The sequence below is a fragment of the Lactuca saligna genome, chromosome 9 (genome assembly GCF_052625555.1).
Source record: "Lactuca saligna cultivar CGN05327 chromosome 9, ASM5262555v1, whole genome shotgun sequence".
In the NCBI taxonomy this organism is placed as follows: Eukaryota; Viridiplantae; Streptophyta; class Magnoliopsida; order Asterales; family Asteraceae; genus Lactuca; species Lactuca saligna.
Genome location: NC_136425.1, coordinates 11,621,040 through 11,693,128, shown reverse-complemented (window position 1 = coordinate 11,693,128; position 72,089 = coordinate 11,621,040). Strand labels below are relative to the sequence as shown.

At 36.0% G+C, this 72,089-nt stretch overlaps 3 protein-coding genes, 1 long non-coding RNA gene and 1 pseudogene across 5 annotated transcripts; 3 read left to right on the top strand and 2 right to left on the bottom strand.

Moving 5' to 3' along the window:
• Window positions 1-4,819: 4,819 nt before the first annotated feature.
• Window positions 4,820-5,759, top strand: LOC145014015 (maternal effect embryo arrest protein). 2 transcript variants are annotated; one of them, XM_078972368.1, is made up of 2 exons: window positions 4,820-4,984; window positions 5,099-5,759. In XM_078972368.1, the coding sequence occupies exons 1-2, from the start codon at window positions 4,977-4,979 to the stop codon at window positions 5,622-5,624; spliced, it is 534 nt and encodes a 177-aa protein (XP_078828494.1). In that variant the 5' UTR covers window positions 4,820-4,976; the 3' UTR covers window positions 5,625-5,759. The 2 variants fall into 2 exon arrangements, with proteins under 2 accessions (XP_078828494.1, XP_078828493.1); XM_078972367.1 differs by having other exon boundaries at window positions 5,060-5,759.
• A 23,905-nt stretch (window positions 5,760-29,664) lies between these two features.
• On the top strand, window positions 29,665-31,369 carry LOC145017506 (mitotic checkpoint protein PRCC-carboxy-term protein). Its single transcript, XM_078975529.1, has 2 exons — window positions 29,665-30,968; window positions 31,102-31,369. The coding sequence occupies exons 1-2, from the start codon at window positions 29,841-29,843 to the stop codon at window positions 31,261-31,263; spliced, it is 1,290 nt and encodes a 429-aa protein (XP_078831655.1). The 5' UTR covers window positions 29,665-29,840; the 3' UTR covers window positions 31,264-31,369.
• Window positions 31,370-37,412: 6,043 nt separating this feature from the next.
• On the bottom strand, window positions 37,413-38,126 carry LOC145018675 (calmodulin-like protein 3 pseudogene; annotated as a pseudogene).
• Window positions 38,127-41,180: 3,054 nt separating this feature from the next.
• Window positions 41,181-47,436, top strand: LOC145015036 (uncharacterized). The gene is made up of 2 exons (XR_013665709.1): window positions 41,181-42,276; window positions 44,154-47,436. It is a non-coding gene; the product is annotated as an uncharacterized LOC145015036 (long non-coding RNA).
• A 4,180-nt stretch (window positions 47,437-51,616) lies between these two features.
• LOC145018288 (2Fe-2S ferredoxin-like superfamily protein) lies at window positions 51,617-52,390 on the bottom strand. The gene has a single exon (XM_078976188.1). It carries the CDS (start codon window positions 52,291-52,293, stop codon window positions 51,817-51,819), a length of 477 nt encoding a protein of 158 aa, XP_078832314.1. The 5' UTR covers window positions 52,294-52,390; the 3' UTR covers window positions 51,617-51,816.
• Between the last annotated feature and the right edge of the window lie 19,699 nt (window positions 52,391-72,089).

Below are 72,089 nucleotides of genomic sequence, written 5' to 3'. Positions count from 1 at the left end.
AACTAAATGCTTATGAACTAACCAGCTTTTTGCTGATATTCTTTCAAAATTGCTTGTATTCTCAGGAAATCAGTAGGTAGGTACCTTCCGAGCATTTTGAAGAAGTCGGAGCGAATAAGATTAAGTCTTTATAGTTTCCTTATACTTTTGATGTATTCGAATCAGATTTAAAACCAATGTAAACTTATTTAATTTTCATGTATGCACTGTTTGGTTGTGTTTACTATGATTGCTATTATGCACTGGTTGTGATGCTAAAGATGACGTCCTCCACTCCGGAACGACTCCGCCATTTTGGTTTCGTGGTGTGACAAAAAAGACCACCACCTCTTCTCTATCCCCATTTCCTTATATAATTTGAAATGTAGCCAACATCAATTTTTAGAATCAAGCACTCTTGTTCCTCCTTTGTGATTCAAGAACCCTCTCATTCCTACATCAGTGTTTCCTTCCCACGACCTCCAATCCCCTCCTTCTTTCCTCCAATTCCGACAAACAAGATCGATTTATGCCATACACCGATCAATTTTGAATGTGAGAAATCGATTTTTAGATTTCTCTTTTGCAACCTTTGTAGGAGATTCTTTGACTACTTTATATGGATTTAAGGTTTCATTCCATATAGATCGTATCTAGGACATAAATGTAATCAAGTTTTGTCAATTTTGGGTTCTTTCATTCAAAGAAAGTCATCGAAAATGGCAAGAATGGTGGTGGTGTTCGATGGTTTACGACAAAAATAAAGGTTGAGGCAATGACGATAAAAATATTTGTCAAAATGAAGATGACCAAAATCACTAAAATGATCAATAATTAAGCCACTGGTAAAACAACAAACTTTTTTATATCAAAACTACACTTTTTTAATGGGAAATTGTCATAAAAATCTCAACATTTTTGGAAAAGTTTCACTTAAGTCTCAATTTTTTTTATTTTTTTTTTTTTTGCATAAAAAAAACCCAAGAAAACCGGCTAAATCTTACAATTTACCCATTTTTTACCTTTTCAATCGGTAATTGTTTACGTGGCAGGCCAAGTTGGATTGGGCTGCAAACGTCGCAGCTAATGTGGCATGCCACGTCAGCCAATAAACTTTAAAAAAAAAAACATAATTATGAAGAAAAAAATAGCCTACTCGGATCGAAAGGAACCTCACCTACCAAACAAACGCCACTAACCGGTTAGGCTAGAGGATATAACTGCTAATTCTCTTTCACACTTATATATATATATATATATATATATATATATATATATATATATATATATATATATATATATATATATATATATATATATATTATTTTTATTATTATTATTAAAAATGAAAACGTAAACATAGGTCTTTTATAGGTAGTTTTTTTAAACTTTCTTTTGTTCATTTAAAAGAATTTATATATTTTTTTAATGTGTGTGTGTGTGTATATATATATATATATATATATATATATATATATATATATATATATATATATATATATATATATATGACAAAATTGCAAAAATGATTCCTGTGGTATGCAAATTTTTGGGGTTTTAATCCAAACCCCGAGTTTTTTGGATTCATGGTCTTTTTGGAGTAGTTTGTACGTGAAAATAATCCCTCCGAAAATTGAAATGACCATAATACCCTTGGGGTATTTATTTTTCATTTTTCTTTCATTTTATTTTTAAATTTAATATTTATTTATATATTTTAACAATTAAAAAACTAATAAAGGATCTCTCTCTCTCTCTATCTCTCTCTCTCTCTCTCTCTCTGTGTGGTTGACTACGAAAGAAACCACCAGAGTGGTTGCAAATTTCGTCGAGATCGAAAGGGAAAAGAGCCCTCGTTCCCCTCTTCTTCCTCTGTTTCCTGGAGCCACCTAACGCACCAGGATTGTCAAGAAAACACAACCCCGAACACCTCTTTCCTCGCATAATTGTTGGATCATAAAAGAAAGAACAGTCTATCTCCCTCGCCACCGCAGATGACAGTGACCACCACAGTTGCCGCCATTGATGAAGAGTAAACCCACAAAGGGTCGCCGATCTGGATGGACCCCCTTCTCCCTCCTCGTGATTTTTGATCCACCACCAGACAACCTCTCTTGCTGCTTCGTTAGTTCTTTTCTCAATCTGATGAAAACGAATCCGCCTCCCTTTTCTGATTTTTGATCCACCACCAACTAAACAAGATCATCATGATTTGGATTTAGGGAATTTCTAGAAGAGTACTTTGAACTCACAACAACACCATACAAGACCTGAACCCTCTTCCCAGCTTAACTTACCCATCCATCACATTCCACCAATCCAGAACAAATATCACCGATCAAAACCATCATCTGGGGTTCAGATCAGATTTAGGGTTCTTGAGACCCATAAAAGGGCTTCTTGTTTATTACCATAACACCAATCTTCCTAAGATCACAATACTATCTCATAATTAACATCAACCTTTTTTGGATGAAGCTTTCATTATGTTTGTGGTACCACCGGAAATCGAGATTTGGGTGTAGTAACATCGGCGATTTGAGTGTGTTCCCTACTAGAAATCAGAGAAGATGAGCAAGTGAGCGAAGAAGGGGAGATTAGTGATGGGGATGAAGGTTTGTTTGGACATTGGTATGAGGACGAATATGATTTTGAAGATGCAACAATAAATGGTCTGTTCTTGATTTTACGAGAGAGAGAGAGAGAGAGAGAGAGAGAGAGAGAGAGAGATAAGTGGGCCCAGATTAATTATTTGTTTCCTTTTTTATTTAAATTAAATAGAAAAAACATAAAAAAAAATATATCAAAAGGGCATTATAGTCATTTCAATTTTACGAGGGACCAAATTTACATACAAACATGACCAAAAGGACCACAAATTCAAAAAAGTCGGGGTTTGGACTAAAACCCAAAAAAAATGTATACCACAGGGACCATTTTTGCAATTCTCTCTCTTTCTCTCTCTCTCTCTCTCTCTCTCTCTCTCTCTCTCTCTCTATATATATATATATATATATATATATATATATATATATATATATATATATATATATATATATATGGGTGTGTGTGTGTGTATAATAATGTATTTAATTTTTTTATATATGTATTTATTTGATAATATTAATACTATAAATTTAAAAATAATATATTTATTTGTGTTTTTTACATATTTTATATGTATTTTTACAAATCATTACATATATACATTTTCAATTGTACAAAATATATATATATATATATATATATATATATATATATATATATATATAAATATATATATATATATATATATATATATATATATATATATATATATATATATATATATATATATATATATATATATATATATATATATATATATAAAAGGAAAACATTGTCTTTTATTTTTTCATTTTGCAATAGTTGCTAGTAAGAAAAGAAAAAGATCAAAATTTTTTCAACCTAGTTAGTCACCGTTTCGTTTTGGGAGATTGAAGTCCCGTGTTCGAATCCCATTATTTCCGTTTTTCTATCTTAAAAATCATTTTTTCTTTGAACTTTAAGTAAATGAAATACACATTATATATAATTGTGAAGGAAGAAAAGAAAATACATCTTCTTGCCTAAATGGTAGGTCCCTGGTTCCAAACTCCCCCTCTTCGTTTCCATCCGCAATTTTATTATTATTAAGTATAATGAATCAGCATCCAAAAGGTCAAAGTGGGTTAAATTGTAAGATTTAACCGATTTCTTAGAATTTTTTATTAAAAAAAAAAATTAGAATTAAAGTAAAACCCTTTTTGAAAATATTAAGATTTTTTTTGAAAATTTCTCCTTTTTGAAAGTAAAACCCTTTTTGAAAATATTAACCAACAATGTGATGAAATAAAATGATAAAAGATAGGTGATGATAGAAAGGTGATGATAATTAGGTAAATAGATGATTATGAATATGTGATGTGGGATGAAAGGAGATACCATAATCTTAACCAGCAATGTGGCGATGTGGTCATCTACCAGAGTATAGATGGCGACCACGAACTATGGCGATGTAGTCATCTACCAGAGTATAGATGGCGACCACGGAGTATTCTAAACAACCCAGTGGAAACACCAGCAGGCCCATAACCTGTTGGTGATGAATTACGATTTCAGACGATGTTGTAACTACGTATTCATGCGATGATACTCTAACCCCTTACTATGAATTACGAGTTCAGACGATGTTATAATTCACATCAGTGAGAATGGTTCATTTTTTTGTAAAACCAAAATTAGATTGGAAATTTTGATTTTTTATTTTGGAAAATGTCAAACCATTGGTTTTTTATTTCAGTTTTGGTTTTTTGTTTTTTTTTAAAATATATTTTCAGGGTTTTATTTTTTTTTATATATAGATTTCTTCATCAACAAATGTTGCTACAATTTAACAAAAATAAATAATTTGCTAAAACATAATACAAGAGGAAGTTTGTTCACATTTAGTCATTGAACTTTTTAGAGGAAAACGAACTTTCGATTTTGTTTATATTTAGTCACTAAACTTTTTTTCGTTATCCATTTGTCATTGAACTATTGGAACTATTCACATTTTACCCTTAGCCGATCATAAGGTAAAATGTAAACAGTTTCAATAGTTCAATGATAAATAGATAACGAAAAAAAGTTTAATGATTAAATATAACAAAAATCGAAAATTCGTTACCCTTTCAAGTCATTATCTCTTTTAAATACCAAACTTTTTTTTATATCAAAACCAAACTTTTTAATAACGATAAAAACATTTTGGCAATTTTGTCTATATTCTATTTTTTCTAATCTATTTAGATTCAAATTTACACTTCTATTTATTGGGTTGTACGTATGTGGCTTACATCTTTTTATGACAAAATACCATTTTCAAAGCTACTTGTGTCTAATTGTCCACACCATCATGTCTTCCTCACGCAACCCTGCAACAAAACCCTAAAATCTACCCTTCACTGACGAAGTGGAGCTTTCAAGTTTTAGTAATGGCAGAGTAAGCACCTATCTCGCACATACTAACTGTGTTTTATGTATCTCAAAATCTTCGTTTTGCATTTTATTCTTTCAGATCTAATGGATACCCAACTTACTGTGACCAACAAAGCAGATCACGATCTTCTTCAACATCGACAACGAGTATTCACGTAACAGCACTTGACGGTCTCGTAAACGTCAACTCCCTCTTCACAATCGCCGTCTTCGTCGGTCTCTCTCTCACAACTCCCGGCCAACGCAGCCTCGAGAACCGATCCGCCTGTGACGCCGATATCTCCGTCGCCAAAAAGCTTTTGGTTTTTGAAGTTGTATCGTTCAGCTTTTTCCTTTTCTCATCTCTGGTTGCTCAAGGTCTTAAACTCGCTATCAATCTGCTCAACAGTACCGATGTTGATGAGGCTTTTAGGGCACACATTAATCTCAAGGCGTTGAGGTTCGGGATGCTCGGATCGGCTGTCGGATCGGTTATGGGTTGTTTGTTCCTGATGCTCTCGATGGTGAATGTGATTGAGATTCGATTGGGGATGTTGTCTTGTGGAAGTAGATCCACTGTGAATGCTGTTGCCTCCATGATTGTCCTGGTGACCTCTGCACTTTTGGTTTATATTTCCACTGCTGTTTATGCATTTTTACATTAGAATCGTTATATATTCATCAACTAACCTCCCTTCAACTTCTAATTCCAAGTTTGGCTGATTAAAATCTGTGATAATGCCTGAACAATACTTGAAATATTGCCCTTTTGAATCACAGTGGTTAATCTCTTTTTAGTTTGTTCCATCATTTTCGAACTAAATCTCTTTCTATTTTCGACTTGAACTTCCTAAATATTCGATTGGGGGATACTGTCACTTTCCTGTTTCCTGAGGGAAAATGAAACAATGCCATTGGCAATAAAAGTGTTGATCAAACACTTTTACCTTTGATGATCCTGATTCATGTGAATGTCGGTTTTTTTTTTTTTCCTTTGATGATGCAGTCTGTCGCTATCGATCAAACAAGTCAATGGATTCACGAAGAACAATTTACCTAAATGGGTAAAATAAAATAAAATAAAATAAGAACTATACATCCTCGAATGGAAGGTTCTCAAAATAGAGATATTATTTAAAATTATTTTACCTTTTACAAGACCATGATCATAGCCATTATATCCAAAATGAATTTATATTCAAATTTGCTTGCAAGATAGTATTATCAATTTCAACTTTTTAAGCATCATCTATAAATTTTTGTTGCTATAAATCATTAGCATTAAGAATAAATCATCATCTTAATTAGAAATAATATCATTTTGATCATGTATAAATAAGACGTAAGATTATAAAGGATTATTATGAATGTGTTTTGCTTAAATTGAGATGAAATTGACAAAATGGTGATGCTTTAGAAGACTTTTTGCAATTTGTGACGATTTCAGACGAATTTTTGATACATGGTTATATAGTAAAGCTAAACATGTGAGATCGGATAGTTTTTCACTTGTAGGATCTTAAAATCGTAAGAATCTAGGATTACAATCAAGATTTTAACAACCTTGTTCAAATGCATTATTAGTTCATGTATTTGAATATGTGGAAGTTACTGTATTTAAAATTATTGGTTAATTATGTAAAAAGACCTAATATTGTTGTTTTTTAGTTAAACTTAAAAAAGGAAACTGAGTAATCTAACATTTATAAATGATTTTTTTACAAAAATAAGTCAAGTTTTTTAAGTAACCATATTTTTCGGAACACATTATTCCGGAGAGGTTTCCGGAATTTCGGAGTACGATTCCAGATCATGGTTCCGGAACACTTTTTTTTTTCGTTTTTTTTAAGGTTAGATTTTGTAAGGCTTCCGGAACACTGGAGTATGATTTCGAAAAAAGTTTTTTTTTTTTTTTATTTGTTATTTGTGTAGATGGTTTTTTTTTTTTTTTGTAGAAGTTTTGTTTATATATTAAATAAAATGCAATTTATAATCTTAAAATCAAATAATTTTATAAACTAAAGGGATTTGTTTGAAATAATATTACAATGTGTTCAAATAATCTGAATTGGTAATCTTAAAGTCAACAAATATCAAATAAATTTATAAACTAAAACGATTTGTTTGAAGTAATATTATAATGTTCAAATCATCTTATTCATCGTACTTCAAAATATTTTTGTTGGGCGTTTACGATATAACACAACATAGCCCATGTATTGCTTGGACAATGTATAGAAAATGACTTTTCGGTGATTAACACATCTAGGAACCAACACAAAAACATCACACAATCCTATCTACCATCAATTTGTTGTGGTACTTGTGGTGCTTTTTCGAGGGTCATGTTGAAACTTTCAAGTGAGATTGAATCACTTGGTTCGGTACCTATAGTTGATGCTCAGTAACAGTCTGTGGATGCGGGCTCGCATATCTATAAACCAATCATGGGTTTCTGAAAAGTAGTCGCTCTTCCAGTGACTATCGTATATTATAATTTGTAAAGTCTTCAAATTCTAAACACCTAAAAACCAGTGAGCAATTAATATATTGAATGGGATGTAAAGCTACAAAAATAGGTTAGAAATTAAACATCAAATAACATTTTATTACATAAATACTTATTTTATTTAATCGAAACATAATTATATTGTATCACAGTTTGCCCAAGCTTGGTAAATGGATCCGCCAACCATGTCACTTCAGTCAAATGCATCAATGCTGAAAGTTGTCGGTACAACCATCCACCGAGCGTCATCCTATCTACGTTCCACCAGCAGTGAGATCCACAACATGTTGTGCGTCCAATTAAAAATATTTGCAGTTAAGTGTTGTTAGAAGAAGTGTAGTACGTAAATGAGCAGGCTAACAATGTAACTTACATCACATTCCAAGCACCCTGCATTACTATCACCATATAAGTGCGTCCAAAATTCAATTGTCGGAATACCATTCAAAAAACAATGATTAAACAAAACCCGACCATCTCGTTATTTATAAAGAATGTGTATGGCAGGTTTAAGAGAGCGTCCAACGAAGTTGGATGTTGTCGTACAACATCTTTCCTTTTCATTTGTATCCATGTGGACTTATGGCATATAGATATTACTTTTTTCCGCATAGAATGTCGAAGTGCTTAGGGCGTTTTGTATTCATCCCGCGGAATATCTTTTACATCCGACGACTGAATAAATGGAGACCGCTACTCAGGGTTGTCATGTAACGGGTTTTTAGGTGTGCGTGACCTGTAATCATAGTCCCATAAGTCATTGTCATTGTACTATGCGTTACTAAAATCGTCTCCGGGAGTCTTATTGATAAGTTTTAGAACCATGGCTAAAGTAGCATCATGCTTTGCTAAACATTGATCATGTGACCTCAACTGCTCATGACATTCACTAAGCTTATTTTTCAATTGACGGACCTTGTTTTTCAAGTCACTAATAATTCGATCCTTGCCAGTTTATGGGTCAGCGGGCGGCGGCGGTGGTGGCGGCATATGAGATGGATCATGTATATGTGCCTTATTTTATCGAGGCTTATGGGTAGGGGTGTAACATCCTTTTCGAGAATTTCTAATTTTAGGATTGTGGACAATAAATGAATCAAAATGGAGGCCTTGGGCTTCAATGGAATGAAGTTTAGACTCTATTGGAGTTGTATGATGTTGGACAAGTGATTTAAACCTTGGATTGTTGGATGGAAGCTGAGGGGTAAAATGGGAAAGGTTATGTTTCGTACTTCTTGCATAAATTAAGGATTTTAGTTCGAGATGTTTTTAGTTAAGTACCAAGATACAATTGTACAACTCGTCAACACATTTCTGGGGAAATAAAGATCATCGAATAAGTAGTTCGAACGAAGAAGTTATGGCAGTTTGAAGTTAAGCTGGAAGAAGAGAGTTTGGTTGTACGTTGGGCGTACACCAGGAGTACGTTGGGCATCCGACTAAGGAAGTCTCGTTTTTAGGGTGTTACGGTGGGCGTACCGCCGAATTGCAAAAACCTTATTTTCATGGTTTTGAGCCCTATTTAAGGACTCTAACCCATTGAGGTCCTTCCTAGCATCAACCTCCACCCTCTTGAGCCTTTAACTCAAAACCATAGCCCCCTAGATCAAATCTTGAGCCTTTTTATGTGTTTTGAGTGAATTTTGGATGAAAGATAAGTTCAACCTTGTTGATTGTTGAAGCTCAAGCTTTTGGATCCAGAACCTACATCGATTTTCTCAATTCTAGAAGGTATAAAGCTTGAATCATGATGATGTATTTGTTAGATCTAGCTAGTTATGGGGTTTTATGAGCTTTTTGGTCACTGTAGTGCATAAATTTTAGATCTTGGAAGTTTGTGATCTTGTTATGGATAAAGTTAGAAACTTTATCCATCTAAACATCATATTGATTCAAATCTGAAGGTTTGAGACTTTGACTTCATGGATTATGTTGAGAAAAATGCATTTTTGGTCCATTTGAGACTTAAAGACTAGATCTTAGTTGTTTGGACCATCCTAATGGATAAAGTTGAAAATTGTATCCATTATGGAGCTATTATGAGTCATAAAAAAGTGATCTCGGTCTCTTTCTTCCCTCCATGCAAGAGCCATGATGCTTTGGTTTGTGTATTAAGTGAGGATTTTGATGTATGAACTCCTTCTAGCCATGGAAAGTCATAAAGTAGGAAACTTTATGACTTAGAATGTTATTAGGGACTAGGTTTGAGCTTTGGACGTGAGATCTTAATGAAATAAGCATTAATGAAGGTAAATGGAACTGGTCTAGTATGATAGGCATACTTAGTAGTATGTTGAGCGTACCAGGCTGGAGCCTCGTAATCAGGTAGGAATCTACTATGATGAGCATGATGACTGAGTACGTTGGGCGTACTCAGTCTGTGTTAACCTCCTTTTGACTTTTTGACCTTAACCAAGTTTGACCTAAGGGCATTTTAGATAATTTGAATAGTAGTTTGAGATTTAGGTCCCTGTTAATTGTATATGTAACCGGTAGAGATAGCTTTTAGAGCAGTGATCGATGGAGCTATTCTTTCAAAATATAAGGTGAGTAGGATAGTAGTGGTCTTTGTGACACTTATTGATATGCTTGTATGTGCATGCTGTCTTTGTGACTATTACTACTATGATTGTATGCATAGAGCCAATTTGGTCTCGGACTCATTATGGACTCAAAGTTTATACGGACACGAGGGTTGATACGGATCTGACACAACTACATGTTGTTAAATGGAGTCATTATGGACTCGGGTTTGATAAGGACCCAACACGGCCATGTGTTATTATATATATATATATATATATATGTGTGTGTGTGTGTGTGTGTGTGTGTTGTATATGGTACTTTGGGGAACTCACTAAGCTTTGTGCCTACAGTTTATGTTTTCAGGTACTTCCGTTTTCAAAAGGAAGGGTTCGGTTTGATCGCACTACATCCCGTGTAGTTTTATTTCACACTGAGTGTTTACAAATTACTCTGATGTTTTAAGAATACTTTGACTAAACGTGTTTTGGAACAATGAATGAATGACTTTAACTTAATTAAGATGAAATTTTTACTCGGTATTTTTTGGACATTACAAGTTAGGATCAGAGTCTTGGTTTAAGGGATTTGGGCACACTCTCGGGTGTAACTAAACTCAAAATGAGGAAATCTGAAAGGAAATAAGTTTCTAAAAAGATTTTTATAAAGAAAAAATGGGGAGTGATGCGTGCAATCAGCCAAGATCAAGTATGTATTTCCCAAAATACCCATACAAGATGATATTTAATATGATATGGAATGTTCTGTGCTAGGATGAGGCTAAGGATACCTTTAGGAATTGCATGATATATTGGTCGTAGTTGTTATGCATGATAGCCTAGGAGGAATTGGACGCTAGGATAGATTTGGAGTCTATGTTGATGGAAATGATTGTTAAGTGTATACTTTAAAAATTGTATATAATTAGGATCATATAGCCCTCAAAATGATTGATTTAGCCTTATTTCTTACTCCTCATCTGGTTGTGGTCCTAAGGTAGAATCATTTATTCAACAGTCTATTTGATCTCGTTTGGTGTATAATTTTCATGCATAAGGAAACCGACAGTATTAGTGTAAGTTCCTAGCATTGTAGTAGCAAGCGAGTTGGAAGATCCCTTTATGTTTTAGGGTGTTACTTCCTGGATGTTGCTTAGTTTGTGCTTTGCGGGACTCACATTGATGTGAGCTAACTATTAAGTAAATATGTTAAGTTATATGCAGTAAAGGTTAAATAATTTTAGAGTGATTTACTTGGCCCTATTGCACATCTTGTATAAGTCCAACCGTTGTAGCATTGGGTCTTTTATTCAAAATATTATTTAAGGTTTTTTGCATGTAATTGTATTCATGAAGTAGTTACCTGATATTAGTAGGGGTTCAGCTAATGGCAGGGTGATGTTGGAATCCTAGGAGAGCCTAGGAAGTGCTTTAGAGGAATTGATGCGCTGTTTCGTAGTGGGTATTCGTTTGAGAATGGGTATATGTGGTTGGATCGGACGGTAGTGGACATAAGTAGTTACTTAGAGGATCCAGAACGATCCACGATGTAAGTACGAATAAGTTCGGAAGGTAGTATTGGGCCTGTACTACTGAAAGCACATGATCCGTACTTGAATCGAGGAAAATTTTGGGGATCCTAAGGAGATGGTTGGGGGTAAATTGTATGGTTTGGCACCATGACTCACTGCAGTGTGTTTCTGCCCTTATCAGGTTATCGGTTATGGTTGTTCAGGGTGAGGATAGGTTTGGTGAATTGTTGGGCCTTAGTGGCCATGTCAGTTTGGGCTTGAATGGTGTAGACACAGATAGGTTAGTCGATTATGAGGCCTTGAGGGCCTTGCTCGAGGTAGTGCCAGTCGAGTCACGAAACTCAAGATGGAAGCGATTATGATGATCGGATCAAGCCGGAGGCTGAGTAATTGGCAGAGGGATTGAGATCTCACTATATACGACGAGGGTTATGTTCTTCCAGCTTTCCGTGTCCGAAGGAAAGAGAGAGCATACATGAGATTTTCAGAATTGGGATGTAGTCCCAACATGAGGCTAGATGGTTGGGATTTGTCAGCGACAAGTATGCCAGTGTGAGAATGCACAAGAGGATTCTTGTCGCATGGTTGGCTTGAGATGAGATCAAGGGTTTGCTTTCTTTGAATTTAGTTAGATCTGATGCTAGTTGATTGTTCCAGGTAATCAACGAAGCAGAATCGGGGTGAAACTTTTGTTGTCTTTGATGTATCCTGACTATAAGAATGTCGCCCATGATGTTTATCAATGATCCTCAAGATGAATTGATGGTTGGGGGTTTACAGGCGAGGAGCATTGTAAGTCCCCAAAATTGTTTTTCTATCAATCAGATCCAATTGATGGTGCGGAATCTCAATCAATTGGATGATGTCAGATCAAATAGAAAGAGAAAGAGAAGAATAATAACTTGAATCTATGTTGTATTCAATAATATGAATGATGCTCCATATACATAGATTCTCTCTCTCACACACACTATTCTTCTCTCTCTAGAACATGCTCCTCTCTCTCATTCTCTCTCCTCACCTTATATATATGAGACATGGGCCACCAGCCGCACACGCATGTGCAGCCGTACACAGGGTGTGCGGCCGCACACACATGTGCAGCCGTACACAACCACAAAATTACAGAAAAATATATTTTCCTAGAAAAGCAAAGTATAAACCATATTTTTGACCCAACAATCTCCCCTTAAAAAGTAGTTGGCTTTCTTGTTAATCTTCATTGGGAGATTGACTTCAACATTAATCTTCAAATTTCCTCACAACATCAAGATGAACATATGAATCTTCAATAAATGACTTCATCTTGAGCAGTTGGGATTTCTACAGAATTTGACATTGAACGCACATTGGGTGAGGAGGCTTGATGTACTGATTCTTGAAAGATAGCGCTTTCAGCTTGAGAATTTTCAAAGAGAACAGAGAGAACGAATCTTCTGGATCACTTGAGCAGGTTTATAAACAACAACAGATTGATTGAGGAGGCTTCAATGCAATCTGTCACATAATCTTCAAGCGCAGCTTGACCTTGCTTCTGGGGTTGAAGGATTGAATGTTTAAAAAATAATCTTCATTTCTTGCTCCTTCGAATAAGAATTCTTCGATGCTCACGGATGAAGCCTTGGCTCAGAAAATCTTCAATACAGTCTCCACGAGTCTTATCTACGCCTGAAATCACTTTTCAAGACAAAACAAAACTAAAAGAAAAATTAGCACACAAAAAAAATATTTTTGGATTTTTGATATTTTCTGAAAAAAATAAAACATAAATAACACTATTTTTTTATTTTTTATTTTCTATTTTTTTGTTTGATTTTTTAATTATTATGATTTTTGAATTTTTTTTAATTCTCCCCCTAAATTTGTGCATAGAGGAAAACTATGAACAACTTTAACAAAAACAAAAATATTTGGGATCAAAGTTGTTAGATAGTTTTAATCCGTTTGTCAGTACCTTCCCCTTCATGAATAGATCTATTCGATCGTCGGTATTGTGGTCCACTTAAGCACAAAAAATTTAAAATTTTTAGGAATGCTATCAGTGACAGGACATATTGATCCTAAGTTACAAGATAAAAATTCCTAAGGACCATTTATCTAACGACGACCAAGGATATTGTTGTCTACCTATATTGAGCAGCGAGATCTATAGACAATCTATAATTGTTCAATTTTAGATGTACTAGAACATGTTTCCCGCTTCCTGATATACCCCAATAATCAAGAACTTCCGAGTTACTCCTTACTTTAGGTGAGCAGACTATTATTCATAGAGAGGATAGATTCATATTATTATTAATTATAGTTTTTTGAGGGATTGAGAAGTAGAAGGTTCCATATGCTGCGTACCAGGTCGGATTGTTAATCACACAAAGCAGACAGCATATGGCTAACAAATAAGAAGATTTTCATAGATAGAATATGCAGAGAAATAGATTTGCATATGTTGCAGTCCTGGTCGGATTTCTTCCAATCACATAAAGGAGGCAACATATGACTAACAGTAAGAAAGAAAAAAAAATAATTTTCTACAGACCCACTTTATCGGAATTCCCCGGTCGCTTCGTTAATACCGGAATTAAGGACAAAATCCGTACATAGAGGAAAAGTAAATGCACAGTTCTAGATACGGGTTCTTTATTGTAACTGGTGGATTCTCATGTATATCTCCCTGCTCAACCTATCCAAGCGCCGTATTGTTAGGCTAATGGATCTATCTAGGTCAAGATTTTTCAAGTCATTTGATTTCTTAAGTTCATCTTTACCTAGTCAAGTCCATTTAAATCCTTTGTGCCTACCAGCGCATCGAACACAGAGCCTAGACCATTCAGCTTTGGTACTTTACACAGACTCATATTGCCCGTTATCACCTTTTGATATCACTTCCTTATAATAACTACTAACGAAAAACTATTAAGATAATGAAGAATTGTCTTTAAAATGAATCAGAGTAAGATAAACTCGGGAGTATAAAGAAGAAAACTCAAACCGTAAGTCACCGATTGAATTTCCATCCAGAAGGTCCGAGAACAGCACGCATAAACTCAGAACAGATCCGAAAATTCTTCACATCGTTAAGCATAAACCCCAACGTGTGATCCCTTCCTTTCTTCCTATCCCGCAAAGGACACATACTCTCAAACAAATTTCTAAGTGTTGCACAGTTGAGAGATGCCTCCTATCATGTGCCTGGAATAGCCACTATTAAAAAACTAAAATATGATGATATGCCTCCATAGCTGCTCCGACACAGAGCGGGACCAATTGGTCTTTGGGAAACTGGGTTGACCTTTGTTATCTTTGCAGGGATCATTCTCCCACGACATGGCCTTTTTATCACAAACAGAAGATGTTGAAATATTAGAATCATTAGAAGCTTTGGGAGAATGGACCTTCGGAACCCATTTGTAGTTGGTTTTAACCCATTTCTTTTTCGTTCTGATGGGTGGCTCAGTACTTTCTTTTGATCTTGATGTCGGCCGTTGAGATGACTTTGATTTTGTCTTCACGGGAGCATCTCTTGGATTTGGCTTCTTGGCCGACATTCCCTTCTTGACCTTGGGAGTTGGATTCTTGACTGTGTGAGATTTATTTTTGGCCTTCGTGGCATTCCAGTCGCTATTATCTGAATGTGGCCTCGAAGGGTTTCTTTTGGGGTATCTCCCTCTTGGTGTTTTCTGCCAGCCATGTGCGTAGTAGGGAACGTATGCACGATTTGGACAATTTCTGGCAATCTGTCCAGCTGTTCCATAGTGAAAACAAGTCTTTTTCTTCACTGTGAAGTTGTTTCTTCTTGCCCCTGGTGGCGTATCCTTGCCTTGTCTCGGGTTGTTCCCACATGCACACTTACAGCAAGCCGTCGGCTTCGCTTGATTTGGAGGCGTGTATTTCTCAACAGCAGGTTGATCAAAAGCAACTGAGTTCGAAGCAACAGATTCAAAGTTCAAGGAGTCATTGGATTGTTCAATAGTTTTGTCCTTGTTCTTATCTTCTACTACTTTACATGCACATGTAACAGAATCATTAGAAACGTTCACTTCATCCTTTTCTGGCACAACCACAACAGGTTTCCCATATTGGAGATGTGCCTCCTTGTCAATTTCTTCCTGTGTCATAGGGATAGATGTGTAGTTATCAATGAAAGGTGGAGGAACACAATCATACCCTAAACCCTTGTTTTGATTATCTTTGAATTTTAACTGGTTTTCAAATAAGGACCCGATTGTCTTACTTGACGCAGTGTAATTTTTGAAATTAATATCTATTTTTCCACACTTAATTCTCAAAGCGTCAAGTTCTTCAGTTACAGCAGCAAGTTTTTTCTTAATGTAATCATAATTTTCACACTTGTTGCTGTAATCTTCTTGCAGTTTTCGGAAATCCTTGATTTTGGTTTCTAATTAAGCTTCCAGGGGTTTCTATCCTTTCCTGAGTTGATATCCTTCGTATTTTAAGTCCTCATTATCTCTCTTGATTATATCTATTGATTTCGTAAAAATTTAATAGTTTTAACACAAGATGGAGTACATGAAACTTCATTTACCGGAATTGATGTAAAAATCAATTTCTTTTATTTTTAAATTCCATTTTCATCCCAAAAATTTTAATTTTTAATTTTAGACTTTATTTTTAACTTTTGACCTTAAAATTTTGTTTTTGACTTTCAAGTTTGACCTTTGACTTTTTCGTTTAACTTTTAAATTTTCAAATTTAGCTTTTCGGTTTCACTTTTCAAGTTTGACTTTTAAGTTTGATTTTTTAAATTTGAATTTTAAGGTTGACCTTCTAGTTTTGTTTTTAAGTCAAAGGGCATATATTTTCCTAGAAAAGCAAAGTAGAAACCATATTTTTTACCCAACAATCATGGTAGTCCATTTGTTTCTAGATAGGAAGTCGGTGTTATGAATGGACTATTAGAATTATTATTTGTACATCTGCATGGGATTCTTGATGTTAGAGGTGGTTTTGATTAGGAGGTTTCCAAGGTCTCCAACTGAGATTCGTAATCTCTTTAAGTTTTATTGGTCTTTATCTGGAATATCATCTTGCGTTGTATTATACATTTCAAGGTCCAGGAATGTTATGTATATGGTTGAGCCGATTTGAGTTTTGTTCAGTTTGCAATGTCAGTTAGTGGTAGTTCGAACCCTAAGTGGCGGAGAACTAGGTATTATGCTTGAAATATCCTCGATCTGTTCGGACAATTGATTTTAGAATAATGGTTCATAGGAACCTAAGGTTCGGGAATGCTAGACTTTGGTTCAATATTTGGTCAAGTCGGGGGTGCAATGTAAGTTGCCATAAGATGTATGTGCTCAGGAATGCATGAGTTGTCTTCGTGACATGAAGTTTTTGGTCAAGGAGCTGTTTGTAGCTAGTGGTTCCTTTCTGGAATGCCGATGCGTAGATCGAGAGGCGTTTGGGTCGCTCATGTTGAGAGTCGGTTGTTGAGGAATTTGTCAACTCATTGTGTGTGTATGTATGTGTATATATATATATATAGTCTAGGTTGGATAATTTTTGATTGGTAAATCAAATTCAGAGTTTGGTATGTTTAGTTCCACATGAGTTTTGTTCAGCAGTGAATTAAATCATTGGATTAGTTGTTAATGCATTCTCGATCGTTGGTCATTTAGTTCATCGTCAACAGTTGATGTTCTTCGAAATTTTCGAGCTTTATCAGTGGAAGTTCAATGGACACGTCAATCCATCGTCAAAATCGGTACATTGTACATTTTGATTTCAGGGTTTGGGTACCCCCAATTGCTGGTTATGGAAGTGTTGTTCATAGCGGGCTCGGGTTTGACATATGTCCATAGTTAATGGAATTTCGGTTGTTGAGGCAGGGTTGTTTACTTTTTCAAATGTGGCTTTAGATCTGTATAGAATCCAATTTTGGCATGTCGCAACATAAGGGTTGGTATGTTGGATTAATTCGGCCAAGGTTTTAACAACATTTCTATATAACCTTAAAAGCTTTATCGAGCTAATTATGTGTTGGTAGGATCTGTTCAATTTCAATCAAGGTGTGGGTTCTTGTTTCGATCCTTCATGTGGATGTTTCTGTTAATGATTGAGACTCATCATTTCGTTAAACCTTATGGTACTTTACTCTTTGGGTAAGGTCACAAGGAAAAAGGAATGCAGCATATACAGGGTTGGTTTTAGGTTCTCTTGAGGGTGTGTATTATAGTAAGTTCATTAGATATTTTCGGGAAGAGTGTATGTGGTCTGAGTATGATAGCATGAGGACACTTGGCTCGGGTTATTGGCGTGGTTCTTATTTAGGTTACAACTTTTAATTTGGAACAAGAGTACGGTCGCCTATCTCATTCTCTGGTTGTGTGCGACCATATTTTCATCTAATTTTGCATTGGTAACATACTATACTGTGAAAGGAATTACGCGTGATAGAAGGGTATGACCCGTGTTATGTTTGGTTAGCATTGAGAGGGATGTTTATTAGGTCCCTGCAAGTCATTGGATTTATGGGTGAGTATCTTTAGGCCCTATAGTGCTAGTCGTGAATCTTCAGGCCCGTGATGGAGTGATGGAGTGACGGCAAAATCGGCATAGTACTGTGAGCTTATCATTTTAGTTATTAGAAGGTGTCACGATGTATCGTGAACTAGTGGTTGTATAATTTATATGGGTGGGTACCGGTAGTCATTTAATTGAGAGTCTTAGTTCTCGTACCTTTAGTCTTTGGCATGGTGGAAGTGTTGTAAGACTGTGGGGTGGCCTGTAGCATTCACAAGACTGGTAGGCAGTTGTGTATGTGTTGTGAGACTGTGGGGTGGCGCGTAGCATTCACTAAGTAGATGGATAATTGTAGGAGTGTTGTGAGTCTACGATTTGGCTTGTAGCCTTCTCTAGATTGAGTTTGACCATTTCAGGAACGGTGGTGAGACTGTGGGAAGGCCACATCATTCATGGGGTTAAGGAAGGCTGTAGTCCGATTTGGGGCCGAGTACGATGTAAGACTATGGCCGAGTCGGAAGCATTTACCAAGAATGCAGTGGACTAGCTTTTGTTTGTATGTAGGTCAGTTACATCATCCCTTGAGAACTTTTGGAGCCTTGTTGGTGAACAGGTTAAGGTAACTTTTGTTAGTTAGGCTCTCAAGTGGAGTCTCAATGCATGACCATGCATGAGGTTGTCAGTCTCATCAGACGGTTAGGGATTCTACATCTCGGTTAAGTAGAAAGTCAGCATGGAATCAACAGATCTCGGGTAGATCAAATATGTAAATCCTTGGTTATCAGAATGTGTGTTATATATTGGTCTGGTACATAGGGGTGAAACTTGCATTGGGAGTTGCCTTGTTTTCAAATAAAATATTTCAGGCGCGATTAAAAGATAGGGGTTCTGTCTTTCCAGTGGTCATCAAAATAATTTAGGGTCGGAAGATTTTCCTTCGGTTCGGATTGTGAATTGGAGTTTTTTATGGATGTAGGATGTGATAATTTTGTCTGTTGAGAAGACAAACACTGTTTAGGGTTCCCAGTTTTTGGGCAGAGCAGTTGGGTTTTCTTTCAATTGTTGAAAACAGAGTGATAAGGTTCATTTCTTCGCCAAGAGGTGGGATTTTTGCTAATAATGTGCTTTAATAAATGCATTGAAGAGGTTTGACTATTATGACAATAGAAGTAGTAAGGAATGATTTCGAGGACAAAATCTAGTTTAAGTAGGGGAGAGTTGTAACTTCCTGTTTTGAGAAGTTCTTATTTTAGGATTGTGGAAAATAAATGGATCAAAATAGAGGCATTAGGCTTCAATGGAATGAAGTTTAGAATCTATTGGAGGTGTATGATGTTGGACAAGTGATTTAAACCTTAGATTGTTTGATGTAAGTTGAAGGGTAAAATGGGAAAGGTTATGTTTCGTACTTCTTGCATAAATTAAGGATTTTAGTTCAAGATGTTTTTAGTCAAATATCAAGATAGATGTGTAGAGCTCTTCGACACCTTTTCATGGATATAAATATCGTTGAAAACAAAGTTGGAACGAAGAAGTTATGGCTGTTTGAAGTTAAGTTGTAGTCTGGTTGTATGCTAGGGGTGCAACAAGAGTACGCTAAGCGTACTCACTAAGGAAGTTGCGTTTTTAGGGTGTTATGTTGGGCGTAACTTTAGGCGCGTTGGACCTACCGCCGTCGTGCAGAAACCCTATTTGCATGGTTTTGAGCCATATTTAAGGACTCTAACCCCTTAGGGTCCTTCCTAACATCAGCCTCCACCCTCTTGAGAATCCAACTCGAAACCCTACCCCTAGATTAAATATTGAGCCTTTCTATGTATTTTGAGTGCAATTTGGATGGAAGAAAAGTTCAAGCTTGTTGAATGTTGAAGCTCAAGCTTGTGGATCCAGAGCCTACATTGTTTTTCTCAACTCTAGAAGGTATAAAGCTTGAATCTTGATGATGCATTTGTTAACTCTAGCTAGCTTTGGGGTTTTATGAGCTTTTTGATCACTTTAGTGCATAAAGTTTAGATTTTGAAAGTTTGTGACCTTGTTATGGATAAAGTTGGAAACTTTATCCATCTAAACATCATCTTGATTCATATCGGACAGTTAGAGACTTGGACTTAATCGATTAATTTGAGAAAGATGCATTTTTTGGTCCCTTTGAGACTTAAAGACTATATCTTGGTTGTTTGGACCATCCTAATGGATAAATTTGGAAACTTCGTCCATTATGGAGCTATTAGGAGTCATAAAAATATGATCTTGTGTAGCACCTGGTTCCTGGTATGTATTCTTGATTATTAACTCTCCTTATGTATTGCATTTTAATCTTGGACTCGACGAGTTGAAGGGCTAACTCGCCGAGTAGGAGCAGGACTAGTCACGGGTACAGCTCTGTCTACTCGGCGAGTAGGCCCGTGGGACTCGGCGAGTAGACCCTGTCTGGACTGAAACCCTAAACCGGGTGTTTGCACCCTATTTAAAGGATCTAACCCAACCTCCATTTCCCCTAGCACTCCCAGAGATCTGTAGAACGAAACCCTAGCCCCTTTGTGTCCTTGTGGGTGATTTTTAGCATTGTGAAGGTGGTTTGGATCTTGGGAGAAGAAGGAGAAGGTTGAAGAGTGCAAGAAGGGAAGAAGATCCGGAATCTACTTTTTGAAGGGGTTCTATTCAAGTAGAAAAGTTCCTACCTTGATCTTTAGTTCATTGAACCCCCTTCTTGTCCCTAAAAAGAGGTTTTAAGCCCTAAGAACCTAAATCTCTATGTGTTTATGGCTAATGTTCTGCAAGGACTTCGGATTTGGACCTTTAGGACATCCCAGTAGCATAAAGTCTCTGTGGTTGAGGTGATTGAGGTCCCTATTGAGTGTAGGACCTCTTAAAGAGCTTGGAATTGCATGTTTGAGCTCATAGGGTCGTGCATGCACGTAAAGTTTGCAACTTTACGTGGTAAACATGCCCTAGGACCTTAGATTTGTGGTTTTAAAGCATTGCATGTCTCAGATCTGGCCTACTTGGAAAATGGGTCGAGGAACTCGGCGAGTCCCAAAGTGGAACTCGGCGAGTTCTATGAAGATGGTCTTAGACTCAGCGAGTTGGATGAACAACTCGGCGAGTCCTATGAAGATTTCCTGGAGCTTGTCGAGTTGTTCTTCAAACTCGGCGAGTCATATGAACTTTCGCAGAGCAAGAGGGGTTTAAGCGTTGAAGGGTCAACCCTTCGTAACCGCATGCGGAATTAATCGTGTAGCGAAGTCCCCAAAACCCCAAACCCTCGTATGGGGTGTTCTGGTGTGGATTGGAAGCGAGTAAGAGATCTGCTCGAGGGACTCGGCGAGTTGCTCGCGGACTCGGCGAGTCGGTACTCGAGTCGGCCCCATAGTCCCGAGTGGTGAGTCAAGGGTGACTCAGTGAGTGGGGAGAGGGACTTGGCGAGTAGGACCGGATTAGTAAGGGAAGGAATCGGCGAGTCCAGTCAATTGGAAGTTGACTTTGAGTTGGATTTCGACTTGGTCAAGGGTAAAAGGGTTATTTTACCCTAAGAACATCTAGCAGTGTTTGACTGATCGTTTTGTGGGAATTATAGCCGAAGGGCATCCGCAGCAGCAGTAGACAGTCAGTTTCCGATCAGATCAGTAGCTACTTTGAGGTGAGTTACCTTCCAGTAGCGGTGGGTCTACGACCATAATGCCGACCCACCAGTAGGAGTTGTATGTAGATGATTGTCTCTGTGATATTCATCTAAGGGATTACTACTACCTGTGTCGTATTTATGTGCTAGTGACAGTAGGGGGAGATAGTCCCCAAGATATCTGGTCGGTAGGGCCGAAGGGGTAGTCATACCCAGCCATGTTAGATAGATTATGATATTGTGATACATGTTATGTGGTAGTAGTAGAGGGGAGAAATAGTTTCCCCAGTATCTGGTCGAGAGGACCGAAGGGGAGGCCAGCATCCAGATATGCTAGGCAGTATCCGGTCGAGAGGACCGAAGGGGAGGCTAGCACCCAGATATGCTAGGCAGTATCCGATCGAGAGGACCGAAGGGGAGGCCAGCACTTAGATATGCTAGGTAGTATCCGATCGAGAGGACCGAAAGGGAGGCCAGCACCCAGATATGCTAGGCAGTATCCGGTCGAGAGGACCGAAGGGGTAGGTCGGGCACCCAGATATGCCTGGCAATTTATGTATGTTATGTGATTATATGGTATGTGGTACAGTGGGGGAACTCACTAAGCTTCGTGCTTACAGTTTTTAGTTTTGGTTTCAGGTACCTCTTCAGCTAAGGGAAGAGAGTCGGCGCGGTAGCAGCATATCACACACACTATTGTTTCCGCTGTTACGAGTTTATTCTGGGATTGATACTCTGATATTTTGGTTGTTTACATGTTGTGGATTTCAAATTTGGGTTTTCGATGTGAAATGGTTTAATTAAACAATGTTTTAATTATTAGTGTTTTCTAAGTAAAGTTTTAAAAACAAAATTTCTGGACGTGAAAATTGGGTCATTACAAGTTGGTACCAGAACCCTGGTTTGAGGGATTCGGACACACCTTCGGGGGTGTTTGAACTCAAATCGAGGGATTAAAAGATTTTGGAAAGATAAAATGTTTTCTAAAAGGCTAAGTAAAGAGTTTTAAGAAAGAACAAAGTGTGTGATGTGCGCGACCAGCCGAGCTCAAGTAAGTATTCCCCAATGTACCAATACAAGTTTATTTATGTTTATTAGTTTCTGTAGAACAACATGCTAGAATAGGACTAAGGATCTAGGAGTGATGTCTTATGTGCCTGCCTTATGTGCTTCAGTATATGGAAGATTTGCATGCTAGAGTTGAGTAGACAGCAGTAGGGTAGCCTGTTTAGGTTATTCCTGATAGTACGAGTTTAGCATTGTATGCTAGTTCAGTTTTCTCTACGAGGAAAGAGTTGCTCGAGATTGTTTTCCTTATGTCCAAATGTTGTTTGCTTTGTGCTATGTGGGCTTTGAAGTGATGGGAGTTAACTGTTAGGTGAATACGTTAAAGTCACATGTGATCAGGGTTGAATAATCACAGAGTGAATACGGAAAAGTTTCAAGAATCCATATCGGAATATTAGCAAACAAATAAATAAATAATTTTAGAATGTTAGCAAACAAAAATAAATAATAAATTTGTCATCATATACTTACCTTAAAAGGGTATAAAAACCCTTGTAGAGTGTAGGTCATTTTTTGAGGTTGGTTATCTTTCGGTTTGTCTGAATGTATAAGCTTGTCAACATTATAGAATACAATAAATAGTTGTTTGTACAGTTAATCCCAAATTATCCTCAGCGATGAATATCTGTCACATAAAAAATTAGGTAACAATTAAATTTATAAAAAATATTAGTAACTATAAGTAATTATAATCAGTAATTATAAAATAGACGACATTATACCTATTGAATTCATCAAAGTTGGATAACAAAACGAAATAATCTTTTGTAAGGCTGTTTAGGCAATTGTCCATTGAAATCCTTCTCTATCAGGTAAAGAAGACATACACGGACTGCATCCTTGTCCAATAACTCATTAAGTGAATGTTTAAACACCGTCATAATATTGACTAATTTGACCGAGACATTCCTCCGGACTATAGGAAAGGCATGGGAACGTAGTACAACGTCAGATGCAGAAGCAGGAAAATAGTCACCAAACCGGAAGCCGGTGATGAGACAAAATTCTTGCTTCCCAAAAGACAGTTCGTAACCCCCAATTTTAAAAACCATTTCCTCTACTTGGCTTCGGTGGTCGTTGACAACTTCGTGGCAAAAGACTTAATGTAAAAGCAAAGGATCTTCATCCACATCAGGAATATCTAACCACCTCCCAAAATATGTATTCTGGAACATAGTATTGCATTCAGGTCTGTCTCTGAATGCCGCAAGAATTTGCCCGCCGGTTTTGGGTTTATATAAAAACTGTAATTGATGCATCAAAAACCATGTTGTGCTGCACAAATTAAAAAAAAGTGTTATCACTTCATTCCAAAATGGAAATGACCTATATTCTGGACCAGTTATGGACCTATTCCTCATGTTTCACACGAGTTCATCGTGTTCCGAAAACATTTCCTCGCATTCCGGAGGCTTCCGAAATGAACTTTTAAGATCCTGAAAATGACATTTTGATGTAAATCAACAATACCTAAACATCTAAACTACTTTTCAGTTGGTTCTACAACAATTAAATATTTAATTTAAACTCCGGAACGTTTTCATTTCATTCCGGAGATGTTTTACAAATTTCAAAATGGTAATAGTAGAAGAATAGGCACCTTAAACAAACAAGAAAACTATGTAAAAATAAAACGGAGAACGTACTCGTAAAATAACGGGGTCGTAATGTTCTTCTTCCATGATGGAGTTGCATGCCGAAGATCGTACTTGCATGTCAGAGATTGAAATCGAAAGTCGAAAGATCCTGAATCGCGTGTCGAAATCATAATCGAAAGTTAGAGCAAGATCCAAAATAAAGGCGAAGGTCCGAAAATTTTCAAATTATATTCCGAAATTTGAAATTCAAATTTCTGATCCGAAACTCGAACAAGTAGCCAAGAATGGCAATCCGTACCCACGGTAATGGGCCGGCCTACCTGGAAATTTATCCAAAAATATGTTCCAAAATGCCCCCTTCGGGGAGAAGTGGACATTTTTTTTTAAAAAGGTTATATTCGCAAAAGAATACCCAGGTTAGATTACTCAATTTCCCTTTTAAAAAAACCATCATACTTTATCAAAAATTTCATTTTGTCTACTATATTTGGTTTATAGTAAAGTTGCACATGTGGGCGCTTTACTCTGATGACGATCTAGGGTAGTGGTGCCCAAAGCCAACTGTTTTTTTAAAGCTAAAAAAAACGGTTTTTAAATAATTTGTTTAACTAAAATTGAACAATTAGTTACTAATATGTTTAAATAAAATTTGGAAACTGGTTTTCCTAAATAAAAAAAAAACCAAACCGAACTGTTTTAACTTTTAATGCAATGTTACTTCAAAATAACGAAAAACGGTCAAAGATAAGGCTGGAGGGAGTGGTGCCACCGAAACCGCACTCCCTTCCCCGCCACATCAGCGCCATGTCATCTTTTACCACTTAAGTGTAGTTTCTTGCCACACCAAGGGTGTGGTGCCACACTTTTCATTTTTTTTATTTTTTCATTTTTTTAAGTATTTTAATTTAATAAAACTTCTCTTTTTTAACTAATTTAATTTAATATACCTTCTATTTTAATAAAAAAACATAATTCTTCATTACTTGAAAATAAAAAAAAAAAACAGTACATTGCGTTACCAAAAAAAGAAAAAGGAAAAAAAAACACACACACACACATGACATTTAAATAACCCTAAAAACTTAAAAAACATAAAGAAAATAACTAAAGGAAACTACATAAAGTCGTTCTCCGAGAACTCATCTTCAGGGTCATCCGGTGGATCCAAATTAAGGTTAATGTTTTGAACCCCGTAAATGTGTTCCACCAAGTCATTGCGAAGATTGTGAAATGTTTCGGTGCAACGTATCTCTGCTCTCCTGTTTATATACTCTTCGCCACCAATTTCTATTGGTTGTGTCTCTGGTATGATTTCTTCCTCGTCAAACGCACATATCGCTCTTCCTTCGTCTTCAATAATCATGTTATGCAATATAATACACGTATACATGATTTCTTGAAGTTTTTCCTCGCCCAAATAAGCTGCTGGTTTTTTCAGTATGAACCACCGTTTCTTCAGAGCTCCAAAAGCACGCTCAACATCCTTCCTAGCTCTTTCTTGAGCTCTCTTGAATTTCTTTCGTCTAGAACCATGTGGAGCTGAAAACGACTTAACAAACACAGCATACTCAGGATAGATTCCATCGACCAGATAATAACCATACTTATATGGCGTTCCATGCACTTGAAAAGAAGAATCTGATGCAGATCCATCGTATATGTTGTTAAATATTGGTGAACGGTTAAGAACGTTGATGTCGTTAATCGAACCAGGAGAACCAAAAAAAGCATGCCAAATCCACATATCTTGTGATGCAACTGCTTCAAGTACCACCGTTGGGTGACCATGATCACCTCGTGTAAATTGCCCATGATATGCAGTAGGGCAATTTTCCCATGCCTAATGGAGACAATCTAAGCTTCCTAGCATTCCAGGAAACCCATGCACACTAGCATGATGAGCTTGCAATTGCAAGATGTCATTACGTGTAGGCTTACGTAAATATTTTGGACCATAAAACTGAATGACAGTTTTGCAGAAAAAATGGAGACTGTCTCGTGCTGTCCTAGCAGACATCCTAAAACTTTCGTCTAACGCATCAGGCGGAATGCCATATGCTAACTGACGAAGTGCGGCCGTGCATTTTTGTAACGGAGTGAAACCGGGTGTACCTCTAGCATCGTAGCGTTGTTGGAAAAAACTGCACTCCCTCGTTACATCTTCAACTATACGTTCGAATAAACATTTGAGCATTCTGAAGCGCCTACGAAAATAATACCCTTGGTAAGTGGCATTCTCTGCAAAATAGTCTTGCACCAAACGTTGGTTGGCTTCTTCACGATTTCTATAAATGTATCTTCGTGTTCTCTGTTGAGAACTTGCAGCTGCGTTGTTACATACAACGTTGTATGTTTGTTCCGCCATTTGAACACACGCAATAGCGGTATCAAAAATAGTCTGAAATTCTTCAGAAGATGAAGAAGATGACATTTTTTGGAGAGTGGTGATTTTAAAAAAAAAAAAAAAAAAAAAAAAAATTTGAGAGAGAGAAGATTGTGTTGTGAAAAAAATTAAGTTTGATATGTGTATATATATAGGAAGGAAAAAAAAAAGACGGAATTAGCGTTCAACGGTCAAAAATTTGACCCACCAATCAAAATTCGCGGTCTTCAAAGGCCGCACTGCGGTCTCAATGGCAGGAAACCGCACCCTAGGGGCGGTGTTCGCTGCTGATGTGGCACCAAGGTGCGGTCCCAAACCGCACCATACCCTCTAGTCTAATACATGTTTTAAAAAACTGTTATTTGTGCACCTTTAAGCCAGGGTAAAAAAAATGCATGGCCCACATCTATGTCAATAATGCTTGATGAAGCCATGAAGGTCTAGCTTGGTCGACCTAGGTCCAAAATGTTGGACTTTTGTGGTGTTCTGTGTTTTTCAAACGTTTTTGTCAATCTAACTAAATAAAAGCAACTAATTAAGAGCAGTGCATCGAAGTAATAAATTACAAAAATGCTCGAGAGGTAAACTAAAAATATTATACTTCTCATAATATCCCCATGGTTGCCCACTTGTGCCATATGAGTTCTTTTTTGGAACATCAACAATAAATAAACACACGAAACCAAAAAAAAAAAGCTAGCTAGTACAAAGGTTAAGGTTGGATCAACGATTGTAGCAAAACATTCCACATAATCCTACTTTTAAAATTCCTAGAACAATTGCAATTAAAATACAAATTTTTAATACAATCTCATATAAAATCTTTTTAGAATTTAGAATTTCTAAAAGTGATTGCATTTCTATACGTCGAAATGACCCAAATGAAAGTCGGACACAGAGAGTCCACAAGCCCTTTGGTTTCTCGCTACTGGTCTTAAATCAATCCAATGAGTCATCTCCTCCGTCGAGCCCTAGCCACAATACCACACGAATCCATATTTGTATTGCTAGTTCACAATTAAAGAACATTTGAGAACTTTCCTCCCAACGAACCATACAAATCGGACATAAAGTCGACTCCAAGTCTACTCCACGATGGAACAAATTAACCCGAGTGGGAAGCCGATCCAAAAGCGCACGCCACATAAATACGTTAATTTTGATGGGAACACTTCTATTCCACCTAGTTTCCCTTCCTCCTATTGGTAATCTAACCTCATCAATGTGCTTTCGAGTTGATTTAACCATAAAGACTCCCGAAGGATCCAAATTCAATCCTATTTATCCATTTGCACCCCAAGAGAAACCGAACTCAATAAGGATTGCATGCTCTCGAACTACCTAGTCTCTTCTCCTCCCTTTATCGGTCTTCTCCAAGAAAAAACCCAATTTCGCATAACCCAACAATCTCTAACCTTTACCTCCTGATCAATCGCAAGATCAAACAACCTGTCAAATTGTCAAATTGATCTTTAAAAATCAGACCACCACACCAAGAATCGAGCCAGAACCAAGTAGACGATCCATCTCCTAGCACTCCCGACCTCCAGGCCCCTAATATTGAGATGTGTTTGGATATCCCGTTTGACTTTCAATATCATCTTGAAAGAGTTATGTTTCTAATGGACTCAAATAATCTACAAAAGTTACATCATCTTGCCTCGACTCATAATAGTCTTTGAGCATCACTAACATTTAAACAAAACCCATCATCAATGACGGGAAAATAATTTTTATATCTCATCTACCTGAGATTGAACCTAGAACCTCCTAGTTAGTTATTAGATTATGAACCTCTATGTTAGCCAAGTGGGCTAACCTCAACTTGTTATTCTTGTTCCATGATAATATTCATATAGTTAGTGTCGGTAAAAAATGATAGCTTGTCTGAAAATGTTGAATATTTTTCGAGTTGTAAATCTAGAAAACCAATTAATATGATAATTTTTTACAATGGTTGTGATGAATACCCATCACCAGTGGATGATACTAAAACCGCATTGGTGCAACACCAGTGTTGTTTTCTTCTTACATTATGTTTTATTTAGAATAAACAACTTTCAAAAAGTATCACCGTAGCCTAGTAGTGATTACTTGAGATAAACATTTTAGAATAGAGTAATCTTATGTTTGAATCTCCACAAGTTCAACATTGAAGTGGTTTGCCATTTGAAAAATGATTTTTCTAAAATATGTTGAAAAATATCACAAACCTAACGACTTATTGATACTACCAAGTGTCAGATTCTATGACTCTATTGGTGTACATGAAACAATTTGTGTGGTAAACATCAAATTTCTTTTCTAACCTTATAGGAAACAAAGATGAGGCATATGGATGCTCATGTCGTGAGATCGGTTTGGGGTAATCTCCAATTTGATTATGTTTATTTCTCTTCACGAGGTTTTTCGGGTGGAATTCTTTCTATTTGGGATAAGAATCTTTTTCATAAATATAAGGTGTATTCTGATGATAATTTGGTGATAGTGGAGGGTACTTGGCTTCCTACTAAAACTCGTTTACTTATTATCTTCATTTATGCTCTTTAAGATGTTAATTTTAAAAAGCTTATTTGGAATCAGTTACTTCACATTATTAGTAGTTGGGAGGGTGATACTATTTTGATAGGTGATTTTAACGAAGTTTGGATTACTAACGAAAGATACGGTTTTGTTTATCATTTTTTTTAGATTTTCTAATATATATCCTTAAGACAGCTATAAAAAATATTAATTATATAAAATATTATCATAATTAAATATAAAATACATTAATTATATGTAATATTCTCAATAATTAATGTATATATATTTTTTCAATAAAAAATATTTCTTATAATAAATATATTCTATATCTAATTATAACAATATTTTTTATAATTAATATTTTTTATGGATGTCTTTAAAACAAATCGTAGAAAATCTTTTTTTTTTTTATTACCATGGCTATTCCCTAATAAATTTCACCTTTCAAAAAAACTTGGAGTCGTGGACCATTTCATTTTTGGCCCACCAACCTCTCTCCTCACTCATTCTTTTCAACCCGGCGAGTCGGCGACATCTCCGAGTTGCTTGCAACAATAGAAATCGATTTTCTGATCAAAACCCTAGATATTATCTACATATTCCCCAATTTAATCAGGGGGTTCTATCTCCAGATTTCGGTGATGGATTCTTTGCTAGCTACGTATGCATCTTCAGATGAAGATGAAGATCAACAACAACCACGTAAACAGAATCAAGCAAGCCAATCAAACTTCCCTTCGCAACCCGCAACCAAATTTGGGGGAAACTTCTTATCTTCTCTCCCACCACCAAAATCCCAACTTTCAAACCCTCCTCCACAGACCCTAACAACTTCGAAACCCAAGAAGGTTGCACAGCCACAATCCGGATTCAATTCATCCTCCTCCGCCTCTTTATTTTCTTCACTTCCTCAACCAAAAACCGAAAGATCTGACCCGTTTTCTCTGGGGCCTAAACCTAAAAAAGTTGTTCAGTTTCGGCCACCTGTAATGAGCAAAGTTGTTGATGACGACGACGAAGACGAAGACGATGATAAGGAAGAACAAACGAAAAAGGATAGTTCCATACCTGAAGCGCCCTCTGTCAAGTCGTTTTTGTCGAGTATCCCTGCGCCAAGGAACTCGGGCTCACTTGGAGCTTTGCCCTCCTCCGCCGGCATGGGTCGAAGATCAATCTTGGAATCTGAAGTTCCAGCATTATCAAATTCAAAAGTTGTTAAGGACACTGTTAATAAAGCCAGTGATAATCAGGTGAAGCATCATAATAACAGTTCTCTCGCTACTGATAACTCTTCCAATGTGAATTTGTCTGTTGATGAGAGTTATGTAAACCACGATAATACCTACAATGGATATGCGAATCCTAATTCAAATGAGAATGTGGTTACAACAACTGCAGATTATGCGAGCTATGATTATAGCAATAATGGAGGGTATGAGTATGAGAATGTTCAAACGGATCATTCAAGCTACGGCCCAGCTCCTCCAACAAGTGAAGATCCTGCAAACTATAATAGTTACGAGGGTTACAGTGATTATGGGAACTATGCGCAGTATGAAAGCAAGTGGATTGATCGATCAAGTGGAGATATGCAGCCAGAAATTTCAGAAGCGGCCGCTATACAAAATATGACTAGGGTTCCTGGCAAGAGAGGTAGGAATGAGATTCCGCATGAGATAATTGAGGTTAGTCAGGATGAACTGATGAAGAATCGACCACGAGAAGACCAAGTCAAATCAACTGGAATAGCTTTTGGGCCCTCATATCAGGTAATTGGTTATATTTTTTTCTTTATCTCATAGTAAGAAGTAAGAAACCCTGTTTCAATTTGTAAGATTGAAAATGATTTTGATGTTGTACAACTGTACTTATAGTCTCCTATTCTGGATTATTTATTTTCAGCCGGCTTCTTCAGGGAAGGGGAAGCCAACGAAGCTGCACAAGAGGAAACATCAGATTGGATCTTTATACTTTGATATGAGATCCAAAGAGATGGAATTGGCAGAAAGGCGCTCAAAAGGCTTTCTCACAAAAGCTGAAACACAAGCCAAGTATGGATGGTAATAATAAACTCATAGTAATTTTTTTGTATGTTAAATGTTAATGTTGTCTGAACCTCTTTGTTCTACAAATGAAAAGCGTTGCAAAGATTTTTGTTTTGTTTTCTCAAGAGCTCATCAATGTTTCTTCATAGATTGTTCCTTCGTATTGTAGCCAATAAGTTGTTACTGATTTGCAATAATAATATTAATAATAATAAGAAAGTGGAAGTTTCATAACTATAAATCAAAGAGGACAATTTAGAAAGCCAAATATCCACGTCGGATTTTAGGTTAAGTGAGACCAATTTTTATCCCTGGTTTGGCTAACTGGTTCAGGAAAAAAAACCCTGGATTTGTGATTTTGATTTTTTTTTTTTTTTTTTTTTGGAAGGGCAAATCTATTCTACTCCTTCACTACTCCTAATTCTCCACTTATATTCTTACGAGTCTTGAACCCTCGACCTCAAGGAGGGAGGGTAACACCAGGTACCGATGAATTAGGTGGTTGTGATTTTGATTTAGGTTTCAAGATTTTGGTGTTCAGCAGTTTAATTGAAATACCAATTACTATTCCCTGATAGAGGAGGTCTTTCTAAAAATTGAAGGATTAAAAACTTATAAATTTATATTTATAACTTTATAAGTTTATCTTGTTTTATACCAAATCATCATTTTATTGTGTACACTGTGCTAAATTTGGTTTATCCTTTCATGTTGTTGCTTAATTTTGAAACAACCCGGGACTCAACTTTCACACCATTTTATAAATTTTCGGATATCCGAAAATCCAAAATAAATAACATATGTTTTTTATTATACAAATACTGTATTAATGTTTGAAAGTCATAATCGATTATAATTTATGAACTTATTTCCTGCTCGTGGTTGTGCCTGGGTTTCACTTTAAGAGCCCGTTCACCATATCATAAGGCTATCGACCTCTCACTGCTCCTGTTACCTAATGTTACTGCCTACCTCTCCTTCAACACAACTAATCATTGTTTTCAAACAAAAATAAAGAAAGATTTTGTATGCTTTTAAATTAGTTGTAAAGCTTTGCAAGTTAGACCATTATGTATACCTAGCACGAATGGCTTCACGGTCTAGCGGGCCACGATTGTGGTCCATGCACACCATTGAACGGACGATCGTGGCCCAGCGTTTTTGTGGAGCTTCGTGGTGCAACGACGAATGGGAAGGCTCAATTGATTTTGACCGTTGAAGAAGTTGTTGAACGGCTAAATTTCAAAATACCACACTATACATACATTTTTTACACTATTCTTTTCTTTCTCTATACACAATATTCACACAACATTTTCACAACCAACAAAAATATCCCTCAATACTATACAAACTGCAAACCCGAGAACACATTTGCATTAGATACAATCCCCGTCGATTCCCGGCCAAGAAATCATTTCAAGATGGTTTTATGAATTTGCTACAAACCAGTTCCCTTATCCAACAAACACTACTTTTCCAACAACAATTCCAACATTTCATGGTCTTTCAACGTAAGTTTCAACCTTTCCCGATCTTTCAACAACATTTTCCGGTCTTTCACCAACAATTACATTCACAATCGTTACAACCACCACCTTCACAATCACAACCACCTTATTCATTGGATTTTGTTTCGAAAACACAACCTTCACCACCACCACCTCAACCAAAAAAGAACCCCCCCCCCCCCCCCCCCCACCCACCTAAGAATGGGTACCATGGACAAAAGAGGAAGAAGAAAAGCTAGCGGAGGCGTGAGTTTCGGCTTCGCAAGACCCAATTGAAGGAGATAATCAAACCTTCAATTGTTTACGGAAAAAAGTTTGAAGCGTGTTTTATGCGTTGACGGGAAGAAAGTCGAAATTCCAATTAAATTAGCTCGAAGTCATGTGATATTCGACTAAAATGCATTGAATTTTGAAAAATTTACAACAACCTCCAAAACATACGCAAAAGAGGGTCAAACGATTTCGATGTCTTCAAAGCGGCTTTGGATCAATTTGAAAAAACGCCAACCCGGATGCAATTTCCCAACGATCGGACAGGCGGACACACATCAACATCAACAATGATCTGTTCGATCTTGAAGACGAGAAACCTCTTTGTCAGCCTGTTAGAAGAATAAAACGAAAAAGCGGGTTTGTTGGCTTCAGGTTCTAGTGTTATTGATGAATTTGGAGAGAAATTTAATCGATATGCCTACATTCAAGAAACCAAGGTGAAGACGTTGAGTCGGGTGGAGCAAAAAATGGTAGAAACACAAATGTCATCCAAGAGGTGCAAACAACGCTTTAAACAAAAACCGATATGGAGATTTTGAAGATGAAAGCAGGCGATCTCGAAGGCGAAGTTTTGTAGATTTTTCTCGTGATGAAATAGTCCGTACGAGCCCAATATAGGAATAGGAGATAGTTTTTTTAGTTTTGTTTGGTAGTTGTAGGTGTTTTATTTTTATTTTGATTTTTATTGTTATTTTTTTATTGTAATGTAGTATTTTTATTTAATGAAAAACTAGTATTAAATAAATATATGTTTCTAATGTATTTTTGAATTAAATTTAATTAAAAAAATAATGTGAAGTACTGTGTTTAATGGTAGATATCTCATAGTTAGTGATAGAAAATGTAGTGATTATGTGAAATTCACAATTATACAATTATAATGGTTAGTGGTGGATAACTGGATATTATAGATGAACTTACAACAATCATTATTGTTGAGGAACTTTATTACCTCCTGTATGTTAATGTAATAGTTACAAGGGACTTTATTTTGAATATTTATCTTGTTTTTGAATATTTATATTAACATCCATTTTTATTTAATGAAATATGATGGGATGCTACTATACATTTTCTGTCCTACATTGTTCGTATTTAGTTGTAAACTAGTAGGTTAGCACCCCGTTTTACGGGTGGACAAAACTTACAAAACTGCAAAAATATAATGAGCAATCCTGCAAATATGTAAAACTCATATGGCTAAAGTGTGAAACCAAAAAAGAATAGGGACGAAACATGACAATATATTGTGGGGAATGTAATCAGTAAATTTTCTATTAGGGGTCAAACGAGCCGACATACATAAAAAACTTAAACCTAGGGATTTTTTTTATAAAAAAACCTTTAGAGACTTTTTTGTAAAGAAAAAATCTCTATGGACTAAATGTGGCAATATCCAAAACCTGTATGGTGAATGTATAATATGAAAAACCAACTGTTCATTTGTCAATTACATTTAATTAGATATATAATAATTATTATTTGTTAATTTTGCATCCATATACAACCACTCTAAATGTTTCCTTATTCTCTTCATGCTTTGAGTTTCAATATATCTTTCAAAATCAAGTACATTGAGATGGTTGTATCGAATATACAACCACAAGAAAAAAAATAGTAAAAAATTATAATAAAAACCTTTATAGATGTCTTTATTTTCAAATTTTTTCCTTAAAATTAACGATATAAAAGTTCCTCATCTAGTTTGTCACTTTGAACAAACAATATATTTCTCAAATCAATATGACTTTACATATACATCTATTATAAAGTATATTTTATTATTAATATTTTGTATATGTAATAAAATAGATTAACTAGTTTGATGATAATGAACATTTAACATGTAAATATGATTAACAAGGTGTTTGGGATTGTTTTTCAAAACAATGTATTGTTTTTTTTTTCTTTTTTCTGAAAAGACAATAAATCAAAAAAATTGTTTGGCGATCTCAAAAGCATTTTTCAAAATGATTTTTTTGTTAGCTTTAAAAATCCTTCAAAAAAGAGATTTGAAAAACATATGAAACTTGATTTTTTTGCAACTTATTTTTAGCTTTTTAACCATAATAACTTCAAAAATAAGATAAATATTTTTAACTCACTGACTTACTGATTTTTTCACCACAAAAACTTATCAAAAAACTTTTTAAAAACTCATTTTATCACTATCATAAGTCAATAAATATTTTTGTCCAAAAACATTTTTAGAATTCAAAAAACAATCACAATCGCTCTTTAAGATTTAGAATGAAAAGTTATTTTAAATGTAGAAGCCAAACTTATAAAAGAGATAATTTGTAGGAGGAGATGGCCAACTTAATCCCATATATTATGTTGGCATTTTTGGTGTAAAAGATGATGTAAATACATTCTAACAACACAAATTTTACATCAAATTTGGTGTTATTTAAATAAGAGTGAAGAGAATTCTACTTCATATTCCTTACAACTCATATCACCGTCACATTAATTTTTTTCCTATTCTCTCACTTTCATCCTTCTGTCCTACAACATATGAAAATTTATGTTTCTCATCTCTTTCAACTCATTAGATTTTTAATTTAGTAAACACAAACTAGTTAAAATAATACAAAACTAATTCATAAAATATTAAAAAGATACAATACTAATTCATAAAATAATTAAAAATATACAAAACTATATGGTATAAGTATAACATACAAGCATACAATGCATAGATTGAAAATGATGAAACGTGTTATCCACCTGATAAAACAAGCATTTTGAAAGCAATTCTATGGTGGGATGGTATTCATGGAGGTACCTATGGTACATCCTCATCTTTCATCAACCCAAACACAATATTGTCCACTTTAAATAATATAACACCAAATTTTTTGGTTTTATATCTTCATTATTGTCAAATTAGGTGTTGTGAAGGATTTGACTGTCTTTATTGGTCTTTTAAGTTTGATTTAATGTATATATATACTTTATTTTAGTTGTTTAAAGGTCGAGTTTATTAATTTTGATTCACGTTAATTGTGTAATTATATTTTAAATATAACAATTATTTCAAATATATTTAAAAGAAATAAAATATACCTAATCACTATATTTAGACGTAATGATTGTTTTAAATATATTTTTAAAATTGTAACAAAAGGTTATAAGACAACTTTATTATTAATAAAAAAAAAAACATATTTAGGATATATTGTTTATATGTAAAATGTAATATAAGGTTGGAGATTCATCTTTGCACCATTCTTTACACATTTTTTATTTCAAACAATGATGTTAGGGACTTAGGGTTGAGACGTTTAAATGGTTGGAGTGGTATGTTAAAAGAACTCTATTTTCCCATGATTAAAAAAAACTATTATTGTCTTTTTCAAATAATAATAAAACATTTATAAAAAAAGTACTATTAAAGGTACTCTTGACCTCTATATTACTTTTCACACTTTTTCAAATAGTTAAAATTTAATTAAGCTTTTTAAATTCTACAAAATTACTCTCGATCTTTATATTACTTTTCTTTGAGAATTTGTAAATTAAAAAAAAAAAAAAAAAAAGTAATAGGTATAATAATTTTTCTACTGGTTTCCTACTTTCCTATCAAGCTTTTTTATAATCTCGTGACTATTTTAAGATCTTTTATACGTTCTTTTATTATATGTGAAGCTCATGTATTAAAATAAGAAAAGAATAAATATATCCATTGGAATTTTAGTATCATATTTATTATATCTAATACTTTACATATATAATTATGAGACTTTTTAATTTTAAAAATTAAAAAAAAAAAAAAAAAAACAAAACAAAAATTTACATGTGAATACTATTTATTTTAAAAATATCTATCAAAACTCATACGAAATGATATATGGCAAACTAGATCTTTAGTTATTAGAATAGAAGTAGATAAAATAAAGATTTCGAATGAGCTTATTATATTTCTCCCGTTAAAACAAAATGTATGTTTAACCCTAGCATGTGTTTGGTTTGCGTAAGGAACTGGAATCTCGAATTCCAGTGTTGATAGACGAGGATGCTGAGAATTGAATTCCATTGTTTTTTTTTTTTTCATTAAAATATCAAATCTTCTTCATAAACCCGTCAAAACAAACCATATTCCTATTTTTTTCCATTGTTCACGCATCACTCAATCATTGTAAAGTAATGTGATTGAATCAAGTTTTATATTATACCAATCAAACACGTGATAAATTATAATTCCTTCGTGTCCCTATTCTTTTGAATTCCAATTTTTTTTGATAAATTTTAACCATTGCAAAAACTTTTTGCGACCCATAAATTTATAAGTCGGTTGGGTTCCAGTTATGGTTTTGTTCCAATTGAGTAGTTATTTACGATTCAAAGAACACAAACACGAGTCAACTATAACCACAAAATATAATAAAGAAACGATTAGATTCTTAGATTGAAATTGAAATTCGGAAAGATACATGATGATCAAACAAGATGGTAACAGAAAGAATGTTCAAACGAATGAAAATTAATGTCAAAGGGTTTCAAAGTTGGCAAAGCCACCACCTTTCATCATTTGCCTGAACTCTCTATAATCCACCATCCCATCGCCATCAACATCCACCTTATTAACCATGAGTCGACAATCCTCGATGGTTTGACCTTGTCTCAACCCAAGCGACATCAACACTGATTGAAGCTCCTCAACCGAAATGAACCCATCTCCGTTTTTGTCGAATACATTAAACGCCTCTCTGATATCCTCTTCTTCGTCCCTCTCCTCCTCCATTAATATCATCTTATACAACACCTCAAATTCCTCTATGTCCACCATCCCATCACCATCCGAGTCGATATGATCAATCATGTGTTCAAGATCAGGATCAGGAATGTCAATCCCGAGGCTTTCAAGAGACTTTGATAGCTCTTGTCTTGTGATCTTTCCGTCACCATTGTGATCGAACATTTGGAAAAGGTGATGAAGATCGGAAAGATCCATGGAGGAATGGGAGTTGTGGGAGGTGGAAGGTGGTGGGTGAGGAGATGGACTGGCGAAGAGGAAGGTGGAGGGAGAAGAAATCCGAAAATGAGTCAGGTCGGGATCGGCTCGAGAACACGAGAACGATGAATTTTGAAGGAGATCGGATGGAGGATTTAAAGAAGTAAGAAAAAGGGATGGAATGGTTGTCCATCAAAGTCGTGGATTGTGTGGTGATCGATGCAACTTGTTGTGGTCAATTTTCAAATATGAACACCGTAAAAGTTTTTTTTTTTTTTTTGAATAAATCAAAACAAGTCATTGATTAAATGTGATCTTGACTATGTTATTGGCTTCATATATATGTAGTTTTGAGTATTCTTTGATAACGTTTCGTGATTATTGTTTTCATATAAGTTCTTAGAGATTGAAAACCGAATAAAAAGTAGGTCGATAAAATTTTATGTTATTACAAAATGGGAAAATTAGATCACAACATTTTGTTGTAAAAAAATGAGGGATATATAATATAATATATAAGAAGGCAACCCAAAGTTACAGGAAGTTTCCAAGTGGTGCACTGCACGAGATATATATTTTGACGCGTCTTGCTTAGAGAATTTGATTATCGGTTCTTTTGAGTGTTTGATTTATTATTTATAATATACTGTTACAAAATACAATATTACTGTATTATTTAAAGGGCACCCTTATTTAAATTTAGTGTATAACTTGGTTTGATATTATTATATGACTATATCTCAGCAAGACCGTACTACATCTTAAAGAACCATGGCACGTCTGTTAAAGTATCCACGATAGATGTTACAATTCAGGGTCAACACAAACACAAGGAGTTGAAATCTAATTCGAGCGAATGAACAACTTGTTTATGTGTATCGTATTGATTGTAGTATCAACCAAAAAAAAAACAAACAAGATATTGTAAATGATATTGGTCATACATTTGGGTGTGGTTGCAAACATTATAATGTTTTGATGAAGACAAAGAAGATAGGTCTTAAAAATGAAGTAAACACTGGTAGACAGATCAAAGAATGTGAATGACATGCCATTTGTGGTAAGTGGATAAGGATGGGTAAGGCTTTTATCTAAATAGATGAAGATAAAGAAGGCGATGATCTAAATCAACGAGGATCAAGAAGACATTGATCTAAATCAATGAAGAAGAAAATGTTGAATCAATGAATATGAAGAAACACCGAGCTTAGTTGATGAAGATCAACAACAAGTCGGTGATGATATATGTTAACTTAGTTGATGAAGATCAACAATAAGTCGGTGATGATATATGTTAAGTAATCTAGAAATTACTAAATAAAAATAAATACTTTTATAATAACATATTTTCTCTATATAGCACACTTTATGACGTGACAGCCAAAACTTGCTTTGTGTTATTATTTTTAAATTTCCAAGTTAAAATTGGATAAAGTTATGCGAGTGTTTGCTAAAGTGCATCATTAAAGACAAAGAATGATGCTATTTTCAGTAATTATTAAACTTTAAAAATACATGTCAATGATATAGTTTATATAAGTTTATAACCATTACTATAACTAACAAATTGCATCTCATCAACAATAATTGTATTGTTATTTAATTTGTTGTTCTTATATTTGATTAAAGTTGCAAAATCTAATTATCTATCATAATTTTTATTCCATAATGTTGGGTATAAATTCAAATATATTATGGACAATATCTCATCTTTATCTATATAATAATTATATAAATTTGTCTTAATTTTCGGTTTTAAATTTCATTTTTATGTATATCACTAAAAAATATTTTTTTATATCATTATAAAGTATGTTCTTATATATCACACTATTGAAATATGAAGTTTTACAAAGCTTTGAAACCACATTAATTTATTAAATTGTAAATAATTTCCTTTGAACTTGATACTTAAAATACCATTCGATGTACAAACTAACTACAACGTTGTAAATTGTAATAACAAGTTCAATGATAAGCTCTCTGTAATTTATCTCAACATAAAATATCACTGAAATACGAAGCTGAGTTCTTGTTTATCCATAAAAATATTAAACTACTTTACATAATTTGATTAAATAATCTCATAACATCTCTAATGGGAGAGGTTATCTTATAGCTTATTATTATTTGTTTTATTTTATTTATAACTTATCACAATTGGAGCCAATAATTTATTTGTTTTTTTTGTATTACTCGATATATGTTAATAGTCAATAATATACTTTCATGTTTTGTATATTTAGCCCCTCATCATCTAATCATATTTCCTTTTACCATTTAATTATATTTTAGTTTTAAATATTTTAAATTTATTTACTAGTAATTATTTCTATCAAATATTTAATGATATTTTATTTATAAAATATAAATTTATAACAAGTATATAATATTTTCAATCTCTTTTTATAACTATGACATTAATTTTTTTTGTATTCTACATTTATAAAATAAAGATCTGGTATATCCTTTTATTTCTATTTTCGTTTGTGGCATTCAACGTCTATAAAATATGATGTGTGTTTAAAAAAATGACTAGTTAAATAGATGAGATTTTATAGAACATTTTAAATAGATAATGATAGATTAGGTGCTATTAATTATAGGTTAAAGTTAATGGAATAATGAGGTGACAATAATTATATATGATAGTATATGTTAACCATTTGAGATGTTCTTACTTCTCATGCGTACAATTCTAATCAAAATTTTAATCAAATTCTATAATATGATCCAAAAATATGTTGCCATTTTTTTCTATTTAATCATTTCTACAGATTCCATTGTATTGCGTGGAGATGTAACCCCTAGATTTAATCATATGAAAACATTAGAGATCAAAACGTATAATTCATTCACATTGTTTAAAATACACTTACCTGTACATTTGAAAATTAATTAGTTCAATTTTCAAATAACAAATCAAAAACAAACAATCTATACTTAAAAGTAAAATGTTAAGGGTTAAACACATTATAAAATTTTGAAATAAAAGATTATAAACGGAAAAAAAAAAAAAAAAAAAAAAAAAAAAACCAACAACCAGGCTCTTTTGGTTAATGAGGGTAAACTTATAAGAACCAACTTTGTTGTCTTATCTCTTATGTTAAAATCTCGACCGCAGGCCACAAACCACATTGACCACTAGACGAACCTTTCCCAAAAGTTGAAACATACATGAATAAAATTTAAAGCAACTCTTTTGAAGTGTTTTATTCCGAACTCTTTCACACTTAGACATCCAATTATATGGTTAGCCAAGTTTAAAGTTAATGTCAAATTAATTTCAACCTAAGGATGTTATGCACCCACCACTCAAATTCATAGACAGAAGAAAAAACAGAAAAATATTCCAAAGGAAGGGGGACCACTGGGACGTCCAACATGATTGTAGAGGTAATGGAGCAGCAGGGGCAAAATGGGAATTTGGAGCCCCAGTTGTCATTCGTGCCCTATTAAGGGGGGAGACAACCTCAGTGAGGCCATAATCATCATTCTTAGAAGTTTCTATTCCTTGGGAGACTGTAGCATCTCGAATAGCTATTACTATCTTTTCTTTGGAATCAGTTATCAGTTAATGAAGCAGTAATATATGATTTTCACTCCTTGCTCTTGTTATTGTTTAATCCATAACAGATTGGTATCAGAGTAGTTCCCTGGAGTATGGCTAGAGAGAAAGGAGGAGGAGGGAAAGAGACGGGAGGAGCTCAAGTTAAGAGGGTGGAATCGCTGGAGTTAGAGATTGGTACCTTGTATGATCGTTTGGAGAACCAAGGTTATTAGATTCAACACCAAGCTGACTCAATAGCTTCTATCCAGCTGAAGATTGATCAGAATCAGTTAAGAATGGAACAAAAGTTTGAGGAGATCTTGGGGGCCATTACCAGAGGTAACCAGGGAAAGACTATAGGGGAAGGAGAATCAAGCAGCACACCGATAATTTCCATGGAAGGAACTCCAAAGTGATACAGTGGGACTTCGAACAGTGACACCGACGGAGCAAGAATGGGGAACGGAGGAGGTGATAGTCATAACGGAGGAAGCAACTGGAGGTACCAGAAGTTAGAGATGCCCTTGTTCGATGGAGAGAACCTGGATGGTTCGATCTTGAGAGCATAGCGGTATTTTAATTTCTACAAGCTCTCGGAGAGTGACAAGATGGAGGTCGCAGTGGTGGCTCTTGAAGGGGATGCTCTCCTTTGGTTTCAATGGGAGCATGCCAGAAGACCGGTAACGCAATGGAACGAACTGAAGACACTCCTCCTTCATCAGTTACGTCCCATTTACGCAGGTACACTTTACCAGCAATGGTTATGCCTAATTCAAATATGGTCAGTACATGAATATCAACTTTCGTTTATTAGACTACTTACCCTACTTAAAAACATTCCAAATGACGTGATCTTGGGTCAATTCATTAACGGGCTTTAGAAAGACATAAGATCGGAGGTCCAGTTGTTCGAGCCCCGATCCATTGATCAAGCAGTGTCAGTGGTCATCAAGGTAGAAAGAAAGTTTCGTCCCCACACTTCTCGGAAACCAAGCTCTGCTCCTAACGTGGTACAGAAAACAACTCCCCTCATCACCCCCATCAAAACAACCGTCTACCCATCAAAAAACCCTAATACGTCATCCTAAAATTGTAACATCCTGAAATTTCCAGGTATCATATTTGAGAAATTCATGTTCCTTAGCAGAGCAACTCGACGAGTGCATTCGTTTTGGCCGTGTGGGTTTAGTGACCAACTCGGCGAGTTGGAGCTGTTTGGAGAAACCCTAATTTTTCGGTTTTGTGTTCTATTTAAAGGTCCTTAAGCCCTCATTTCCGCCTCCCTGATCTCCAGAGAGCCCTGTGAGAAGCCCTAGATCGGTTCCATCCATTGTGAGAGAGAAAGAGACTATTTTTGGAGTTCTTATGCAACTTTGGAAGAAGATTTTGAGAGCATCTTGGCTTGGTCCAGAGAGGGACATTTGGATCCATAGATTCTTTAGTGGTTAGCTTTTGTTGGAGGTAAAAGATGCTAACTTGATCATTCTATGTGTAGATCTTGGTTTGGGGAAGTTTTTAGGTTTTCTCCCATCCACCTTGTGTTATTGAGTCCCTTAAGCATATCTTGAGGTTGAAACCTCAGATCTAGACTATAGGATGTCTAGCGAGCCCAAAAACCCAAGCTTTATGGAGCTAGAGGCAAGCTTTTGAGCGCCAAACCCTTGTAAGAGCTTGTATTGGCATTATTGAGCTAATATGCCATGCATGAAAATAAAGCTGCAAGCTTTACGTGATATTCGAGCTTTAGGAGGTCAGATCCATAGTATGGAGTAGCATTTTCTGCCTTAAATCGTCTGAATGAGAATTTGACTTAAAGGACTCGACGAGTCGATGAGCCGACTCGACGAGTCGGTTAGGGTTTGTCCTGACGAGTCTGAGCATGCTATAACTCGGCGAGTTTATGGGTCAACTCAACGAGTTGAGTTAGTTTTCATGAGGATTTTGAGGAAACGAGGGGACTCGACGAGTTTCTTTGATGCACTCTACGAGTTCGGTCAACATGAACTGTTGACTTCTGTTGACTTTAGGGTTTGATCAATCATGACTTATAGAGACCATGGATGGGTAAAATGGTCTTTTTCCCATTCTAAGAGTTAGATAGAGAGGAAGTAACTTAGTTTCCTTAGAATTGTGATTAAAGTGTTAATTAGAGTAAATTATCATATGTGAATAGGAGGAGGCTAGATTCAGTGATTCATGTTCGAGTGGTACACATTTACCTAGCTTATTACGAGGTGAGTCTTCTCACTATACTTACCATGAGTGGTATCTATGTGTCAACGGAGGGTCTTATGTGCTTACTTGAGTTATGTGATATAGGATCGAATGGTACAAACCGAGTTTTGGGACTGGAGGGTTTCCACTGAGACAAGACCGGAGGGTCCAACCCGAGTTTTGGGACCGGAGGGTTTCCACCGAGACAGGACTGGAGGGTCCAAACCGAGCTGTGAAACCGGAGGGTCCTCACTGAGACACATAACCGGAGGGTCGAAACCGAGCTATGGGACCGGAGGGTCCATGCCGAGTTATAGACATGAGAGGCTTATTATTTGTGCATGTGGTATTTTGGGGAACTCACTAAGCTTCGTGTTTACCGTGTTGTGTGATATGTGTTTCAGGTACTTCTCAGGACCGCGGGAAGGCGCCGTCGTGATTGTACACCTTTATTCGAGATTATGTTGAGGATTCTGGGATTTGGCTTTTGTTTGTGGATTTATGTTGACATTTGAGACACTTATGGTTTTTATGAAATATAATATGTGAGTTTTATGTGTTTTAAAAATGAAATTTTTGGTTTGAAAACTTACGGTGTTACAAAAATCGTCCCACTGAGATTCGAAGACTCACTGTTCAAGAGCTCCAAAAGAAAAGGGGAAATGGCATCTTTTATCGATGCAATGAAAAATGGAACCCGGTGCATCATTGTACGAAGAAGGATTTAAGTGTGTTGATAACCCATGAAGACGATAATTAAGAAGATGAGCCCCAAATCGATGTGGAAGATGATCCAGAGATTGAGACCCCAAAAAACACCGTCCTCTCAGGAATTTGTTTAAATTCTGTGATTGGAACGTCTAACCCAAAAACCCTCAAATTGAAGGGGGAATTGGCAGGAGTGGAAGTCGTGGTCCTCATTGACCCAGAGGCAACCCACGATTTTTTTTTATCTCTAACGGCCATTAAACATCTTAATATCCCCATCTACCCTACCGTTGGGTTTGGAGTGTCGTTGGGTATGGGAGAAGCTGTCACAGGTACTGGGAAGTGCAAAAGGGTGCTATTATACATTCAAGGGGTTTGTATCAAAGAAGATTTTCTATCATTGACACTGGGAACGTCTGATGTCATCAGGGGGGTTCTGTGGCTGGAAACATTGGGTCCAGTAACCACCAATTGGAAAACACAACACATGAAATTTCAATTAGGAGAATAGTGGGTTACGTTGAAGAGAGATCCGTCCTTGGAACGTTCTCAAATATCATTGAAAAACATGGTAAGAACCTTAGGGTCGTTGGGAGGGGGATATTGTGTCCAGTTCAGCTTCATAGAACAGCTTACCTCAAATTCTACCCTACCAGCATGCCCCTCTTACTTGGAACCAGTGGTGCATCAATACGCCTCAGTCTTCTCATGGAGGGCAGGGCTGCCACCCACACGAAAATCAATAGCATGCCATACAACTGAAGGAGGAAACCGAACCGGTTTCGGTGAGACCTTATACGTACACTACACACAAAAAGTAGAGATTGAAAGGCTACTTCAAGACATGCTTAAGGCTGGCATCATTCAACCATCAAAGAGTCATTTTTCAAGTCCCATCCTCCTAGTAAAGGAAAAACATGGATCGTGGGGGTTTTGTGTGGACTATCAAAGCCTTAATAAGGTTACCGTAATAAATAAATTTCCCATACCTCTCATAGAAGAACTGTTGGATGAACTGCATGGGTCACGAGTGTTTTGCAAATTGGACCTGAGATCAAGCTATCACCAAATCAGAATGAAGCAGGAAGACATACACAAGACGACCTTCCGATCTCACGAGGGTCATTACGAATTTAAGGTAATGCCCTTTACCCTTACCAATGCCCCAACAGCCTTCCAATCAATGATGAACAAAGTCTTCAAGCCATATTTACGCAAGTTTGTGCTAGTCTTCTTTGACGACATCTTGGTGTACAGCTAAGATGAAACGCAACACCAAGGGCATATGGAGATTGTTTTGAGTACGCTAAGCCAGCATAAGTTCTTTGCTAACCCAGGCAAGTGTGAGTTAGGATGGCAACAGATAGCATATGTGGGGCATGTTATTAAGGCAAAGGGTTGCATTTGATCACGAATAGATTAGAGCAGTAGAAGCGTGGCCGGTTCCAACCACTATCAAGGAGCTCCGAGGGTTTTTAGGCTTAACCGGGTATTACAGGAAATTCATCATAGGATATGCGAGTATTGCAGCCCCCTTAACAGATCAACTCAGGAAGGACAATTTTGGGTGGAATGAGGCAGCCATGGGGGCCTTTCAAACTCTATAATCGGCTCTCACTCAAACGCCATTGTAGCTATGCCCAATTTTGGAAAGTTATTCATAGTAGAAACGGATGCATCAAGCGACGGATTAGGGGCGGTCCTGATACAATAAGGGCCCTTATTGCTTACTACAGCCAAATATTAGGGGCAAGAAACATATTGAAGACTATTTATGAAAAAGAATTGATCTCCATAGTGTTGGCAGTTAGAAAATGGAGGCACTATCTCTCAGGGAGACATTTCATTATCAAAACAGATCAACACAGTTTGAAATTTCTGATGGAACAAAGAGAAGTAGGACCGGAGTATCAGAAGTGGTTGTACAAGATTCTTGGGTTCGACTTCGAAATATAGTACAAGTCGGGTCCAACTAACAAGGTAGCCGATGCTCTATCTCGAACATGACGAGTGACAACGGAATTACAGGCCCTGCAATCAGGGTGGTCAGTTTCCCTGGATGAATTAGAAAAGGAAGTAGCAAGGGACCCTTTTATCCAACAAGTTAAGGAGGATATCAACGAATGAGGTAAGTGATAGTTTCATTTTATTTACTTCTTTTTTATAGTTTATTTTAGCTTATTTCATTCGCATTTTAGTTAATTTTTATGCATATTTTCTTTTTTGTTATTTTATGACCATTTCGGGTACTTTCTAGTTTCCAGAACATAATTGCAGATTTTTTTGGAGACTAGCGGAGCGGGATTTTTGGGAGGTGATTGGACTTGGAGGGCAATGAGGATTTTGAGCTTGATGGCTATGGAGGTGATTCATGGAGTGGGCTTGTTGTCAATTACTTGAAGGCTTGGAAGAAATAAACTTTAAATTTGCGAGATGCGGGGAATTTTTCAAGTATGTGAAGATTGATGATCAGGCGTTTGCGAAGCTATGAGTAATTTGGAGAAGGTAAATTGGGCTCAAATTGAAGAAGGCTTGAAGAAAAATAGCCTAGAAGCCGATTGGACTCGAACTGGGCCAATGGACTAGCTGTGCAAGCCCAACTGTTGAAGAAGCCCAAAAACCCGTCACACTCATGCGACCCGTATAAGGTTTCCATGCGGCCCGCGTGGATTCCTGCAGGGGCATTTTCGGGATTTTGGTTGGAGCTCTAGATTGGGAAGGTTGGTAAGCCTCTTTAGCCTTATCCTGGACATCCGATTTTAGAGCATTCTCTGTGGAGTTTGGAAGACTTTTGAAGGCCAAGAACACCTCAAGAACATCATCTTTTCACCTCTTGATTTTTGTTAAATGTTTGGTACAATCTTCTTTAACTCTGTTTTCTTGAGTTTAGCCATGCTTGCTAGACAAATATTGGTTGGCTTTGGTGAAATCCTTTGACTATTTGTTGAATGCTGAAGATTCCATGAACTTGTGTTTGAATCTTTATGAAAATGTTTTGTGTTTTAACATCTTATCACTACTTGTATGTATTTATTCATGAGTTTAAATGTGTTTGGGATGATTAGTTGGCTAATTTGTTGATTAAGTAAAAGATCTTCAAATTAGCAAGCAACAAGTGATTTTTGTGTTAGTTTTACTTCACATAATCATAAAAACATTTTCTCCAACATGGTAGTGAAAGCATTTGACTCCTTTTGGATGGTGACTTTTTGGTTCATAATGCTAGTTGACTTTCACTAATTACATGCTTAATGGAGATTGTGACTTTGACTAAGAAAATTGTTAAGAGCTTCTCTAACCATTTTAACAACTAAGAAGAGTCTAGGTAATCTCAAGCTTCTTGGATTACTATATCCAAATTAGATATTTAAAACATGTATTGCACCATTGGATTCTACTAATATGTTCATCAAAAAGTCAAAGTGAGGAAACATCAAGTCAAACATCTTTCTCTTACTGATTTTACATCAAACTTTTGTTTTGTTAAATTGTCCATTTAAATCTTTGTTTAGTTTTAGTTTATTTCAAGTATTTCGAAAGACCAAAACCCCCTATTTTTATTTTTATTGTTATTTAACAAGTATTTTTACAAAGAGATTTTCATTAAGTAACAAATTGAACTAATCTCCGTGGATTCGATCCCTTTACCATTATACATTATTTTAGTGTAAAAGATTTAGGGTTATTTATTTTGTTGACCTCGACAACCACCAGTAAGTTACACGCAGGGTATACCTAGGAAAAAGGGAGACTATTTTATAAAGGCAGGATAGTTATTCCCCAAAATTCCCATTTTATCAAGTTGTTGCTCAAGGAGTTCCATGATTCGGCCATTGGAGGGTATACAAGAGAATTCCGAACCTACCAAAGGTTGGTGTCGGAATGGTTTTGGGTAGGCATGAGGAAAACAGTGCAAAAATATGTTCAAAAGTGCAGCACATGTCAAACCCAAAAATCCGCCAACACGCATCCAACCGGGTTGTTACAGCCGTTACCCATTTCGGATCAGGTGTGGGAGGAAGTGTCGATGGAATTTATTGAGGGCCTTCCTAAATCAGATGGATACAACTCCATCTTGGTGGTTATGGATCAACTAAGTACTCCAACTTTATTGCTCTTAAACATCCCTACACGGCCACCTCCATTGCTGCCACCTTCATCAAGGAAGTCATTAGATTACATGGGTTCCCGATCTCAATCGTCTTCGATAGAGATAAGATCTTTATGAGTCATTTTTGGAACAAACTTTTCAGGTTGCAAGGAACTCAACTGATGAGGAGCACCGCCTACCACCTACAAACAGATGGCCAGTCGGAGATAGTCAATAAGGCTGTGGAACTCTACCTCCGCTGCTTCATCCAAAGGAAGCCCAAAACATGGGGGTGGAATTAATATACAAAAGGGGACACAACAGTCATGGCGGTGGAAGACCAACTCCTTGAGAGAGATGCCATATTGGACGACCTAAATAGTCATTTGTTGCAAGCTCAACAAAATATGAAGGCGTGGGCAAATAAAACAGGAGGGATGTGACTCTAATAGTGGGGGATTAGGTTTATCTCAAATTACAACCCTACACACAATAATCATTGGGGCCCAAACCCTTCAAGAAACTGGAAGCAAGGTTCTATGGACCTTTCTTGGTGACACAAAAGGTTGGGAAGGCCGCCTACAAAATTCAATTGCCTGACACCGCCAAGATTCATCCAGTCTTTCACGTGTCTCAACTCAAAAAAGCCATTGGTAATCAAATTGTGAACCCTACATTACCTGCTCACATGACAAAGGAATTGAAGCTTGATTGGATCCTAGAAGTGGTTTTAAGGGTACAAGTGCAGTCAGGAAACGGGGGTCAAAACACATAAGTCTTGATCAAATGGAAAGAAGTGCAAGAATTCAAAGCAACATGGGACGACTGGTCCACCATACCAAAGACTTTTCCAGAATTCAACCTTGAGGACAAGGTTAACCTTCGGGGAAGTAGTAATGTTATGTACCCACCACTCATATTCACATACAGAAGGAAAAAAAACCATAAAAATATTCCAAGGGAAGGGGGGGACCACTGGGACGTGCAACATGACTGCAGAGGCAATGGAAGAGCAGGGGAAAAATGGGAATTTGGAGTCCCAACTGTCATTTTTGCCCTTAGGGGGGGGGGGGGGGGGGGGCAACCTCAATAAGGCCATCATTATTATTCTTAGAAGTTTCTATTCCTTGAGAGACTGTAGCATTTCGAATAATTACTACTATCTTTTCTTTTCAATCAGTTAATGAAGCAATAATATACGATTTTCAATCCTTGCTCTTGTTATTGTTTAATCCATAACAAAGGATTGCACTCTGCTATATCAGGCGTTACAAATATATGGGTTAAAGGTTCAAATCAATAGAATTTGAGAGGTGCAAGTTAGTCGGTAAACAATTTCAATCAATTAAACTTTCTACATATATTTATGAATCGGATTTTATGGTTATATATAAATACGGTTTGGTTAAATCAAAAACTAAACTAAACTATAAACTCGTTTGATCTTTTCAACTGTTTAAGTGGACTAAGATGACCTTGAGTTTTGGTGTTGTTTTGAAATAAATAAGGCACGTTTTAATGTTAGTTTCAAACAAGTGGAAATATATTAGAATTACAACGTTTTAATTTGTAATAAAACTATAAACAGAAACCGCAAGGAGTACTTGACTATTGTCCAATTTCAGCAAATGTCTAAGGCTTCCTCAAAGTGCATAAGAGGAAGAATATGGAAGACAAAAATAAAACCACCATTCATGAATTTATAGAACCCATCACTTAAAGTGCATAAAGGTTAACTGCAAAAAATTTCAAAGAATACTTTCACTGTTTTACACATTCATACAACATAGTTTTTAAGCATTTACTACACGCTTATCATTTTTACCACTTCACATAAAATTTAACTAATGTAACAAACTTGCTATGACTTGTTAAAAAAATACAATTTATATAAATTCTACATAAAATAAAATAGTAAAACAATGAAAACATGTTACATTTTCTCAACATATTTAACATATTCAAAAAGAATAAAATTGCAAATAAAACAAATTCTTGATGCATAGACAGAAACCCACAAATCCAAAATATCTCATACCCTAAATCCTAAATCATAACAGCAGTTTAGTGTCATTATCTTTCAAAAAAAATTTAACATATATACATTGTGAGTACAAGTTCAATTGGCTGTCGTTATCATATTTCACAAAGCTTTTTCATGGTGGAAAATCAACAGAAGAAGCCAAATGAAGGACTTATATAAAACCTATTGAGCATGTGTTTGGATGTACATTTTAACTTCAAGATTTAATCAGTTTTTGAATGTTTGAGTAAAAGTGTTTTCTTATTACTTAAGGTTAAAATAATCAGATTTGGAAAAGCAGGCACAAGTTCTGAAAAATTAGTTATTGAAATAAATGTAAATTACTCTCTATCCCTACCTTTAAAGTTTAATCAACTCATTATTTAATTATTTGGTTGTAACTCGTTAAGTCACAATAATCATTTTCCAAAATACACATCCAAACACCTGGTGAAGCCACAAAACCATGAGAAGTTGAATCCCAAAGAGTCATCATATGAGTGGTGAAGCCACATAAAGTCAAAGTGAAAGCCCCCCTTAAAACTTTGAGATGAAAAAACTAGATGATATCATGTTAAATCAATGGATTCAAAGTACAAACTGCTTGCTTTTATTAATTGACCTATCCAACAAAGAGAAAGCAAGTCATTCCAATCCATGGTAACAAATCTTTCATGCCTATAAGCTGTGGGTTTTGCAGTTCAGAAGAAGGTGCTTTAAGGAATCATGAAGAATCTTAGGTGTAGCCAAACAAATCACATGTGGATTCGAGAGCCACATGATGATGAAGAATTTAAACATGTAGAGGAAACAACAATCTTTATCTCAAAAAAAAAACTGTTTTCTGGTGATGGTTTTCAGCTCCATCTAATCCCCAATGTATAAAAATAAAGAAGCAAAGGCATGCTAGCATAACAAAACTAAGGCAGTAGAATCTTCAAGAAGGACAAGAATCTAAATTCAAGTTAATCTCAAGGGAAATGGATATATAGACAAACACATTTAGGTAACCAAATAAGCAAGTATCACTTATCAGTCGACTAGCATATGAGAATTGTTGTGTCTGAGACAAAATCAAATTATTCAAAAAGATCCAAACAAAAGTAACAAGAGTCAATTCGACGATCTCACAATTACATGAAAAGACATAAAATAGTTGTAATAGTAACAAATCCAGGAAAGGTATGCGAATATTGTTACTGACCGAAATTATTCAATTTCCAAGAGCACAAACGCCTTATTGAACTTATGGAGTGTCCCAAGGCTTAGGCTCAGGCACAGCAACAACCATCCCTTGCATCTCCTGCGTGAGTACAACCTGGCACCCCAACCTCGAATGTTTATTCAGAATCCTATGCCTTGCATTCCTCTTCAACACATACTGTTCATCATAAGAAGCCGGCGGGAGCTTCTCGAGCCACTCTTCAGCGATGTTGACTTCGCACTCGGCGGAACAGGCATCGATGTCTTCGAGACGATGAGAGGCCGGATCAATGAGGTTATTGTTGGTTAAGGCTTTGAGAAGCGTTTGACCGGAGAGGCCGACGATCTCGCGCTTTTGGCCGTCGAAATCGTACGCTGTGAGCTTGACGATTCGATCTGAAACTTTGGCCGATGAAGATGTTGTTGCAGATGAACGCGAGATGATGGCGCGTGAATAGAGAGAAAGGGTAGGGTTTCGGGAGATTTGAGAAGAGAGTCTCTGCAAACCGGCGATCGCCATTGTTGTTTACAGAGGAAGGGGGATTGAAAGGGGGGCGATTTGGTGATTTGGGGTTTTGATGGTATCCCGTATCCCTATGATGCAAGTGTTAACGTCTAGGTATAGTGACTTGTACCATAACGCATATAGAGTTGTACAGTAGACTGGAAGTCCAAAATAGCTAAGGGCATCCTTGATGGTCAGCTTGTTTAGACATATAAATTTTTGAGAAAAAGATGGTTCGACACAATTCACAAATAGGGACTTGTACCGGTGGAAGCACAAATACAAACATAAACATTTTTAAGAACATGAAATCGGTAATCGGGGCTATAAATATAATCCCACTAAAGTGTGAGAAAAGGATGCCATACCATGAAAACTACATACTTCAGGAATAGAAAAAAAGGATGTGGCCAATGTTCTCTAGCAACAACAAGTTTACGAGGATCAACCTTGAGTTCATCGGCTCAAATGTTAGTGATTAGGTTTAGCTCAAGTACTTTATATTTAAATTAGATTATTTATGTATTATTATTTATATGAGGTTTAATTTTTATTATTCATAAAATAATCTATTATCTTACATGGTATCATAACTCTAAATTAAAACCACATTGTTGACCACAATTGTTAGTCGTCACCCTCTACCTCCAGCAACCTTCTCTGGTAATCGTTGGAGGTAACTTCCATGTCCATTTCCCCCCTGAGATCTTTTCTCTTCCTAAAACGAACCTCTCTCGAAAAACCGTCGTTACATCTGGTTCTAACCGTTAAAGTTGTAGGCATCGTCGATGCCTCAAGATCTAGCTGCCACCTATAATCCAGTCGATACCGTCGATGCGTACAGTTTTTGATCTTCGTCAGCCTCCTTTTTTGTCTTTTATCTTCATCTAAGTCTTATGTTTTATGTTTTTGCTTTTCCAATTTAATCGTCCCCTCCCGATCAAACTTTGGTGGTGACGTTAGTGATTGGGGTTTAGGCTAAGCCCCTTAGAGTTTAAATTATGCCACTTATGTACATCTATTTATATGAGGTTTAACTCTCATTATTAATAAAACAATATATTATCGTACACTATGGATTAGCAGTTAGTAACTAATCCTAAACTTATATCAGAACCGATACCAAACCGCACCAAATTTAAACATATGGGATGATACTCGGTACTTTAAAATTGTAACGCCCGCAAGATAGGGCTAGATGATTAAAGTATAATAGGATAATTATTTGTCACGACAATAAATAGATTTTTTGAGCAAACTTTTGTGGTTCCCCAACCTTTTCTATTTCTGAGCAATTTGGTTGAGTCTAGAAGAGGACTCGGCAATATAGACGTGATTATGGACTTGAAGATCAAAGAACTCGGTGAGTCAATGGCTAAACGTCCAAACTAATATGAAGCAGGACTCGACGAGTTCAAGGATGAACTCGACGAGTCATGAGCAAAAGGTATTGATTTTGTATGTAAGAGGGGACTCGACGAGTTCTTGAAAGACTCGACGAGTAGGATCGAAGTTCCATAATTTTGTGGATTATGGAACTTGACGAGTTGGTGGACCAACTCGGCGAGTTGAGTCAACCAAAGGTTTACTTTGACCAAAAGTTGACTTTGACTAGGGTGTTGACCTTGACTTTGACTTTGACCTGAGTTGACCCTTGAAAGGGTTATGAGTATGAAAGGGTAATTAAGGAAGATTGTTATGTGTAGGAATTTGAGAGGAGTTGATCCCAACACCGATGACAATTTAGCTACTACACGACATTGAAGTGAGTTACCTTCCAGTAGAAGTGGGTCTAAGGTCACAATGTCGGCCCACTAGTAGGAGTGATTATGGATGATTGTCTTCGTGATAATTGTCCGGTTTGCCACTATCAATTATGTTTTATGTGCTAGTATGATATGATGTTATGTGATAATGGTAGTATGGGGAATAGTCCCCATATCCGTCGATAGGGCCAATAGGTAGGTCGGGTACCCTGGTATGCCTGACCATATGATTATGTTATGTTTTTATGTGGTAGTAGTAGGGGTGAAATAGTCCCCGTAACCGGTTGAGATAAACCGGAAGGGTAGGTCGGACGCCTCGATATGTCTAGCAGGGGAAGGTTAGGCACCCCGATATGCCTAGCAGAGGTAGGTTGAGCACCCCGGTATGCTCAGCAAGGTAGGTCGGGCATCCAGATATGTCTGCAGAATGTTTATATTATGGTATGTGGTATAATGGGGGAACTCACTAAGCTTTGTACTTACAGTTTTCAGTTTTGTTTTCAGATACCTCTTCATCGAAGGGGAAGGAGCTGGCACGGTAGCAGCGCATCACACATACACACATGATTTCCGCATTATGAGACTATTGAGATTTTACTCTGACATTGTTACTATTTCATGATATGGTTTTGAGACATATGACTATGGTTTTATGAAATGAAGTGACTTATTAACGTTTCCATATAATTATTTTTATAAATCATTATATCAAAATGAAATTTTTAGTCTTGAAAATTGGGTTGTTACAAGTTGGAATCAGAGCCTTGGTTTGAGGGATTCGGGCACATTCTCGGGTGTGACTGGACTCAAACTGAGGACTTGGTATGAAAGTTTTCAAAAGAAAATCGTTTCTATAAAAATAATTTTGAAAAGAAAAAGAACTTTGAAAAGAACAAGTTGTGTGATGAGTGCAGTCGGCCGAGATCAAGTAAGTTTCCCCAAGATACCCATACATATATTTTATGTTATGATATGATAATGAGAATTTCATGCTAGAATAGAGCTAAGGATCTAGGAAGGATGCCTTTTATGCCCACTGTATTTGTATGAGAACTTCATGTTAGAATAGGGATGAGGATCTAGGAAGATGCCTAATATGTCTGTTGTATGTGCTTATTGAGTTGCATGATAGTATCGATTAGTTAGTGATATGATAGCCTGGATACGATATGCTTGGTTTGGGTTACTCGATGCCCGAATGTTGCTTGCTTTGTGATTTAGGAGTTCTAGTTAGCTTTAACTAATTAGTAAACGAATACGCTAAGTTATATATTGTGAGGATTAAATAATTTCAGAAAGTTAGGTCTAGCTCTATTCTGTAGCTCTTGTTTGAGTCCAACCATTGTAGGGTAGGGCCTCTCATTCGAAGAATTATCTGATCTGAGTGATTTGTAATGGTATTCGCGAGCTAGTTAGGTGGGGGTAGCAGGGATTTCTTATGCAACTGATGGCGGAGAGTAGGTCGACAAGTCGCCCTAGGAAAGCCTAGGATGATATTGGTGCAGCAAGCATTAGTATTAGAAAGGAATTGGTGAAGTCAAGGTAGTCCTTGAGGAAGGTACGGATAGATGTGGAATGTAGTATGGGCCCGTACTATTGAAAGCAGAGGATCCGTACTCAAGTCAAGGATGGCCGAGACAGAACCAGGGAACTTGTAGAGTGTGTGACCCCTCTCGAGATTATGAATAACCCTGACAATTATATGTTTTGTTTTAGAATGGTGGTCACACATCACAGAGCAGGAGGTTCAGGGTCGGGGTCAGGATCAGGTTCGGGTTCGGGAGCAGGTTCCAAGCCATTTGACGACGGACTACGCGATTTCATCGCGTCTGAGATCACAAGAGTCATCCTTGAGGCGACCTCGGTGATTTTCGGGTCGATCAAGGAAGGGATTATCGAGCTGATGGAGGATCGCCTCAGGGAGTTCAGGAGCGACCTTGCATCTGGCCAGGCAGGAAAACACACGTTATCCTTCAAGGATTTCTAGGGATGTAGTGCGCCAGACCTCCATAGGGTGAACGACCCCATTGTTTCCAGGAGGTGGATTGAAGGCATGGAGTTTGCTTAGTTTACGAGCTTCTGCCTTAAGGGGTCGAAGCTTCAGTATGTTGCAGGTTATTTGAGAGACAAAGCTAGAGATTGGTGGGAGTCAGTTGGTGATTCACTAGGAGCCCAGCCATTGAGTCCATGACTTGGTCGATTTTTGTGACCAGGTTCAGGGCTGAGTTTGCGTCGGTTGTGGAGCTTCAACAGCTGGCCAGGGAGTTTTTAGATATGAGGCAGACGACTGAGTCGGTAGCGGAGATTACTGCCAAGTTCAGGGAGAGGGCCTTATTGGTGCCTCAGTACGTAGGGGATGAGGAGATGCGGAAGACCCGCTACCACGACATGTTGAGGACTGACATTCGGAAACATGTCAGCTACTCGGCATCCCCAACATGAGATGACATGATTGCGAGGGCGAGGGAGAGGGATATTGATATAGAGCACATCAAGAAGAGGAAGTCAGAGAATGGACAGGTTACTGGGGTTTCAGGGAAGAAACCTAAGGCATTCGACTCTAGGTCGAAGGGCCATCAGGGTTGGAGCCGCTACGAGAAGTGTGTCAAGGTACATGAGGGGGTTTGTAGACAAGGGTCATCGGGCTGCTATAAGTGCAACAAGACTAGGCACTTTGGTAAGGATTGTACTACCCATACCCCCATCTTTCAGACATCAGACCTGATTTGCTTCCATTAAAATCAGAAGGGCCATAAAAAGTCCGATTGCCTGAGACTTGTACCAGCAGCGCCAGTGGCGGTGCCAGCTCCGGCGACCATACGTATCACAGATGGCCGACAGGGTAAGACAGATGCTCTAGTGGTAAGGATCTGAGCCTTCCAGCTTACCATCGAGGAGGCGCGTGTCGCACTGGATGTGGTGACGGGTATGTTTTCTTCTCCCTGACTTTTATTATATGTTAGTTATGATATTTATGTAGATGTTTTACGAGTTGTTTAGGATCGTTCCATGTGAAAGGTATCCTAGTCCAGGTGTTATTCGACTGGGGACTACCCGATCATTAGTCTCTCTTACACATCCTCTTGATGATTTATGTTTTGAGAGATTAGTTTATACTCCGATTCTATAGATTTAATTCGAAAATGTTGGTTTATTATCTTATGGTTTTGTGGAAATGTTTTATAAAAATGAAAAATATTTATCATGATTTTTGGTGTAACACCCCAATTTTCAAGTAACTTCAAATTCATCCCTTGGGTTTTAATTATGTCATTTTTTATCCTTAGATTGGAAAGAAGTGGCCATAGGAAGCCCTAATGGCAAAATGGTGATTTATGGAAGCATGAGTAGTATGTAGGGCGTACATGCCAGTATGCTGGGCATACGTGTGTCTAGGTGAAACCCTTGTTTTTAGGGTTTTTGGAGTATTTAAGCCTCATTATGGACCCTTGTCCCTCATCCTTTCAACCTCTAAGTTATTGAATCGTTTTTGGCAACCCTAGCTCCTCGTGTGTGTGTGTGTGTGAGCTAAGAGAGTGTTTCTTGTATGGTTGAAGAAGAAGAAGTTGCATAAAGGTGATAAAAGAGGGACGTAATATTGTAGATATGAGGTTATCATCTTCTTGGGAAGCTCCAGAGGATATAAACCTTTTATCTTTATGCTTGGATTATTTAGGTCTTTTTTGGATTGTTTTTTGATATTCTTCTTGTCCCAAAAGTCCTAATATTGTGCATGTTTTGTTTTGGTCATATTGGGCTATCCTTTCAGGCCCTAAGATGGGTCCTAAGGCATAAAAATGAGGTTCCATGAGCTAGTTTGGTCCCTTGTTCTTTGTAGGAGGTCTTAATGGATTAAGACCATGTATTAAGCCCTTTTTGGACGTCTAAAGTGTTAAAGTTTTGGACTTTATGATTTAGGAGTACTTTTGAGTCATGGATCTGAAGTTTGGGCTTAGGTGCTTAATCCATTAAGCATTTATAAGGATTTTAAGGCATGCGAGGGTACGCCCCGTGTACTGAGTCAATCACCCCGATGGTGGTCAATGCGAGGTGAGGTACGCCCAACGTATCGAAGGGGTACACCCCGCGTATGCCTCTGTTTGGGTTTCGGACTTTAGGTTTCGGGTTTGGGCCATCTATTTGGGCTTTGATTCTTGGATCCTAATGAGATATCTGAGTAGTGTGTTCTGGACTAATTGGAGGATTGGACCTTAGGATAAGGCCCGATAAGGGGATTGGACCCAGTTTGGAAAATTGGGCCAATTATGGACTGTAACATCCCCATTTTCACGGCCAGAAAAGACCGATTTTGTTTATGCTTTATAAAAATCAGAGTACCTCTTTTAATAAAAATGTTGCGGAATTTGTTCCCAGTAAAACATGATAAATACGTTCTCAAAGCATTTCCGAAGAAAAGTATTTTTAATTCGTTTGAAAACATTTGGGATGTCATTGTCAATACAGAAACATAAGCATAAACAAAACTTACATTTATTTACACTAGTGATCTACATCTCTTTAATCTCTCAGTGTAATGTGACTTCATCTCAACACCTGTAATATAAATAAACTAAGTGGGTCAGGTTGGGAAACATGGTGAGTACATAGGGTTTTCAACCCACAATAATATAATTATTATGTTTAAACAATCAAACAATCGACCCAATTACCCATCCCCATTATCTTCTTTACTCTTAAGGATCTATCCTAAGAGTCATCTATCCCGCATTCGTTCATTCTGAAGTCCTTTGCTTCCAGAGTTATAGGACTGACACTAAATCCATAGTTGTTAATGCTCGTTCGTAAAGCACTAATTCCATAGCTGTTGGGTACTAAATCCATAGCTACTAGTGTTTATCTAATAGGTACTAAGTCCATAGCTACCAATTCCTAACACGTACTAAGTCCATAGCGACCAGTATTTGTCCAATAGGCACTTAGTCCATAGTTGCCGATGTTATTCGTTAGGCACTAAGTTTATAGTTGCCAATGTTTACTCACATCATCTTTTATCTCTCATCATTCATCTACCCATCTCATACCGAACATACTTGTATATTTAAAATACGTATACAGTTCAAATCATTTAAAACATGTATAAAAAAAACGTTCATCCAGCATAGACAGCAAGTATTCAGATAATATGAACACATAACACGTAGTTTATATAAAATACTTCATATCTATGTGAAAGATGAAAGTAACTATGCACTCACCTGAGAAGGTGGTGACTCGGTACTCGGACAACACTTCGTTTACTTTAAAATAATTTCCTTCGACGAAACCTAGTATTATTACCACTAGATTTTAGTCTAATATTTACCGTGACTAATTATTAGTATTATTATTATTATTATATAAGTGTTTAAACAATACTTTCCAACCACTATGTACAGATAGGGGCCAGACATAAAACACCGGAGGGCGGGACCATTTTGGCGTATATCACTTCTGAAATCCAACAACCCTATGCGACTGTTTAAACCAGATTCCCTGTACCAAGAGTAGTTAAAAAGATATTATAACGACACTTATATAAGTCATAATAATAGCTCAAATATTTATCATAAATTTATAATAATAATATTAATTTTAAATATAATCTATATTAAAATAGGGTAAGCATAACTTACTTACAAGGGGATTTTAGCTAGGAGTCGGACTCTGCAGGGGCAGAACTTCGTCGCTGAATCTTTCTAAGAAAGATTCGTGCAGCGCTTCAGCGCTCACCTTACTTTACTAAAAACTACAGAAAGAAAAGTCGAATCACGAGGGACCGAAATGCTCGGGGGATAAGGAAAGAAAAACTCTTGAATCCAGAGAATGGTGCAAGAAATATGAGAGCCCAAGGCTCTTATTTATACTAATTAAATTTTCAAAAACTACCCTCCATAATTAATTAATGACCTTTTAGTTATATAAACAACTAAACATCCCTTTATAATACTATTTTAAATAGGTTTAACGATATTTGTACTAAACTAATATCGAAAGAACTCAACATTAGTCGTGTAATGACCGCATCGTCGATACCTTTCTAATGATATATATATATATATATATATATATATATATATATATATATATATATATATATATATATGTGTGTGTGTGTGTGTGTGTACGTATATATGATCTATACTTTATTTTAATACGTAAATATGCTATTATAATTTGTAACTCGTTCATACGAACTCCGTTTTTGACATTATTTATATCCACACGTAGGTGAAGACGTACTTTATAACTTTCGTTTAGACTCCGTCGGCTAATTTTGATTTTATTTTTAAAGTTATATTTTTAACAGGTTGGGACAGGATTTGTCCGTTAAAATCTCATAACTTCTTCATCCGATGTTCATTTTCGTCTGTATTTTTATCATTACGCTACTAATAACGAGATCTTAGATTCTCGTTTAGGTTGTGTCAGCTAAAAACCGCTCGATCTAATATTCGAATTTCGGGCTGTATACTACTAATTCGAAACTTCGAAAAATCATAACTTCCTCATACGAAGTCAGATTTGGGCGTTCTTTTTATGGACGTTTTCGGTTTAATGTATTCTACGACTTTTGTTTGGATCACTAAGTGTAAATCTTGCTCTATCGTAAATTCACTATTTACGTTTCCCGGTATCGTGTCAGTTCCGTCGCGAAACTTCGACGGGTCATAATTTCTTCGTTATAACTCGGATTTCGGCAGTCTTTATATGTACGGAAACCTTATAACATATAATACAACTTGGTTAAGATTATTTATTCTAAATAATATTTTTCCGAAAAGTCATTTTCGACACTTATTGTCTCTAAATTGACTAGCTTGGATCTACGGGCGTTACATGGACCTTGAGGTAATTTGGGCCTTTTGGATCAAAGATTTGAACTTGGGCCTTGGCTAGTTAGGAAAAGGGTAAAATGGCTATTTACCCTAAGTATGGATCATTAGTCAAGGATGGTAATCCAATTGTTAATTGGATGTTTGTTTTGTTGTGATAGTTCGGGTTTTTCGTGAGCCAACAATCAAAGGATTTTAGTATGATTCGGCATTACGAGGTGAGTCTTCCTCATTGTACTTGCGGGTCAAAGGCACCAATTTCAGCCCATTGGATTGATATCCTGTTATGCATGATTTTTTGTTGTTATGATCTGTTGGATCAGTATCCTGGTAGATAGGATGTTGTGATGTTGTTATGATCGGTTAGATCGGTATCCTTGTAGATAGGATGTTGCTATGTTGTTATGATATGTTAGATCGGTATCCTGGTAGATAGGATGTTGCTATGCTGTTAGGATCTATTAGATCGGTGTGCTAGTATATAGGGTGATGATATGTTTAGTGATCTATAGATATGTTGACTGGCTGTAGTCTGTTATATGTTTATCTGTTAAATTTGCACATGTTCGGTCGTTGGCTGAGGCTTTACTACTTTGTACGTAAGCTAACAGGCCGAGGGTATTCCAACCCAATGGTTGATTGGACCCATAGTATGTTGGCATTCCAACTTGATGGTTGAGGGTCGAGGGTATTCCAACCTGATGATTGATTGGACCCATAGTATGTTGGAATTCCAACCCGATGGTTGAGGGCCTAGGGTATTCCAACCCGATGGTTGATTGGACCCATAGTATGTTGGCATTCCAACCAGATGGTTGAGGGCCAAGGGTATTCCAACCCGATGGTTTATTGGACCCATAGTATGTTGGCATTCCAACCCAATGGTTGAGGGTCAAGGGTATTCCAACCTGATGATTGATTGGGCCTATAGTATGTTGTTTTGTATATTCTCTATTGTTTGTGTATTAGTATTTTAGGGGAACTTACTAAGCTTCGTGCTTATAGTTTTGGCTTATGGTTTCAGGTACTTCAGTAGATGGTTGATCATTTTATTTGTCTTATTTTAGTTTGACTATCTAGTGACCTTTTGATAGAGTAGGGTGTTGTTGTAGAATTGGCAATTGCAATTGCACCACACCTTTTTCTTCTTCTTGCATGTGCTGCCAATGTCACAAAGGTTTTACTACTTTCCTAACTCCATTTAATGTACATAATACATACTTGTATATATTAAGCACATACTAGGCACAAGGTGCCTTATCTATCACATATTTAAAACAACTAGTCCTACATGGAAGTTAGTGTTTTTCAATAATACTGAGGCTACTTATACACTTGTTTCCAAGCTATACATTACTGATAAAAGTTATTTGTTGTATGACAAATATAATATAAGTAAGGTTAGGAATTTTCAACCTAACATAAACCTCAAAGTTGATTCCATGATATAAATGTTGGGTTCTATGGAACTATACATGAATTTTAGGCAACAAAAGCATTCAAAAATAATCCTAAGTGTACATGCACCCTAGATATAGGTTTTACTATTATGTCAACCTACTTTAAAAACTATGAATATAAACTAACAAGTAGGTAGAAATTATGAACCATTCAAGTATGACCATACATACTTGTGATTCCTTAAAGATATTAAACTTTTGGTTACTCTTCGAAGGATCTAGCACCCAAAGTAGGAATGCCTCTAAAGACTCACACCTAAAAGACCAAAACCCTAGAAAATTTAGGAGAGAAGCAAGAGGGTATTGAAAACCAAAATCTCAACCTTACAAAGAGTAGGATCGGATGTTATGAAGGCCATAGGGATCTTTATATAGTTGCAGTAACTTGCAGATAAAGCTAATTTGAATCAATTAAGTAATTAGATTTAATCCTAACTTATATTTTTTTTCCTTATCTAATACATGGATCGATTCCGGATGCTCCCAAAGCTCCCTCAAAACCATCCATCTCTATAGAGGATCTAGAATGTTCCTTTTGCTCAACTATTGAACAATTAACATTAAGCCTATGCACCTTTTAATTGAATCAAGATTAATCCTAATTAGATCCAAATTGATTTCAAATAGTTTATAATTAATTTATTAACTTGTAACAAATTAATAAACTATTTATTTCACTCTCTTAAATATTTTTTTATAGATGTTTTAGCTCTTGAGGTATTCCCAAAGTTACACCAGTTACATTGGACACCTATTTCTAATAATAAATTGCCTTTTTAAGCTATTTTTACACATAATGTTTCTTAAGGGGTGCGTGTGTGTGATTTTATATATATATATATATATATATATATATATATATATATATATATATATATATATATATATGGGAATATATTCTGATAAACAGTTAGGAACGAGATTGAGAATTATTAAAGCTAAAAGACATCCGTTATTGTTCACCATATTTGTTTTACTCTCTTGTGGATATATTTATAACACTTACCAAGTGGTACACTACTTTGAACCTTTTTAATACATTTTAAAATACATTAATATTGTAATGTCCATATTTTGACCAAAATTTTCATTTAAAAATAGATTTAGAATTTAAACACCATTTACTTGAAAACATAAGGTGACATCCAATTGTTTGAAAAGCATACAATATGACACAGTTGAATTACAAAACAACGGAAACCAAGTAACATCGATGCGAGTGTACAGTCACACCGCGCCCTTCCCACAAACAACCCGAAAAACATTAAATCCACAGTTGTAAGCATAAAGCTTAGTGAGTTCCCTTGTATAACACATATTCCACCATACATACAATGTCTACAAGCAAAGTTGATGACTCTAGTGTCATTCCACCAACTCTCCTATCAACATACATAATCATCATGCATACCATCCTCTGACAGTTTGCCACCGTACTTCTACTAGCTCTCAGCAACCAACTACCATCGACTCTCCGCCAACATGCAACCATCAACTCATAATCGTACAATATACATATCGAGGCAAATGCTAATATTGATGATCACTTTATGGATACATAGTCAGAAATAAGATAGACAGTCAAACAGATGATCCTACCCGAAAGCACTAAATCAAACAAGAACAATGTAACAAGGATTAGATCAAGAGTTCTCAAACTATCTAATTCAAAATGCACATGACCCCTAGGGTATCCACTCAACGAATGACCAATACTACCATTAACTTATCTTTTCATTACACTTATCAGAATCATACAATCAACAATCAACATCAACAAGCAAGACCCTACCAGCCTAGCATGCCATGACACCAATTGCTTTACACTGAACATACATGCCAAGGAATTATCTTAATCAACCAGCATAATTGTACTCTAACACTACCTATATCCTAACATACAAAGGATATATAATGTCACACGAGGTATGGTGAGTAAACGATGGGTTTTCTAGGTTACAAACAAGAATAATTGCACAACGTATCTGACAAAAACACTTATGAGTACATGAAACCTATAACTTTGGTATATCAACATACTTATGAAACAAAATTCTAACCTATGAAAATCAGAATTACATAGTTAAAATACATACCTTTTTCAAAATTTGAAAAATACAAATAACCCTTTTCAAATCTTCTTTGGAAAGAGAGCACCATTAATGTAGATGCCCTAATGGTTCACAACCGAGCCCTATAAAACTATGACATCGAAATTTAGGAGAAGGGAGGATAAGAAAACTGAATTCTATGAGATGTGTGTAGGGTAAGATTTTGGCTAGGGTATGTCCCTATTTTGTAATTGTTAGAAACCTTGATTTGAATATTAAAATAGTAATACTTTAACTTGATTCAAATTTGTTTCCTTATCTGTTATTGTAGGGTTCCAGAACCCTTTTGGACCTCTCCAAAACCGTCCACTTTTAGGAGGGGTCTAGAATTGCCTCATTTGCTCAACTATTGAACAATTTTAATTCAAACCTTGCACACTTAATTAATTATAATTAATGCAAAATTAATTTCCATTTAATTATGATTAATAATTGACTATTTCAAATTAATGTATTAATCATATAATATATTAAAAAATCATTTTATCTCTCTCTCTCTCTCTCTCTCTCTCTCTCTCTTTCTAATTATCAATCTTAGCTATTTTATGGTTATGAAAGCAATGGAAAAAGGACTTTACATTTATTCACTAAGATTATACCAATTTAGTTAGGACCTTAGATTCCTTAATCCAAGAAAAACTCACCTAAATTGGAAAAATCAAAGAAGTACAACTACTCCCTCAACTTCTTGTATCGATCAGACTTGCAAATCGTCTAACACCAAATAGAGGTCAACCCCAGTTTACAACCCAAAACCTTCAAGTTTAACCCAAGGTTAAACTAGTCAAAAAGTCAACGGTCAACAAAAGTAAATGGACATCGTGTTGTGGCAAATCCTTGGCCCCGTCGCGACCCGATCACGACAAAACAAACATGAAGCAACGTGTAACCGTGTCATGGTTTGGTCATAAATCTTCTTTCTATTAAGTGCTTAATCCTTACAAATCAAATCTTGCTACTTCAGATCTGAATCACTCAGGGGACTTAATGGATAAAGTTTCCAACTTCATCCAAATAGACATTATTACAATGCAAGATCTTAAGCCCTAAGTCCATTAAGCTCTCTAAAGACTAAATCTTAGTGCATGGACTCAATAAAACCCAAGCATGGTCCTTTTTCTCACTTAACAGAAGTCCAACAACCCTAAAAGTGCCTTAACAGGCTCTAAAGTTCCTCAAACTCCCAGAGTATCCATAAATGGACCAAAACCGCATAAACAAGTAAATAACAAAGAGAGAAAGCATCAAGGTATGGACTTTATGGCTCACTTAATTCTAGAAACACGGGATAAGGCTAGATCGAAACTAAAGCAACACTCCTTGCTCCAAGAATCACCTTTTCTATCTTCAAGGGTGCACCAAAAGCTTCAAACTTGGAAGAGAATAGAGAGGGGACGATATAGAGGCTAGAGTTTACTCCCAAGGATCTCTCAGGTGTGATGGAGACTGAACATGACCTAAAACACGAAGGTGATTCCTTTAAATATAATGGAAACCTAATCCTTATGGGCTTAGGCTGTAACGTTGACCGTGCCGTGGTAACCTATCCACCGCGTTGCGGTGGGCCTGAACCAACAAACCCGTATACCGATTATGCTCAACTACTCTTGGCCAAAAACTAAACATTTAGCCCAAGGCCTTAAACTCATAGCCCAATAATCTTATTCCTTTAAGGTCCAAGCTTAATCCTTTGAGACCTGAGACCTTTACCTAATCAAATTACGGTTCAACCATCTACATAAGAAATATCTCAAAACGGATGTTACAAAGATTATTTTGTATCTTTAATGTGTAAGATGGTTTCTTTTTTCATTTTCGAGTGCATTTTTCATCTAACATGAATAATAGTAAGTGTGGAATCTACATGTGATGGGACCGATATACGTGATAAGAGCAATTGAGCAAAAATTGAAGGATTTGGAGATCAAGTACATCAAGATAATATGTTTGTATACGAACATATGTTCCTATACGAACGTAGATTGATATGTAATGTTTTAAAATTCATTGAACACTTGATTTTATGTGTGTTAATATATGAATATTGTTCATTTTTGAACATATGTTCTTTGAAAAACATAGGTTCCAACAGTGATTATAATCATGATTTTGTATAAATGTTCAATTATGAAAATGTAAGATTTTATATGAACATGTATGATTTTTTTTATAAATGTATAACTATGAATTTATATAAATATGAATGTCCAATTCTAAATATTACCAATTTATGGAGTTTTGTATAAGTGTTCAATTATGAATATGTATTATTATAGGTTGCACAAAGGTGATTCTCCTTTATAAATATCTATTTGTTTATGAACATATGTTCAACAATCGATTTGTTCATATAAGTTCTATGTTTTTGTATAAATGTTCATCTAAACATTAATACGATGTACATTAGTTCAATTTATAGAAATTTATATAGATATACATAATTGAATTTATAATGCTATAGTTTAAAACATATTTAATAAACAATTTTAAAAAAATAATAATAATATAGTTAGCTTACCACCAAACATCTTTAATGTGTAGGATGGTTCCATTTGGTATTATTAAACAAAATGGGGTTTGAAAAAGAAATAATTGGTTTTAATGAGTGATATATTTGTAAAAGGAACAAAATGAATTGGACCTGCTGTCAATTCACGGTTTGTTTTAATCAAAATATACAATCCCTACATACCTCCTCCTGGTCGACTGAAACGTGCCAATCACGCATCTATCCAAAAACAATGTTTCGTTTTGGGGCAAGTTAAAATAAAGAATTTCTAGTTATCTATTTGGAATAGTATACATTTAAAATTAACGTTTAAACATACTTTGTAAGTTTAGAATTAAATAACTATGTGTCAACTATCACAAAATTGTTTTATTGGTAATCAATTATTTATTAATCGGGTTTTTTATTTTATTGTAAGTTTGTATATTATATTGTACAAAAAAAGTTTTATGCCGTCAAATATCAAACATATGCATTCAAGTTTATTTTATACTATATTCTTATACTAATTCTACACATAGATTTATACATTATAAATCTATATATTGTAATTGTTCAATATACATTTAATACATATTTCAGACAATAAGACAATATTATATATTTAATATATATTACTCTTTTTTAGTAATATATTTAACACATAGTATTAGGTATTTCGAATCTCTGTGATTAAATTTATTTCTTACGAGTGAAATCATTATAAAAGTTCAATACATATCGATTGACGGCAAACGGGCAACAAGCTGTGCCGCTAGTCCTTTCTGGATGACAAAACCAATTCTTTTGAAAACAATATTTGTGGATCTAGGAGATATAACATTAAAATGCATAGCCCGTTGGACTGTATTAAGGAGCTCCACCGCCTCTGGTGCGAAAAAAACAAAATGTATCGAATGCAAAAGGAACAAACACATGTTGATTTTCTCTACATGCATTCTCGTGCTTTACCACTTTGCACGCAACGACTTTCAAAGCGGCATGTCCAGCTGTGAAACCCCCGCTCCCCAAACCAACGAGAGGAGAGACCCCAGTAAGATCCACACACGCATGCTTCACTCCTATCCATCCAAAGACCAAAATGTCAGTCGGTCTGAGTGTGGACCTGCCATCATGCGGGTCCGTCAAAAAGTTCATTGGCGCTTCTTTCTTCACTGAAATACCAGCACGCCGACAAGCATCAAAGAGAACATCCCGAACCACATCATGTCAATACTTGAAACCAGGGAGCTCTCTACAATGAACTGCGTGTTCCCCAAAGGTATCCACACATGCCTTGTGACAAACTGAACATATCTCGTCAATTGGGAATGTAGGAATCATGAGGCGGTAACGAATGATAGTTCGGTACTCCACATGAGACATATGTTGGCCAAGACCATCAATAGAGATACTTAGTAGAAAATCTTGAGCATGAGGCGCCCGCAGACACTCAAAGACTGCTTTCTGTCTGACAGTCATGTCGAAGTCGACTTCCATATCTTGGACGATTTTGCTAAAAAGGGCACACGCCAAAGCTTTTTGGGATTTAGGGGGGCGGTGTCCTTATTAGTGAAACCGCTACAGTCAAATTCCGGAATCGTATCGCGAAGATGAGTCATAGCACATAGGTAATCCGAGTCCATACCACATATGCCACTATCACGTAAGATGTGGTCTTGTAATGATCAATATTGGGCCCTCAAGGCTACAAATGCGTAGGAGGAAACCTTGTAGGCTGAGTACAAACCCAAACCACCGAAACGAATAGGTAAGGAAGCCAAGCGCTACTAAACGTCTCCAAAGAAGGGGCCTCCACATACCACCATATCCTCAATAGACCTGCACAATCCTTTGTCAAAGAATAATGTTGCTTCTTCTATGTGTACCGACTGGCATGTCCTTAAACCAAAGAAAAGTTTTGCAATGCCCATACATGATCGAAGCAAAAGGAGCTCACTCTGTGGGTCACATAGTTGTGGAAGAAGGCCCATCAAATCAACAGCATTGACCGCCATCTTCATGGCCAGCCCGCTAATAAACCCCACGTCTTGACTAACAGCCCCCCCAAGGAGCTTCACCCCCAAAGAAGGTCTCCCTATATCCGTTAGGTATTTAATATACATTAATCTTTTCAGTAATCATATTTCTATTAAGATTATCTATATATACACCGTAACATATATATAACCATATTTAGTTCGTTGAGTGTATGTCATCAAATATACATTTAACACATATTCTAGATAATAAACATTTAATTCACTCATAAACTTTCAACATATATTTAATATTTTTAATAAATATTTGTATTAAAATAATGTTTATAAAAGCCACTATGTACTGTCTTGATTGAGGTGGAAGATCCATGGGAAAGATATCTCATGAGCTAATACTTAAGCTTATCCCTTTTAAACAACCTAAATACGAGTATAACTACGTCTTAATATGTGTTCGTGTATATATGGGTTTTTATAATTATTTCCCAAATTCCTCAATAATCCCAATAAATACTTCAAGTTCTAATTGATAAGAAATAACCATGTAGGATTATATCGGAGGTAGGATCCGTTTGGTATAAAGAGTATATTGTTTGGAAAATCTACGTTAAACACCTCACTAGATCTATCCTAGACATCATTCCCAGATTAGTAGATCAATCAGTATTTTCACATGAAATCACTCACAAATATTATTTATAAATTCATAATAACAGCTATGAATTTAAATATAAGTTACACTTAAAGCATAATAAGTTCACATTAACTTACAGAGTTTTCTGACAAAAGTTCGGAAAGTTTGCAAGCAGAATTTGACTCTGAAGATTTCTTCTTGTCGGCTCTCAGGCGAATCAGAGCCTTGTTAAGTACTCCAAAAAGCTAGGAAAATCCAGAATCAAAGGTTGGAAGATCTAGAGAAGGTTTATGTTTAAATTGTGAGGAAAATGAAGCAAACTCACAACTTATTTATAAGCTAAGAAAGGGACGTGTCAGGTCGCGGTTTATAGCATGTCATGCCACAATCTGGCGTAGGCAGCACATTCTTTTCTCTAGTGTTCACACGTAAAATTTCGTATTCTTCAATAAATCATATCTTTCGCATACGAACTCTATTTTCGGCATTCTTTATATCCTCAGTTTTGTATCGACGAATACTACAACTTCGTTTAGACTTCGTCGGCTAATTCTCATTCTATTTTTAATTTTATAGTCTATGAAGATTACACTGTAAAGACCATGCAAAATTCATAACTTCCTTATATGAACTACGTTCTCGACGTTCTCTATATCGACAATTTCATCATTACGAGAACTCTGGCTTTCATTTAGATCACTTAGGCTAATAATCAACGTATCTTCAATTCATATTTTATGACACACAATGCTGTGTAGGGTTGAATGCAAAACTTCAAAAAATCATGGCTTTCTCATACAAAGTCAGAATTAAGCATTCTTTATACCCATGGGCTCGTGATCATGATTACTACAACTTTCGTTAAGAATATTTATCCTACATAATATTTTATTTTTACACTTTGTTTTATCGCTTCAATGGTAAATTTTATAATAAGATTTTCTATAAATATTATATACTTATAATATTTGCTCGTATAACGTGCATAGATTAAATAGACATTCATATAGTCCGTAACATGTATAATGAATAATTATCCTATTCGAGAATTTTAATTATTCAATAAAATGAATAATTATAACGAAGAAGTTATGATCCGTCGAAGTTTCACGACAGAACTGGCGCGACACCGGGAAACGTAAATAGTGAACTTACGATAGAGTTACTTTTAGCCTTAGAATTCTAAATGAAAATCGTAGAATATGTTAAACTGAGAGTGTCCATAAAAATAACGCCCAAATCTGACTTCGTATGAAGAAGTTATGAGATTTTAACGGACCAATCATGTCTCGGCCTGTTAAAAATATAACTTCAAAATTAAGGTCAAAATTAGCCGACGGAGTCTAAACGAAAGTTGTAGAGTACGTCTCCACCTACACGTGGATATAAAGAACGTCAAAAACGGAGTTCGTATAAACGAGTTACAAATTATAATAGCATATTTACGTATTAAAATAAAGTATAAATCATATATACGTACACACACACACACACACATATATATATATATATATATATATATATCATTAGAAAGGTATCAACGATGCGGTCATTATAAGACTAATGTTGAGTTCTTTCAACATTAGTTTAGTACAAATATCATTAAATCCATTTAAAATAGTATTATAGAGTGGTGTTTAGTTGTTTATATAACTAAAAGGTCATTAAGTAATTATGGAGGGTAGTTTTAGAAAATTCAATTAGTATAAATAAGAGTCTTGGGCTCTCATATTTCTTGCACCATTCTCTTGATTCAAGAGTCTTTCTCTCCTTATCCATCGAGCATTTCAGTCCCTCATGATTCGACTTCTCTTTCTGTAGTTTTTAGTATAGTAAGGTGAGCGCTGAAGCGCTGTACGAATCTTTCTTAGAAAGATTCAGCGACGAAGTTCTGCCCCTGCAGAGTCCAACTCCTAGCTAAAATCCCCTTGGAAGTAAGTTATGCTTACCCTATTTTAATATAGCTTATATTTAAAATTAATATAGTTATTATGAACTTATAATAAATATTTGAGCTATTATTATGACTTATATAAGTGTTGTTATAATATCTTTTTAACTACTCGTGGTACGAGGAATCTGTTTAAAGGGTTGCATAGGGTTGTTCGATTTTAGAAGTGCTATACGCCAAAATGGTCCTGCCCTCCGGTGTTTTATGTCTGGCCCCTGTCTGTACATAGTGGTTGGAAAGTATTGTTTAAACGCTTATATAATAATAATAACAATAAGACTAATAGTTAGTCACGGTAAATATTAGACTAAAATCTAGTGGTAATAATACTAGGTTTCGTCGAAGGAAATTATTTTAAAGTAAACGAAGCGTTGTCCGAGTACCGAATCACCACCTTTTCAAGTGAGTGCATAGTTACTTTCATCTTACACATAGATATGAAGTATTTTATATATTATATATTACGTGTTATGTGTGCATATTATCTGTATACTTGCTATCTATGTTGGATGAATGTTTTTATACAAGTTTTAAATGATTTAAACTGTATATGTATTTTATATCTACA

Bases quoted from the DNA above. Each gene is read 5' to 3' on its own strand.
- LOC145017506 (XM_078975529.1), top strand. From the start codon at position 29,841: ATGGATTCTTTGCTAGCTACGTATGCATCTTCAGATGAAGATGAAGAT. The intron at 30,969-31,101 runs GTAATTGGTTAT...ATTTATTTTCAG, and splicing joins CTTTTGGGCCCTCATATCAG to CCGGCTTCTTCAGGGAAGGG.
- LOC145018288 (XM_078976188.1), bottom strand. From the start codon at position 52,293: ATGGCGATCGCCGGTTTGCAGAGACTCTCTTCTCAAATCTCCCGAAAC.